Source organism: Prorops nasuta, unplaced genomic scaffold (assembly GCF_024137725.1).
Source record: "Prorops nasuta isolate Cenicafe-Biocafe unplaced genomic scaffold, Cenicafe_Pnas_1.2 PNAS00171, whole genome shotgun sequence".
Classification (NCBI taxonomy): domain Eukaryota; kingdom Metazoa; phylum Arthropoda; class Insecta; order Hymenoptera; family Bethylidae; genus Prorops; species Prorops nasuta.
In genome coordinates this window covers 6,429-70,296 of record NW_027116967.1, presented here as the reverse complement: position 1 = coordinate 70,296, position 63,868 = coordinate 6,429, and the positions used below count along the sequence as shown (strand labels likewise).

Here is a 63,868-nt window from a genome sequence, read left to right as displayed (position 1 = left end):
ACACCCTAACACCCTAACACCCTAACACCCTAACACCCTAACACCGAACACCCTAACACCCTAACACCCTAACACCCCTAACACCACCCTAACACCCTAACACCCACACCCTAACACCCCTCACCACCCCTAACCCCCAACACCCCCTAACACCCCTAACACCCCACACCCAACACCCTAACACCCTAACACCCTACACCCACCACCCTACCACCCTACACCCTACCACCCCCTAACACCCAACCACCCAACACCCACACCCTACACCCCCACCCAACACCCACCACCCAACACCCCACCCCCACCCCCACACCCACACCCAACACCCACCACCCCCACACCCCACACCCCACACCCCACACCCAACCCACCCCACCACCCCCACACCCACACCCCACCCCCCACCCCCCCACCCACCCACCCCCACCCACCCCACCCCCACCACCCACACCCCACCACCCACCCACCCCACCCCACCCCCACCCACCCCCACCCCCAACACCCACACCCACCCCCACACCCACACCCACCACCCCACCCACCACCCACCCCACCCACCCCCACACCCTAACCCACCCCAACACCCTAACACCCAACACCCACACCCCACCCACCCCAACACCCTAACACCCCAACACCCTACACCCAACACCCACACCCTACACCCCACCCACCCACCCCACCCCCAACCCCACCCCCCACACCCAACACCCCACACCCACCCAACACCCTAACCCCACCCCTACACCCTAACACCCCACACCCCACACCCCCACACCCACACCCTAACACCCAACACCCTAACACCCTAACACCCTAACACCCACACCCACCCAACACCCTAACACCCCACCCTACCCCACCCCCCTAACACCCAACACCCCAACACCCTAACACCCTACCCCACACCCTAACACCCTAACACCCAACACCCACCCCACACCCCACACCCACCCCTAACACCCCCAACACCCTAACACCCTACACCCCTACACCCAACACCCACACCCACACCCTAACACCCAACACCCTAACACCCACACCCACCCACCCCACACCCAACACCCCACACACCCCAACACCCTACACCCACCCCTAACACCCTAACACCCTAACACCCCACACCCTAACACCCTACACCCACACCCTAACACCCAACACCCACACACCCTAACACCCTAACACCCTAACACCCTAACACCCTAACACCCTAACACCCTAACACCCTAACACCCTAACACCCTAACACCCTAACACCCTAACACCCTAACACCCTAACACCCTAACACCCTAACACCCTAACACCCTAACACCCTAACACCCTAACACCCTAACACCCTAACACCCTAACACCCTAACACCCTAACACCCTAACACCCTAACACCCTAACACCCTAACACCCTAACACCCTAACACCCTAACACCCTAACACCCTAACACCCTAACACCCTAACACCCTAACACCCTAACACCCTAACACCCTAACACCCTAACACCCTAACACCCTAACACCCTAACACCCTAACACCCTAACACCCTAACACCCTAACACCCTAACACCCTAACACCCTAACACCCTAACACCCTAACACCCTAACACCCTAACACCCTAACACCCTAACACCCTAACACCCTAACACCCTAACACCCTAACACCCTAACACCCTAACACCCTAACACCCTAACACCCTAACACCCTAACACCCTAACACCCTAACACCCTAACACCCTAACACCCTAACACCCTAACACCCTAACACCCTAACACCCTAACACCCTAACACCCTAACACCCTAACACCCTAACACCCTAACACCCTAACACCCTAACACCCTAACACCCTAACACCCTAACACCCTAACACCCTAACACCCTAACACCCTAACACCCTAACACCCTAACACCCTAACACCCTAACACCCTAACACCCTAACACCCTAACACCCTAACACCCTAACACCCTAACACCCTAACACCCTAACACCCTAACACCCTAACACCCTAACACCCTAACACCCTAACACCCTAACACCCTAACACCCTAACACCCTAACACCCTAACACCCTAACACCCTAACACCCTAACACCCTAACACCCTAACACCCTAACACCCTAACACCCTAACACCCTAACACCCTAACACCCTAACACCCTAACACCCTAACACCCTAACACCCTAACACCCTAACACCCTAACACCCTAACACCCTAACACCCTAACACCCTAACACCCTAACACCCTAACACCCTAACACCCTAACACCCTAACACCCTAACACCCTAACACCCTAACACCCTAACACCCTAACACCCTAACACCCTAACACCCTAACACCCTAACACCCTAACACCCTAACACCCTAACACCCTAACACCCTAACACCCTAACACCCTAACACCCTAACACCCTAACACCCTAACACCCTAACACCCTAACACCCTAACACCCTAACACCCTAACACCCTAACACCCTAACACCCTAACACCCTAACACCCTAACACCCTAACACCCTAACACCCTAACACCCTAACACCCTAACACCCTAACACCCTAACACCCTAACACCCTAACACCCTAACACCCTAACACCCTAACACCCTAACACCCTAACACCCTAACACCCTAACACCCTAACACCCTAACACCCTAACACCCTAACACCCTAACACCCTAACACCCTAACACCCGTTAGGTGGTTAGGGTGTTAGGTCTCAGTCGCTTAAAATAAGCCTATATAAACCTAACCGGTTAGGTAAATAGGTAAAATAGCTTATAACAGTGTTTAACCTAACCGGTTAGGTAGATAGGTTAAAATAGCTTATAACAGTATTAAACCTAACCGGTTAGACCTATTAAAGTGTTTTAAGCCGCCGAAAGCGGCCTATTCCATAGGAATCTTCGGTTAGGTCGATCTAACCGGTTAGGCCTAGGGAAGTGTTTTAAGCCGCCGAAGGCGGCCTATTCCATTAAAAATTGATAGATTAAGCCTAGGGAAGTGTTTTAAGCCGCCGAAGGCGGCCTATTCCATTAAAATCCTTTAATTAAGCCCAGTCAAGTGTTTTATGCCGCCGAAGGCGGCCCATTGCATGCCAAACCCCCCCTCCAAGAAATTGAATTTAATCAAAATTTCCCTAGATCTAACCAGTTAGGTCACCTAACCATAGATTTCCATGGAATAGGCCGCCTACGGCGGCTTAAGACACTTGCCTAAGCTTAACCATCAATTCCCATAGAATAGGCCGCCTACGGCGGCTTAAAACACTTGCCAAAGCCTAACCATCGATTCCCATGGAATAGGCCGCCTTCGGCGGCTTAAAACACTTACCTTGGCCTAACCGGTTAGGTCGACCTAACAATGGAATTCCAAGGAATAGGCCGCCTTCGGCGGCTTAAAATCCTTGACTTGGCCTAACCGGTTAGGTCCCCTAACCATAGATTTCCAAGGAATAGGCCGCCTTCGGCGGCTTAAAATCCTTGCCTTGGCCTAACCGGTTAGGTCGACCTAACCATGGATTTCCAAGGAATAGGCCGCCTTCGGCGGCTTAAATTCCTTGGCTTAGTCTAACCGGTTAGGTCTGGTTAGGGGCGTTAGGTGACCTAGCCGGTTAGGGTGTATCGCGCACCCGAAACATGATCAGAACCGTCGGTTAGGTCAGTTAGGTCATCGCGCACCTTATATAGACGAAAAACGGGTCCACCTAACCTTCGCCTAACCAGCAACCTAACCTCAGCCTAACCAGCATCCTAACCTCAGCCTAACCAGTTGCCTAACCGGTTAGGTTACATTTTAGAATAAAAACTCTTTTTTTTATTTATTTTTTTTTTATAAAAAAAAATGCTGAAACTCCTAAATAAAATTTTTTTTAAGTCCTACAAAGCCAAGCAGGATGATATCTTTAAAAATTAACATCGCTTCTTATGCAAAAAAAAAATCCTCTCAAAACGACATTTCTTGTAAAACAAATTTCTCCAAAATATAGCAACAATTTAAATGTTATTAATAAAGATCTAAGAAACATTTATCTTTTTTTTACAACATAAGCAAGCAAACCCTTTTAGTTCAACATTTTACCAAGCGTTTGCACTCTTTACGACTATTACACACTATTCTAAATACCAGAACATAATTATTCTTCTAAAATAATCTATTTCAACAATATGAACCACAATGTTTAAAAAAAAAAGCTGCAGTAGCGTTATTTCTTTATATCACTAGAACGCCCTTACAGTTTTTGCTCCTTTGCCAAGAAAAGAGCTCTCCGAGAAAAACAAGCCCCCCTCCAAGCAAAAAAACTAGTCCCTCCCAAACAAAAAGGAAAAAAAAAGTCCGCCGGACCAAACCTTGTCTCAGGCCAATCACGCTCCCCAAAAGTCTCGCTGTATGTAAACAGGCAGTCGAAACGCTACCATGGGACTAATGTGTCCGAGCACGCGACGCAGCATTCAGCAGCCATAGGTCCGTAGCATGTGCTATACACCAGCTTGCACCGGATACCGGCTAATTCATAGTGAATTGTACAAAGACGTTAGTGTGATTCCCTCCAATAGGCTTGCGCGAACGGCAAACTCTATGCTTGCCAATGATACCATATGTTCCCACCTAAATGTGGATAATAGATGTATGCCCCTCGAGCACGTCCAAATGCATTGCCGGGGAGTCAAAAGACTCACGTGTTGGCCACCCAACTGGCGCCCTGATATCGATGAATAAAGACGGGCAAAGAAGACCTGACGTTACAGTACAATGGCCTACGTATATGACGTCCATTGATGCATTTAGGGTGAGTCCGACCAAAACCTGTAAGGTAAAATTTTACCATGTAGGATTCCCAATTTTTCGAAAATACATATGCTGATTCGCTAATTCACAGCAAATTGGCAATCCTACATTGTAAAATTTTACTTTACAAGATTTGGTCAAACTCACCCTTAAGGTCCCATCATTAACTCGAGTTAGCATATATTTTAAATCTTTGAACTTCTGAAATGTATCGAGCGAGGAACCACCATAAAAACCCCAATTCCAAAATGCATCAAGGGACGCAGTACATAAACGAACGCAGCCAGTGAATCCCGGAGTGGTACAGCATAGTGGGCCGTTGTAAAGTGGAAAACAGCATTCCCAAAAAGAAAAAAAAAATGGTCGAGTTGGCAGCCTTGCGAAGTAACCTCTACCGACTGATAGAGTTGGTGAAACGTTCGCAAATTCAAGACTGGAAACCTAAGAAGCCAAAAAAAACAGTAATCATTCTAAATAGACAATACGTAAACATAACTTATGTAGTTCAGAGTATCTACGAGTTTCCAAACATGAAATCTGCTAATTAGGCTTCAAATTCTTAGGTTTCCAGCAATGCATTTGTTTCACCGAGCCTAACAGCGGAACATAGATTTCATGTTATTTGACTATAGCAAATTTTACTATATTCAAATTACTGTTTTCCATTTAATTAAACGTAGTAACCAAGATTAATTGAGTAAAATGACAAAAGCAATTAAACTAAAATAACCATTAAATTGTAACTATCTACGCTTTTATTAAAATGTGTAGTAAGTGCTTCATAGTTACAATCCTATGTTCCGCTATGAGAGAAAAAACCCTGTAGAATACATATTTCATTACATCTATTATATTGTTAAGATTGATAGAAATATATCAATTCTTTGAAAATGATATTATATATCTAGTAACTAGATTAATTAAGGTTTTAGAACAGATAAATTTCAAACAAATAGGACTAACAAAATATGTATTATATATTGAGGAAGGATATTCAAATGTGAATTATTTGAAGCTAAAAGCAAGATAAATTCAGCAGTATACTTAAATGTATTGGAGAACAACATCCTCTCAAATTTAAAGAGAAGATATTCTATGGAAGAGATGCAAAACATTATAAGTAAAATATAATTCAAGTGTCCATTCTTCAAATTTAATAGAACAATTGTTTACCAATCATCTTGACATTTATAAGATTAATTATAGTCAATAGAATAGCCATATCTGAATGTATATAAAAATAGCAAAAAAAAAAATATTGGTATATTTTGAAAACTAAAAGAAAGAACTAACAAGGCAAATAAATGTTACATAAGATATGAAAGGATGTGGCGGATCAATAAGACATTTGCCTAAACCCAATGCAATTTGTCTCACATTGAATAATAAAAATCATTGCAACAAACAGCTATGCTTTACAAATATAAAACAGTTGCAAGTAATTTAACCAATATATGACTAATACAAGAATAGGTAATTACCATGTGTGCTTTGAATTTTGAGAAAGGGATGCAATAAAAAAAATATGTTAATTAAACTAGCTTTAATTTAAAATAATAGCAATTAAAACATTGTCAAACAAGATTATTAAATTTACAATAAGAGTTTGTTGTATATGCACTAATCGCTTACACATTCACTATTATAACATTAAGTCACAATTATTGAAATGACTGGGTCATACAGAGAAGTGCTTCTTGTTTTAATACTTTTTCATTTATTAGTCTATAATTACTTTTTTCCTTAATTGAAAGTCATCATAACCGGATTTCCACTGTAACAAAAATAACCACAAAGTACATTTTCTTAAAAAATTCACAATTAATTTTCATTTTTTTTATTAATTTATACTCATCTGATATATTTTGTCTTCTCTGTTATTTATTAAAATCCTTCCTTCTTTTCCACAATCGTTTTGCGAAAATATTATTTTTGTTGATGATACAAAATTGAGGGTTAATCGCGCCATTTGACAGCTAACTCCCTAGAAATCCCCTCGCCCCTCTGATTCTAAATTCCCCTCGCCCCGACACAGGCTGTATCCAAGATGGCGGACTTGGCAACCTCGCACGAAAGTCCGATATGTGTTCTCGAAGCGTCCGATGGCGGTGCCAACTTTGGAAAAATTATATTTCTTTTCAATGTTGCCAACTTGTTTCCTTATCGTGCCGCCATTATGAGCCCGTCAGTCCCTCTGAACATGTCTATAGCTTAACTTTAGCATAATTAGAAGGCCCGTGTTGTGTCTACAATTTATTCATATAATATTTACTGCTTTAAACAATTCCACCATGGAGAGGTCTCAAAAAATGCCCAAAGTTGCAAAGGTAAAATATTATTTTTGAAAATTGCATTATAATTATAAAATTTCTTATTAATTTTAAATTTGGGGAATAATATATATGCACATATTATTCCCTTAAAAAAATTAAACTAACAAATGTATTTTTCATAGGTTAAAAATAAAGCACCAGCAGAGATTCAAATAACGGCTGAGCAACTTTTACGTGAGGCTAAAGAAAGAGATTTAGAGATCCTTCCACCGGTAAGTGTTTATCTACTGTTTTCGATAGTTTGCTTTTTACTAAATTTAACATTTCCTTTTAAAGCCTCCGAAGCAGAAGATCTCAGATCCCCATGAATTAGCAGATTATCAACATCGTAAACGTAAAGTATTTGAGGATAATATACGTAAGAACCGAATGGTTATTGCAAATTGGATAAAGTATGCTAAGTGGGAAGAAAGTCAGAAACAAATACAAAGAGCTAGGTAAATATATATTACCAGAGTCAAATTAATAAATGTTACTTATATAATATTATTAATGTTAGGTCAATATACGAGAGAGCATTAGATGTTGATCATAGAAATATTACAATATGGCTAAAATATACAGAAATGGAAATGCGCAATCGCCAAGTAAATCATGCAAGAAATTTGTGGGATCGTGCAGTAACCATATTACCAAGGGTAAATCAATTTTGGTACAAATTTACTTATATGGAAGAAATGTTAGAAAATATTGCTGGTAAGTGTTATATTATTAAAGTTTCTTGTGACAAAGCACAGATTTCTTTTGGTTAGCTTTGATTTCGTTGTAATTTTAATATGTTATAGATGGAAAAATTCTAAGTATACTGGTTTAGTAAAAGTTCAGAAATATTCGCATAAACTCGAAAATTTGCATTGCACATAAAAGTTTGAAGATATCATTACTCTGAGATAAAAATTTTGAGGAAACAACGTAAGGGCTGCAGATAGTTACTTGCAGTCCTTAAAAAGCTAAACCAATTTTAATAATGACAAAATTGAGGACTATTCGGAATTTCCTCTTTCTATATTATTAGTAAAACTGATGGACCTGGCTGTTATACAGAAAATTAATTTAAGAATGTTGAAATACATACAAATAAAGGAACTTTAGAACAGTTGACCTTTCAAAAGCAGGTATTTGCTATTGATTAGCACTAGGTATAAACAAATGTCCTCCTTTTCTACACATTACAACATTTCCTAATTCAATTTTTAGCTAGTTATCGTGAAAGGGAATTTGAAGGAGGGCTTTCAATTTCTTTATTACAATTGATTTAGCATTTTGGAAGCTGCAAGCAATTATTTAAGGCAGTTGTGGCGCAAGTGTCAAGTCTTTATCCTACGAATTATGTGTACGATTAAAACAGTCTGATACTTTGTTAGTTCAAAATTATTCGCAACTTTGCAGTTTTTATAATTTTGATGTTACGTGCTTTTGACATAGACAATATTTTTTATAAACTCAATTCAGTGCAAATTTCAATTGACTTTGCCTCCTAAACTATGCTAATTATTTATGGATTTTAAATACACTCATATGCTTAAAATTTTCCTTTGTGTGTCATGTTGAAAACTATAACAACAAATTTAGCTTGGAAAAGTACTTTGAAATGTGTGGATTTTAAGCAAGAGTAGACTAACAGTTTCTATTACAAACTTCTTTATTAGGAGCACGTCAAGTATTTGAACGCTGGATGGAATGGGAACCTGATGAGCAAGCATGGCAAACATATATTAAATTTGAGCTACGATACAAAGAATTAGAGAGAGCTAGAAATATTTACCAGCGTTTTGTAATGGTTCATCCCGATGTAAAACATTGGATTAAATATGCCCGTTTTGAAGAAACAAATGGATTTATCAATGGTGCTAGAGAAGTTTATGAAAGAGCTGTAAATTTCTATGGTGACGAAAGTTTAGATGAAAAATTGTATATCGCATTCGCAAAGTTTGAAGAAGGCCAACGTGAGGTAGGTTTAACATGTTCATTATATATATATTGTATAGGGTAGGGGCACTTAAGCCGCCCCAAAGGATAGATACAAAAAGACGCGTATCTCTTTAAGAGATATTCGATTTTCGCATATGACCTTTCTATAAGCAAATAACAAGAGGCTTCGAAAAGATCCCATGCAAAAATCGAGTGTCCTTTCTATTTAAATAGGTACGCGCGCATTGTTGCCTCCATGTTCTGGGTCGTCTTAAGTTCCTCGCCCTGTATATGTATACATCAATATTTGAGCAATTGAAAAATTTAATTCTTTTTTTCTACAGCATGACCGAGCAAGAGTAATATATAAGTATGCTTTAGATCATATTCCTAAAGATAGAACACAAGAAATTTATAAAGCTTACACAATACATGAAAAAAAGTATGGAGATCGTTCAGGTAAATGGATAAAATTACTAACTTGGATATATGTGTGTTTCATTCTAGAAAACTAATAACAAATTGTGACAATACTTTCTTTTATTTGTATAGGTATTGAGGATGTCATAGTTAGTAAAAGAAAATTACAGTATGAGCAAGAAATACATGAAAATCCTTCAAATTATGATGCGTGGTTTGATTACCTTAAATTAATTGAATCTGAAGGAAACACTGATATTGTTAGAGAAACCTATGAGCGAGCTATAGCAAACGTACCTCCTACGAAGGTAATTAAATTTGATGCTATTTAATAGATTGAATTTAACATTAAAATATTTACTTTATAGGAAAAACAATTTTGGAGAAGATACATTTACCTATGGATTAATTATTCTCTATACGAAGAGCTTGATAGGGAAGACACGGACAGAACACGTCAAGTTTACAAGTAGGCACTAACAGTTCATACAAAGAATTTATTAAAGAATATAATTAGTTTAATTTAGTTGTTTATCGTTGTCATTACAGAGTGTGCCTCGATCTTATACCTCATAAAACATTTACATTTTCCAAAATATGGTTATATTATGCAAAATTTGAAATAAGGCAAAAAAACTTAACTACGGCGAGAAAAATATTAGTGAGTCAAAAATTAAATAAACATACCTTTCTGATTCAAATTTATATGTCATGAATGAAATTTTTATAGGGTATGGCATTAGGTATTTGCCCTAGAGATAAATTGTTTCGTGGCTACATTGATTTAGAAATACAACTTCGTGAGTTTGATAGATGTAGAATTTTATATGAAAAATTCTTGGAATTTGGACCAGAAAATTGTACTACATGGATGAAGGTAATCTAGCTTGTTTATTGTAGATTTTAATTCACTTTCTTATCATCAAAAAATCCTATATCTGTCCTTTATTTCATTTAGTTTGCTGAATTGGAAACTCTATTGGGTGATATAGATCGTGCCAGAGCAATTTACGAATTAGCTATATCGCAACCAAGGTAAAAATGTGTATTTCGTAAGATGCGTTAAATTTGTACAAATTTTATAATACATATTAATATTTTTTATATTTTTCAGGTTGGATATGCCTGAGCTTTTGTGGAAATCATATATTGATTTTGAAATATCTCAGGAAGAAACAGAAAATGCAAGGCAACTGTTTGAAAGACTATTAGAACGTACACTTCACGTTAAAGTAAGCACTTTCTCTCTCTCTCTGATTAACAATTATAAACATTATGTGTATTATAGGGTTTTCTAATTATATGAAGTAATTTCAAAATGCTTAAAATTAATTTTAGGTTTGGATTGCGTATGCTAAGTTTGAACTAGCTAATGCTTTAGCAGAAGGTGCTCCTGACAATATTTCGTTAGCAAGAAGAATTTTTGAACGAGGTAATGAGTCGTTAAGAGCAAATGGAGATAAAGAAAGCAGAGTCTTGTTATTGGAAGCGTGGAGAGATTTTGAGAACGAAAAAGGAGACGAAGAAAGCCAAAAGAAAATTATGGATAAAATGCCACGGCGTATTAAACGCAGGAGGCGCGTTGTTGGAGAGGATGGCGTAAGTTTCCTGTTTGTAAAATTTCGAATATATTCTACATACTACAAAATATAGACGAAACTTTAGAATGCCTCTTACATAATAAATAAATTCTTAAGATTATTTGTGTGTGTGTGTGTGTGTGTGTGATTATTTTCTAGTTTCGAGACAAAATAAGCGTATAACGTATTACTAAATGTATGGTTATTTTGAAAAAAATGTGAATTTATATTTTCAGACCGACGAAGGCTGGGAAGAAATATTTGATTTTGTTTTCCCCGAAGATGAATCCCAAAGGCCATATCTTAAATTTTTGGCTTCTGCAAAAGCTTGGATCAAACAAAAGGAGTCTGACGAAAGTAATCCTCATACAGCAGAGTTATAACATTTTTAATTAATAGATGTTAATGTATTTATACCTATGATTAGGCTTCGATTACATTAAAGGTGTAATCACAATTGGTAAAAAAAATCTATAATACACAGTTTCAAGGCATTCTGGGCCAAATGTTAGGGAGTTAAAATTTGCGATCTTTTTCAATTATAGAAAGTACATTGTACTTTAAAATTTACACAGTTTGGACTTACAAATTACAGACGTAGAAAAGAACAGTCGCGTATTATTATACATATGTCCAGTAATTGATCTTCATAATTTGTTAAGTAGAGTATACAGTACTGTTAAAAATATTTTTTATAACATCTTCATGAGTAAAATTGAGACACATTAAAATACTTTTTATATTCCAAATAAATATATCTACTTGAGAAGCAAATGCTGAATTGATATTTGAATTCTCGAATAAAATTGTCTGGTATTTTACAGAAACACTTGTATACAAAATCTCTTCATCAGGTACATGACTGTATGCCTTCAGCATTTTTATTTATTATCTCTCTTATATAAAGTAAAAAAGATGCATGTCAGTATCAGCATTGGTAACATTGTATCGCATCTCAGTAGCACCATTCGTCAACAACGGTAACTTCATTATTACACAGGATTGTACATATATAATATTTATTAATAAATAAAACAATTTTTTTATATACACAATTAAATTAATGCCAAATTTATATATAGTATCTTTAGTACTGCATTTAGTTTCATATTGACTTACGATCATCTCTACCAAGAGTTGCTACTTACAATTCACTTCATCGCCAGTTAAAAACTGTATATTATGCAGATAAAATGTGTATAAAATTTTCCCTTGGCAGTTTTACGTTAATACCAACCAATTCAAATATCTTACTCTCAACCTCTAGTAGGATAAATTACATCATAAAAATTATATTACATGACTTTTCTTATACGAAAGCCCTTGTGAGAAATAAAGCTGTATATACAGAAACGAATAGCTAACACCCATAAAATTGACATTTTGTTAGACATATGTCCCTTTGTTGTATATTTGATTCTGTTAAACCTTATGCAGAAAAGTGAATGTGTACAGCAATCATTTATTTTACTTTATACCTAATGCTCGTCGTATCAAAATTGGTCTATATATTCTTTATCCCCTTAGTCGCCGGCTAAAATCCATTTATGACCTTAGAAGGCCTTGCTTTAGTACCCGATCGGGGCCTACGATTGAAAGAGAGAGAGAGAGAGCCAAACACTTTTCATAAATAAAAGCCTATATTTTTAAATGAAAGTGCGGCACCCGACAGATTAATATTTTCCAGTTATTTAAAAAAGTTGTAATCATGACTTCAACTTTCTCTTCTCGTCACTTTCAAAACCAGAATCCACATCAGTACTATGACATTTCTTTAAACCATTTTCATTTGCATTTTCTTTACAGTTTCCGTACGATTCTGTCAAGAGTTTCTTAATAGTATATACCAAGTGTTGAGAAAAATTTGGATAGCCATCGTAACCAGGAAATACATTGACGTCTATAATTGCATACTTTCCAGTATGGTTTTCAATGACAACATCTACTCCCATTAATGTTAATCCACATATACGTGTTATCTTTTGAACAATTTCCTCCAGTGTGTTATAGTTAGGTTTAACAGTTGTGGGTATGTCCTTCTCCAATAAAATGGACCATTTTGACTTGGCACCACTTTTTGATATATCATGAGAGCTGAAAAATATGGTATCCATTGAAGCACAATCATCCGCATAAAAATTTCGAAAGCTAGGACGTTCTACCACATGGAAATATTCTCCGACGATAAATACTTTATATAAAATAGCATTGTGATTGATAAAGTCTTGTGCCACGCACGGTGTCTGACAGTTTTTCACGCCCTTTTCACTAAAAATAATCATCATCTGAAAGTAGAAGATAAATATTTTTAAACAATTGTAAATTCATTAGAAAATTAAAAACAAATACCTTATGAGCATCGCTCGATCCGTGAGCTATTAGAGGTTTACAGAGAAATGGAAAGCTAATTCTATTTTTTTTAAGTAAGGATACATTTTCGTCCACATCGGTACTTCTTAATTCTACAAAGTTAGGCATAAACACATCTGAAATACATGGTTGATTGATTACATTAATCTTAAAATAAAGTATTTGTTGGCGTAAAATATTGTAAGTACCATTTAATTTAACACCTTCTCGAATAGTGTCATAGGATTTGTATCGATTACATAATTTTCTAACATTCTTTAAAGGATCTATGACAATTAATTCTGGGTTCGTAGAAATGTAATCTTGCACTCTTGCAATAATACAGCTAGCCTTTAATTATAAAATATGTAACTAGCTACAATTACTTTACATACTCAAAATTTATAATTAAATACATACATTTGAATCACCATTCTCTGCATGGGCCAACGTATCTGTAAGTTTATGCAAAAACACATGAAAAGGCTCCTGTGACTCAAGATTCGAATCAATATCAATCTGCAAAATAAAACAAAATACAATTTTCTAAAAATTTTAAGACAATTAATATCAATTATTTTAGCCAATCACATATGAAGCATGAAAAAGTCGATAAATCTAAAATCACGTATATTTCAATTTATACCGTTTTCATCAATAACCCTTGGGAATAGAACACATCTTCTACCTCGTCCCAATTCAATTTTTGTCTCTTTCTCTCAGAGATCCAGAAACCAATGATATATTTATCACACATTTTAATCGCTGGTTAATAGAGATTTAGAAACAAGTATAAAGCTTTCATCTATCCAAGTAAATAAATTAAACAGGATATTTTTGCTTGTAAAAAAATATATAAACTATTTAATCATATTTAAAGAACGCTTTAATAGGTTATGTTTATATTTCTCAAATGTTTCGCTCCACATGTGTCTGAAGTATAGAGAGAGATGTACTACGTGTATAGTGTTTAAATTCATATAAATCGTATAAATCCAGCTTTCACACAGATTCTGACCACCGATCTAAATAAATATGAATAGTTTATCGTATTTTCCACGCGTTTGACTAGTAGGTAGGTATAGAGGAGAAACAAGTTGTGCACCATGTCTGCAGTCTCTGGCAAATTTTTTCTCAGACCACACTTATTTAAAAAAGCTGCAACAAAATATCTACATAGTTTTTATTGATGAAGCCGCGATGACACGTGCCGTACACCGATCGAGCGAATCGAGTAATTTAGTTTTCCTGTTCTCACTCTTTTCCTTTAAAACCTATATATATATATATATATACTTTTGAATTCACTTGTGCACATTATTTAATTATGTGCTTTTTATATAATATGTACACGCGCGAAAACGTCAAAATCCGAAATACTATAAATTATATATATATAGAGAGGGGAGTTAGAGTAAAAACCAAAGTGAAATAAAGTTTGTAACTTGGAATTCAAATTAACTGAAGAATTTAAGCGGGACACAATTTACCGAGATACTACACTACAAAAATCTTTCTTGAAGATTAACGAGTAAACTTTCCCTTTTTACGCTTGTTATCTCGCGCCAAAAGCCAATAATATCTTTTTATTACGCGTGCTGTCTGAGATATTACACTGATATAAACTACGCCGCTATATGTTTGCGTTTACACTGTCCGATAACACGCGTTAGTCATTATCTGTAATAATATATATATATATATATATATATATAATTATGTAGGCGAGACTGTGTGTACTACGATATCTTATTCAAGCAATTTTTTTTTCTTTTTTTTTCCAGAAAAATCTTGCTGTCATTATTCAAACGACATTTAGACGCATGAAATATACGATAACACTCGTAAGATATTTATATATAGGATTTCCATTGCTGGTGGGCGTTAAATAATAGACATATACATCTTTTAATTAGAGCTATTTATATAAAAACTTACACGGAAATATTTAGAGTATTTTTCAATATATATGTGTGTGTAGTTTTAAAAATAAAATTACTTAAAAAAGATCTAATTCTCGCTACTTTTTTGTTACTATTTGAAATTTTACAAAATACATTCATTTATTGCTCGCGTCTCGTTTGATTCAAAAATCGGATGAAATTGATGAGAGTAATTTGAACGTTTTAAAAGGGATCATGGTAATATCTGCCAAATTAGAGAGAAACGCGTTAAAAAATATTTCTTTCGCGTGATGTCATCAATTACTGCCGAAAATTCTTACTTCTCCTAGAGACAAAGAACTGGACCTATTGATATGAAAAATTTCTCCCTGGGATAATGCTGCGGATGCCGCGTCGAGCTGGAATTAAAGTAAAGGCACGATTATTTTTTTCTTACCCTTTATAAGATTCATTTGGGGAATAAGGATCGAGTGAAAGAAGCATCTTCTCGTCTTACCTCCGAATCGCTTTCGTGATGCCTGTAAAATAATATAACAATAGCGAGGGATAAAAAAATGTAACGTATATATTAGGGTGGTCGTGAAAAAAATTTTTTTTCACGGATCCCCAAAAACCACTTGTATTTGATGAGAAACTACAGTGGTTGAAACCTGTGGCCTGATATAAATGATAGAAACACGTGCCCCATTGCGATCAAATATAATTTTCGAAGAATTTTACAGTTTTTCGCAGATAACTCATTAAATATTCGATTCTATGAAAAGATGCATATAACCTTTTCTCTGCAGAATTAAATTCTACATAATAAAGGTTCTACACATTTTTCTTCTAGAATGCATACTAATCGAGATATTGCTGAAAAATCGATCCTCTTTTTCGTTTATACACATGCATTATATTGACATATGCTCATATGAGTAGTTATTCTTATTTCGCTGTAGTTACACATTTTATTTCTCTTAATTTAATAAAATATGTTAATTGTACGGTAAACTAAAAATAATTATTCATATAAACATATCAATATAATGTGTATAAACGAACAAGAGGATCGATTTTTCAGCAATATCTCGATTAGTATGCATTCTAGAAGAAAACTGTATAGGACCTTTATTATGTAGAATTTAATTCTGCAGAGAAAATGTTATATGCATCTTTTCGTAGAATCGAATATTTAATGAGTTATCTGCGAAAAACTGTAAAATTCTTCGAAAATTGTATTTGATCGTATTGAGGCACGTGTTTCCATCATTTATATCAGGCCACAGGTTTCAACCATTGTAGTTTCTCATCAAATACTAGTGGTTTTTGGGGATCCGTCAAAAAGATTTTTTTTAACGACCACCCTAGTATATATATATATATATATATAAGAGAGAAGCATATAGCTATTATAATTGAACGAATTTACCTGGTTTCCTGACCAATCACAAGATTGCTCCTTCCATAATTACTGCAGGTGCTCGATTTTTCGGAAGTTCTAGAGAAGTTTTCCACATCGTTCACCGAGGCCACATTATTACCATAATTATTCACGTTAAGCAATTTAGCCGGAGGACTTGCATCGTTAAGCTTGCATTTTTCCAAATAGCCTATCATTTGTTTGCGTAGCTGAACACGATTGATCGTGTCTGGTCCGTTATTACATTTATCGCTTTTCCAAGAGGTTGCTTCGGACATTGGGAGAGAGGCGCAATCTTGCAAAGAATTGTCCGATTCGTTCAATTGTGCGAGACTCAAGGTGACCGGAGGGTCGGATTTGTCGGTAGCACTTCTCTCCGCGTCTTGCGTTATCGTCGATACGTTATCGCGCGCAGAATTTCCGGATGCGCTCGATCGAGCGGAACTCATTGCTTGGACATTTTTAGCGACGTCCGCCGCTTCTTCGCATACCTCGTCAATTTCTTTCTTCTCCGATTGACGGATTTTCGTTTGCGACTGTTCGCCATGAGAGTATTCCGAAGACACTTCTTCGTTTATCACGGAGAGCTCCGATCGAAAGTCCTCGATCAACACTGTCTTCTCGCAATTGGCGTCCCTGTTGACTAACAAGGAGCCACTTGCCATTATATCCATACATCTCTGCAATGCCGGAGCAATGCTGTTGAATAATATTTGTTCCTCGAAAGCCCTTTGATCGTATCGCTCGATTGTCAAGCGATCCTTGTTCGGGCCACATTGAAAAATACCCATTGGACCGCGATCCTCCTCGCTATGCTGCAGCTTCCCATTGATCAACGCTGCTGCAGCATCGGTCGATGAAGATTTCGAAAGATTCTCTTCTCTCCTATCTCTGTATTTAGCCACGGCACTTTCCTCTCGACGAGGAGCGTCTTGGAGAGGCTTCGCCCTTCTCCCAACATCCCCGCCGTCACTCCCCCTGGCGCTCTTTGCCTCCTCGACCGCTCCTTCGGATTCGTCGGGCAATTGAACGGCAGCAATAATACCATCGGCAACAGCCTCGAGAGGCTTCTCCGTCGGCTTCGCCTCATCCCCATTCTTTCCTTCGGACAACGCCACGGAAGTACCTCGCTGCGATTTCATTCCCCGAAAATCCTCCTGCTGCACAATGTTTGGTTCGTTACTCTCATTTACCATTATTCGACTCTTGTCCAAAGCGATATTGTCCGCTTTGTCGGATCTCTCCTGCACGATCTCCACATGCTCATTCGCTACCGCTTTATGCAAATTATTATCGTCGTCGACATCAGTTATGGTTTCGCTATCGTTTGATTCCTCCATCATCGTCAGCGATTCTTGCCGGTTGCTCGCATTCGCTGCTTTATCTCGGGCGTCGGACATTGCACCTTCCACGTGCATCACTCGTAATTCCTCGGGCCCTAAAAACGTTCGATGGATCACTGGCGGTACCAGGGCTACTTTCAAAGGATCCTGCAGCAGTTTATTTTGCTCCGCGTTTAGCACGAGCCCGCTACCCTCGTCGCTCGCACGATCCTCCAGATTCGCGTGCTTCAAAGCTTGCATCAACTTTCGAAAGACGCTTATCTCCTCCGTACTGAGCTCCGAGTTCGCCTCCTTATTGCTCTCGCACGCTTCGGTCCCAATTCTATCGCGTTTCTCCGCTGCTCTCGAGTCGGCTACGTTGCAATCTCCTCGAAATTTGTAGCCAGTGCCCTCCGAAGGGATCTCCAACTCGAAACATCCCGTTTTTACATTGGAATTAAGCCTGACGGCCGTTTCGTTAATTTTCTTGGAAAACTTGTGCGCGGAATCAGACGCGGCTCGATTGGAAGGATTCGCCTCGATGGGTTTATCGAGGCTCTCCGAACGAGGCCCTTTTCTCCCTAAAAATGGTGCATCCTTCATCGGCCCTTCCCGTCCATTCGATCCCGCTTCACCGCGATTCGCTCCTTCGGCTTCGTCTCCCCGATCCTTTCGAGGTGCGCTCGCGCACATGGTGAATATTTCTGCAGCATTATCGTTGAACAATTCTGAAAATTCGTACTGTGATAACGATCTCGTTATTTCATCGGTGTCGCGTCTGACACGACTGATGATTTGATCAAAAGCGCGAATAATTTCGTCCAAGTCCGACACTTTCGGAGCCCGCAAACTCATTCCCCCGTCCAAAGCATCGACTGGCGGATGTCTGTTTGCTTTTGAAGAGGGTTTCGATAGCGAGGAATGCTTCTTCAACATTTCTTCAAACTCAGCCTCGACTTTTCTCAATCTCTCGCGAGACTCGAATCGATGGCTACGATGTTCCCCGATCGAAGCAATCGCGTCAGCTGCAGGATATCGCGAGTCCGGAGTACGACGCGTTTCGTTCTCGTTGGATTCCAAGGAAGAAGAAGCAGAACTTTGAGATTCGTCGATGCTCGTGACTGATCGGTTCTCGAGCAGCTGCTCATTCATTCCACGAATCTCCTCGCTCGCGGATTCAAGCAACATTTTCTTGATGAAGTGATCAACCGCACCATCAACAATATCGATCTCCTCGTCGTTCAGCTCTCTGCATGCTAGAGATTCTCTCGTCAATGGCTCATCTTGCGGGACGAAGCGTTTAGCTGGATCGGACGAAAGTTGGTGGAAAAGATGGTGTTTCTTTATCAGTGGCACAGTGGTTAGCGGCGTTGATTTGAATGTCGCGGCGGCTCCTTCCCCGTCCGTTCCCTCCCTACCTTCTTCCTCGAGGTCTGCCGCCGCCGCCGCCGCCGCCGCTGCTGCTGCTTCATCATCGTCCTCGGAGATCCTATTGCCCGCACCATCGAGCCCTAAATTCTTATTCGAGCTCTCCTCGTCCGCATGGTCAGTCCCCTCGTCCCTCCTCCTCCGACGATTCACCCCCGAATTTAAAGCTTCTTCGGCATCGTTGGCAAGACTGCAGGAATTCTTGCATATGCTGCTGCTATCCGACTGCAGGTCCTCTTGCTCGGCATTGAAATGAAATTTCGCATTTCTATAAAAACTGCCCCTCGGGTTTCTGCTATTCCCTGCATCATTCTCCATAGGCAGCATCGATATCTTCTTCTTCGTAATACCCTTCTTCGTTTTCTTCCTCGAATTCTGATGTCCATTCTTATTCATGCACCTCTTTAAAGCGGTGAAAAAAGTTTTCACGGAATTGACAGGAATCTCGCATTTGTTATTCGAATAACCCGGACAATCCTTCTCCCCGGAGCTCTCGATAGAAACAGCTGCTGCAGTCGCAGCACCAATCACTGTCCTTTTCTCCTGCACCGTTGGTGCGTTACGCGCCTCGGACGTCTCCTCGACCTCGAAATTTGCATCGAGCGCTAAACCCGTTACGTTATCCGACGCCTCGCGAGATTCCGCATTATCCGATTTGTCCAAGCTACCGAGACTGCGGCATCTTCCTATCGACATCTTTTGTTCGCGAGCCTGCGTCGTTCTTTGCTGCGTGTCGCGCTTTTCCACAATCACCTTTTCGCCCGATTCCTTTGACGAACCATATTGAAACTCAAATATTCCAACGTTGCTGGATTTCGATTGGACAAAAGAGTTGTCCGGTGAAATGTGCACGTTCGCCAAAGTCTGCATCTTGAGCTCCGGTGTTATTTCGAAGGATAGTTCATTTTTAATTTTCAGATTGCTGGATATTTTGTTCGACTCGCCGGATGTAACCACCTGTGAGTTTAATAGAGAAAATGATTGATAAATTGTCTTTGTAAATAAGATGCGAAAAGTATCCACACTGCACAATCGATTAAATGTTCGCGCAAGAGGGCCGAGAGTCGACCGTATAATACGCGTTGGAGAGATGGATTCTCCACGCAAAAGACGTAAATATATATATATATATATATATATATATTTGTGCAGCGTGTGTACATGTATACACGAGTTTTACCTTAAATCTAGTGTTATCGGGCTTTGCAGGAATTTTTGTGGGAGAATAGTCGTAGGACGAGAATCGAGTGGAGTGCTGTTGCTGGTATTTCGAGTCGTCGAGACGCGAAACTTTGGCGATTGGATCGTCCAAGTTGCGAGACTTGGGGGTTGGAATGGGGCGATTCACGGGGTTCCTCGGCGAAGAAGAGGAAGAGGAAGAATCTTCCTTCAATCCATGGAGCTTGGAAATTACTAGTTCTTGGATGTGCAGCAATTGGTCGTCCATTTTCGGCACTGCAGGCTTCTCTCTGTGAAAAGGACATTTTATTCTTTTCTATACCTCTTGCTCCTCCATGCAGAATGACCAATTTACGTTACGCGAATATACACACACACACACACATGTATTTATATATATAAGAGACCGCAGTGCATGTGCACGAGCGAACCTTTGATCATTTTTCACGGATCAACATCGACGAACGAAACATATATATATATATATATTTTGTCGATAAATTTGTATGCCAGCGATTCATTCATATGTGTGGGTGTGTGAGCAAGTTGTGCGCGTGGAAAGGTTTTCTCGCGTAAGGAATTGTCAACGCGTGTACGATCATGACGGTGGCATGCATTAATTATATATACGGTATAGGAAATGATTCCATCGACTCACTTGTCTTCGGTTCTAGTTGGGGAGTTAAGGCCGGTGGTTAAATTTAAATCGCTCATTTGTCTCTCAGCCTCGTTAAGCACTTTGGTAGCATTTTCAAGGACGACCGTCGTGTCCGGGCTGAAAATTGGGCTGGCAGGCTTGGCGCTGATGGTCGTCGGTATATTGGTCGCAAGGTCAAATTCGTGATCGTTCGCGAAGCTGATCGTTGGTTTCTTCAAATAATTCGTAGGAAGATCCATTTCCGGCTCTGCGAAGTATCTCGTTCCTGATTGATTTGGCTGGTATCTTATCGAGGGTTCGACAAAACCGTACAAAGAGCTCGAATCGATGGTTGGATCGTTCAATGATTTTACTCCTGCATGCTCCATTTCGTGCTGCTTCAAGGACCTCGTCGTCTCCTTCGTAGCGAACTTCCTCATGAAGTCTTCCTCCGAGTCTGTAACGATTTTCTTCACCGTCTTCTTCCGCGACTCTCCCATTGGACTCGTCCTAGGTAACTTGAGGTAGTTGGCCAAGTACTGCGAAGGAAGAAAACTCTGTCATTGTCCATTCTACGAGGACGTATCAGCAGGATCTAAGCAGTATTACTCGCTGCTAAAAATGGTAAAGTAATTCTTCCAAGATAAATTTTACCAAACCTCTTTAAATTTATACTATACTTGAAGAAATTTTCCAACCGCAAAAAATGAGTGAAATCAATCTTTTAGGAAAGCACACTCTTAATGCTGACATTATAACTACATATGCTAATAAAAATTAATATTGATAAGAGATATAAGTGGCTGAAATTTCTAATGGAAAGCAAGACTCTATAGGATTGCTCGCTAAAACGTTCTTTGAAAAATTCTTATTGCACAATTGGTGAAACCGCAAATTCTCGGTCAACAATTTTTAATCCTATAATAAAATTAATACTGTATTGATAAAAGAAAACCGCAGTTGAGATAAAACATGTAAATTACCCAAAATAGAATTATTGAAAGGAAGTAATTTACAGAAATAGATTTGCTAAAGTACTATGAGAAAATAACCTGCTATCATTATCTGTATGGAAATTGGGAGAAAAATGACGAAAGACTGGCGTTTTTAACGTTTCATCGACATTGACGCGAGAGGAATATTGGGAAAGGAGGGATATTCCAGGAGAAACGGTTGGAACATGATAGATTTCGTTGGGAGCTTCATTACAGGTTTGGTGTTTCTGTAAATGGGGTGGGTTTGCAGTATATTGACTGCCTTGGAAGTATACATATATGATTAACGATCGCCAAGCACGAAAACTCTTAACGAACGAGAGCTATATCCCGCCCGAGCACTGATGGTATGCAGTCTCCATTACGACTGATAAATACGTATATTACATCTATATACAGAAGCAAATGCTCAAAACTTATACCAATCGATTACTATATAGTATACATGGTACGCGCGACTAACAGCTCCTAAATTACATGTTTTTCGCGTGCAACCGATCGTAAAACTCTCGCAATTAGCTTAGAAAAATTTAATTCCCCCTAATGACTGCATTTAATGCAATGTGCAACGACATTCCACGTGCTTCAACAACCCCTATTCCATAAACCAATCGACATATCCTACATTTTCCAGTAATACCATGCATTTTCTCCAGACTCCTCCGTATATATAATTGATTCTTCTTATGATGTAACTATAGTTCAATTCCAACTATACTCCAAATGACGTCACTATAGTAAAGTCTGCAAAGGAGCAACCCCCTTAAAAATTTGGTATATAGCGCATGGAGCTTTGAAAGCAAAATTCGAAAATTTGCTTCCTCTTTGGCGCAAAGGATCCAAAACAATAGTTGCATATCCATAGCGCAGATTCAGACACTATACGCTGAGGAAAAAGTTCCTTTCATTCGAATAAATCCTTGCTCGAATAATCGCAAAGCAATATTTACTTATAGTTTTAATCAATGGCTCGTTAAAATAAATAGAAATGATTATGAACACACACACACACACACACACTCAAATCACAATTGTAGTCCTTTTAATCAAATTTCTCATTAAAATCAAGCAAACATTTATTTTCAATTATTCAAACAAAATTAATTAAATAATCTAACAAGTATTATCCAAGTCTCTCATAGAAATACTTGTATAATTAATGGATCGGTTGAAAGTAGCTAATCGCGTATATGTATATGTAAATCAAGACCCTCGAGTTGCAGTTAAATGCATCCACACGCAGGGTATATCCAAAGTTGTAATTATATATATATATATATTTAAAAATGACAAACTCTGCATCTGAGCATAATTATGAATTAATTCTGATAAACGATTACCGCGTCGCTGTTGGCTAAATCCTCTTGTCGAGTGTTCTTCTGGCGTGCACTATCCTCACCGGAAGTGCTCCTGTGTCTCGATGTACTCCTCGTCCTAGACGCGCTTCTGCCTCTCGAGGCAACCGTGGGATGTTGATGCCTCGGTAATTCGTTCAGTTCACATTCGTTCAGTAAGCGTGCCGAATTCTTGCGACGGCTCGAACATCTCGACAAACGTTCCGTTAACGCGTCCATGGAACAATCGTTGCAACATTTATTCCTGCTCCGACCGTCGCTTCTGCTGCTTGCCAAATGTAAAATGCTGCAAGGTAAAAGGAAATCTATAGAAAATGCAGAAAGTATATATACGAGAGGAGAAAACAATTTCAAAGAATGTAAAAGATCATCGTACAATTTATATATATATAGGTACAATAAGGTATATAAATTTGATAAACGCGCGAATTTAACCGCATGCAGGAATTTCTATTGAAAATTTGAAATTGCCGGTAGAATAACTTTCTTCGATTTTTTTCCTTCAAATATTTCGTGTATTGCGAACGAGGGGTATTTTTTGTTTCTGCAGTATATATATATATATAGAGAGAGAGAGAGAGTATGGGGCGAGGTTTTGGATGGCTCTTTCTCCAACGGATGTGAGTATAGTGGTAAGGAGGGGAGCAGGTACAGTTGAGGGTGGTTGGCCCCGCTGTGTGCTTGCTGTTTTTCAGGGACGAAGGGTAGGAGGGGGGAGGGGGTGGATCGAGAGTATAGCAGGCGTATAGCACAGCCCTGCGTTTTCCTCGTTGCACTGCGATGCGCGTGGTACCATCGCGTAGAATATATCCAGATATCGATCCCTTAAAGCGACCTACCCATTCACCACAAACACACGCACATAGAAACGTGAAAACGCGATCGTTAAGAATCATCGGAAAATCTGCAAATTCGCCTATGAAGATTTTTGAAAATTCCACTTTAATCTCAGTTTTATTTTGCGAGAAAAATAACGCATGATGATGGTAGTAATTTCTTAAACAAAAGACTTGCAGGAAAGAATATCTTTTTTGCAGTGAAAATTTCTTATATACGATTGTTCTTGACATTTAATTATATTTTTAGATAAGAGAGAGGGAGAGAGATGGTAATTGGTAAAATGGACGATTCTCGTCGCAATATTGAGAAGAATTGTGCGAGTTAAGGAAAATTCTCGTTGGAGCATGATGGGAGAAAGGGAGTTTTCCCTTTAATACCGCGGCGGGCCGGGTACTCCGTGATCAATAACTGCACGTCAAAGCTACGTAGCGAATCACGCCCACACGTGGGGATACACCGCTCTTCATCCGCGCGCGCGTTAAAGACGATGTTACGGTTTATTCGTATTTCCCGTAATAATAATGATGATGATAAATGCACAGCAATCGGCGCTTTAAAGCGACACCGCGGGAAAACCTCTAAACTCGTAAATTATATGCGATTGGATGCACAAATCCACATCGTATAATTTTACAGCATTCGTCGCGCAGCATCTCGATCCGAGCATATCTGCATGTGCTTTAGCTCTTTGGACAAATATTTGACGAAGAATTATCATAAATAACATCGATGAAAAGAACGAACATGTTCGCAGTGAAGAAAAGTTTTTTGTGCCATATATAAGAAAAAATAATTGTAGGCTCATAGCTGTTGGTTAAAGCTGCTGTGATGAAAATATTATAAAGTTATACGGAGAGCGGTGGGGGGGAGGGAGGTTTACTGACAAAACTATACTTATGTGTATAGCCTTGCCAGAGACTTTGGATGTAAATTATTTGGCCAGTGTGCATATTTTCGTAATACGCGTGCACGTGCCTGATAAGTTTGGTAGAGCGTGAAATATATATAATTATCGAATTATATAACATAATTTTTGTGTTAACTTTGAAGAATGGTATATATAGACCCTTAAAGCCGAAGGAATCGTTTTCCAAGAAGGAAAAATCATCCAACGCGGATGCAGAATAGCGTGAAATTGAAATGGACCGTTGAAGATTGGAGATTTTGTTCAGACCCCCCCCCCCCCCCGCCCCCCACCGTGTGTCGTCCGATTACACATACATATATACATATATGTACGTATGCAAAGAAAAAGCGAAAAGAACGCGTCTGGATGGAACATGGGAGATTGGGTTTCTCTGTAGCAAGCACGATAAGCAGCGCGTAAAGCGTATACAGGGTGAGGCACTTAAGCCGCCCCAGAATACGAATGCCGAAAGAGGTGTATCTCTTTAACTATAACAGATATTAAATTTTTCCATAGGACATTTTCGAAGCCTCTTGTTATTTGCTTTCAGAAAGGTTCTATGCAAAAATTGAATATCTTTTATAGATGAAGAGATACGCTCCTTTCTGCATCCATATTCTGGGGCGGCTTAAGTGCCTCACCCTGTATATAAAAACAAACCGAAAAAATATTGAAATGCAAATTAAACGTTCGCTGGTTCTAAACAAACGAGAAACCAGCTTCGCGTGCACTTATTTGCCAATCGTTATTCTCAGCTGCTTGACAAAACTTTGATTGAAGAAAAACTTTACTATACTATAGCACTACTATACTTTTTTTCTTCCGAGAGCAAATCTCGCGCGCGGGTTAACGAGACTAAATTATATAGAGTATATACGATAAAGGAATAAAGAGCGAGGCGTGCAAGGACTTGGGAAAAAAAGCAGCTGTCATTGTGTATACTAATAAAATGAATAACGTTACGAGTGAATTTCTTATATATACGCGCGTAATTAAAATAAAATTGCACATTTGGCAAACTGCATGCAGAGGTGTTTGACGAGCAGAGTTCTAATTTGCGATTTAATTCGTTTCGAGTTTCTCGCGAGCGCAAATATCAATGGACGAAATAAAAGTAGAGTATACGAGTGATGGTGGTGGTGGGGGGGATGATGATGATAAAAGTGCAGGGGAGGAAAACGAGACTGCTGGTTCGTTGTTGGAGAAAAGCAGTTAATGAAAGAATGACTAAATTGCGAGAGATTGGTTTCAAGGTCAAGCTGAGGTGGAGGCTCGCGCTCGATGATGGCGTCATGTCGAAATAGCGTCCATCCACTTTAAAATGGAATTGGCGAGGGGCAGAGACACCATGCACACAGCGTAGTACATATACAGGCCATACGGCTCGGCTATAGTGTGCTGGTCGAGTCTCTAGAATCGTCCGGATCAATAAGGCCCCCCACCGGCCCCTCCACTTCTCTCTGCTGCTGCTCCTTCTCCTATGCTCTTCCTCCCTCCTCCTGTATACACCCCCTGCCCCATCGGTCTTCTCCATCCACCTATTTCTCGCACTGGCTCTTTCGAAATCCCTAGAAATCTTGGAAAAACTCACACCCTGCCTCTCACCCCCGATACTCTCTGCCAATCTAGCTGAATTTCGCCAAAAAAAATGTCTGCTCCCGTCGCACTCGTCTTTTATTTATCAATCGATCAACATGCGAGTCTCTCGCTCTCGTATACAGTTGGCTAGATATAAATTTCAATCATCTTGCACGAATTATGATTCACTCATTAAAACCAACTGTTTCCGTTTTTTTACTCCACTTTGTAGTTTATCGTTTGTCAGTGCAGTATAGTTTTCTGCGATTATATATAAGTTTGTGTAATAATTTCAGTCTATATAGGGTAGCTTGGAAAGTTTTTAAAGTGTTCGCTGTGCTTCGCACGCGCGTGTCGGTGTTTCTTTGCTCATCAGCCCAGTGATATTAACGTTCCACTGGCTCGCGCGCGCGTTGGTGCTTCTTCCTGTTCCTTCTCTCCTTCCTTATCTCCCAGCGAGAAAACCGTGTGACCAATCCGCCTACCCCAACCGAGTTCTGGCATTGATTTTCAAAGCCCGGAAGAGCCGAAATACGTATAGCCTTCGTGTGAGCCACGCTTCGACCGTAGTCTCTTTTGGTTTTCGTCAGATTTGCGGAAAATCACGAGAAACGTGGATAACATAAACATCAGATTTTTTTCTACAAGTCGCGGTTTCATTTGTCTGTAATTAAATTATAGACAATTATTCCTTGGATGATTTTAAGTTACGTTAAAGGCAAACTCGAGACATATATTGTATATGCTGTATAGTGAGTTGGAAGGAATACAAGAAAATTGAAATATATATATATCTTAGGTCTTTGGTTTCTCTCTCTTTTTGCAATGTTAAATAACAATTTCTTGGAATTATAATTATTTTATATACAGAGAGCAACCATTTACCTTGACGAACTAGATGTTAAATGTCCAGGGTCCAATGGTTTTATTTTTCAAAAATTTCTTGCAAGAACATTGCTTCTAAAATATAAATAGAGCTATATGAAATTGTTGTTGAAGTTGGGATTAAAATGTTAAAATAACCAAAAAAAGTTTAAAGTATTTGAATTTTTTTCTATGTAAATAATAGAATTCTAGAGCTTGGCACAATCCTCGGGGCTCATTCTGTATAGAGCTGAGCACCTAGAGAACAGCTGTTTGCGCAAATCCATAGAATTCTTAAATCAATTTATTTGCCACGGATGAAACAAATTTCTACTGTTTCTTAGAAACACTAATTAAAAAGGAAAGACTCTTAAATCCTTCGTGTGCGTACGTGTACCTGCCTGCGGTATAAAGAAGAAAAGGAAGATTTTAGATTAACCGTAATTTAACCAAAAAATTGGCCTGTGCAAGTGGCAATGAAATTTTCTTCAATGATCAAAAAACAAAAAAAAAATATTAAGCAGTTGACACTCTTTGGGTTAGACCATAGTCTCTTCGCTGTGCATGGGAGAAAATGCCATTTGTCTCGTTTATTATGCAACATTCAATGTTTCAATACCATTTAGATAATTGACTCGTGAGAGCTAAAATGTACGAGTACAATTCTCATAATTATTTCAATAGCTCTTTAGTCTGGTGAGGGGTACATACAAGTATAATAATAAGTATAAGCTTTCCGTGTTATTCTCCTCGTGCAATGAGTCACGTTTGATTTCATTAAGAATATTCAGTGATTTCGCATCGAGAAAAATATATGCATAACCTTGGATTTACGTGTTTCAGGTGGGATTCAAGAGGGAGATAGGTAAACAGCAATGAGTAACGCTTGTTTATTACACATCAACACATATATTTTGTTTTTGCATTTTGCATACATACGATACAATAGAGTGTTACGCGTTCTTCGAGGTATGGTACACTAGAAAATGTCATTATTTACTACTACAATTGCTATTTGACATATCGCTTCATATTTTCCGCTTTTGTGTATCCGTATGTGCGGTTATAGGGGAATTATAGAGAGTGGGGGGGGGGGGGGGGGAGAGAGAGAGAGAGAGAGAGAGAGAGAGAGAGAGAAAAAGAACAACCAAAACGTAACGAACAAGAGTAAATTGACGGCTCGTAAACTTGCTGCTTTGGAGAATGGTTGACAGGGATCGTATAATGTCCCCCATCAACTCTTACATGAGAAATGCCAATAATCAATGTGGACAAGTCACACATTTTGATACATTCTCGTTTCAGCAAATACAAATTATACACATTTTGCTGCGCAAGGAGCCTCGAAATCCATCAGAGCTACAAAAACTCTCTCGTCATTGTAACGCTGCTCAAAACTCATTCCTCGTTATTTCCCGAAGCTACAGAAGCGCAAAAACATTGTCATTTCTGGTTTCTTTCGAGGAACTCAAAATATCGTCTCGATTAATTTGATTACAGAAAATAAGAAAGTCACTACGCGCGAGAAAAGTGAAAATTATAGTTTAAAGAGCGGGTCAAATGCAGAATGAAATTGGCGCGTTGAAAGATGAGTTGTTGATGAGGAACAAAGGAAATATCGCACGCGTATATATATATATATAGACGTTTTCGCGTGTTACCGTCTTATTTTTCGTTCGAGTTGAAATTTTGTGGGGTACGTGCGAATTTAACGACGTGTCCTGTGTAAAAATTGGTCGTAGATAAATATGAGAAAATTAACGAGCCTTGGGTTTAGTATCCTTTGTGCGGGTTCGATGTTAGATCGTACAACGAAATAAATGCCACTTGGTGGCATTCGAAGATATAGGAACTACCCGACTGGGACGAAAAAATATCACGTACAGCCGCTATATGTATTGCTACGGTCCAATCGTGCTACTTCCGATTCGTATTATCGCCGAACCATTGGTATACAATTTTTTCATTGCTTAAGCCTATGCGAATCGCGCGAGCGTCGCCACAATAAATCCTCCCACAAGTTTTTCTACAACCCTGCGCAACGTTGTGTCTTACAATAAGAGAACGAGTAGCAGAGAGACGGGACAGAGACGCTTTTGGGAAAGCGTTTCCTGTAAAAGAAAGAAAGAAATATAAAACTTGTGATAGATTTTTTTTAAAATTGAACAGTAAATATAAAAGATTAACCGATACAGTGAGATACGTGTGGTAAAAAAGTATTAAAATAAAATACAATAATTTTAAAAGCACGAACAAACGTATTTCTATAATGTCTCTCTCACTCGCAAACTTTCACAAAGTGTAAAACGCTTTGCGCGGAGCTTGGTAAAGCGTTGTTGAACCATACTGAAAGTTCGGCAAAGTCTCAGCGATGTTCAGCAGGCTTTTGATTACAATAAGATAAGTGACAAGCTTGTAGGAGGAGAGTCGGTTAAAAGTGGTAAAACTGAAGAGAGAGAGAGAGAGAGAGAGAAGGAAGTATTTACAATCAAATTCTTCCTAAGGACGATTGCTGAATGCGAAGAGAAGAATTTGGTCGTATATACTGCTAAAGCGGCGGCGCTTGAGCGAACGCAGCCTTCCTGTACCGCGCGATATACCAGTTTTTACAAATATATACAAAAAAAAGGAGCTGCTCGCATTCAAAGATCTCTTTAATTAACATGGGGAGACGCTTGAACACGGCGAACGCGTCAGCCTGTTAATTCTTTTCTTTCATTTTTCTCATTAAACGTTCTAGACATAGCGAGTGTGTGGTTCCTATTTCGACGGGCATACCGTTTTCATCGGATAAATGAAAAACCAAAAAGCCCTCGCTTAAAATCTAGCGATAAACTAAAATGGACGAAGTTACACGAACGAAACGAAGCCGCGTGGCAGGAAAGTCGACTGAAATGAAATCGCGCGATCTTTAAGCTATCGCGCAGAGCGTGATTCGTTCTGGTGAGCGAATGTTAATCGGTAGAAGAAAAGAGATGAGATAAAAGAAGACGGAGAGATAGCAAAGCGAGAAGAGGGAAAGAGAGCATCTCGCGAAAGGAGGACGAAGCACGAATTTCATACAAAACAAATAATTTAATATACATAGAGAACGCAAACATTTAAGAACGTTTTTTACTCCGTTAGTCGTACGTTTTTATCGATAACGCCTTATGTACACATATACACAATGTACAGAAAACCCGTGCGCTGGGTTGAAATGTATTTGTCATACTTACAATGCAATAACAATGAAATTGTAGAAATCTTATATATATATATATATATATATATATATATATATATATAAATGAAGAGGGTGGGGGAGGTAAAAATAAGGCGAGGAAATGGGGAGGGGGAGGGGGGTTGAAGGAGGAGGAAGGTAGGAGACGAAGGGTGTAAAATGGAAAGAGAGAGAGAGAGAGAGAGATGCCGTTTCAGGAAAGACAACACGCCAAAAAAATTTTTACCTTTCGTCAGATTGAATGGCGAGTAGAGCCGCGAACGCGTTAAAAAATAATCGTACAAAATTATATAACGCACAAGCTCCACAATGTGTGGCAAGTTTGCGATTGGTATCATTAAGTAATGTGTGTTTGTCGTAGGTGTGTGTATGTGTGTGTAAAATAGTGTTTAGAGAGTGTAACGCTAGATGGGAAAGAGGCTTGGCGGCTCTTTCGCATCGATACAAGAGACAATGAATAAAGGCCGTCGAGCCTAAGTACAAACCCAAAAACGGGCACAAACCGCTTCGCCGCGCGGACAGAAGTCTGGTAAAATATACTTCTCGCTTCGCATTTTAATTGGAGGCGTCGTTGCGCGCAGCTGAATTTCGCCCCGGAGTAAATGAAGCTGCGCTGCTATATCCATATGTACACGTGTGCAGAACCGATGCCAGCCAAAGTGCAATTGCCAAAGACTTCTTCTCAGAACCGTACATTTGAGAAAAACATGTCGGCGCGCTCGTGGGAAATAAAATGCTTGATCGTCCGGCCCTTCCAAGAGACGCATTCGGCCGATTGGAAAAACTCAAAACCAAATCGGCCAGTTGTACAATAATACTGGTCGATCGTAAGAAACTTCCTGAGGATCCAATTCGCAGCGGAGCAACGTCTTTGGCTCGAGTCGTTCGTTGACCTGTGCGTTGCTGTCAACATTAATCACCGCTACCAAAATGCGTTTGTTTGACGAGCCTTCACGGCTCCATCATAACAGCTCCTCCTCCAGCGGGAGGAGTATGACAAATTAGAGGCCCAATTCGATCTTCCACGGGTTCTCCTTAAGTCTCTCGCTCCTTCTTCACTTTCATTCCGGAGCCGGGTGTATCCTCGCCTAGAATCGTCGCTATTTCGTTTTGCATGAAGGCCCATGGCACCTGACTGTTGGCCAATGGGCACTTTTCACCGCTCGGGCAGTAAACCTGTAAATGAAGGATCGTATATATAGTCCGAGCATTATGTATGTATAAACCAATGATCAAGGTAGAAAATATTGCTAGATGTCTTTTGAAAATTATTAACGATGCGTGGGGGTGGGACACGCCTCCTCTCGCGTACAAACAAGGAGATAAGGTTACCTCCGAGCCTGAGCCCTGTCGTTTGATGCTCTCTCGGCTGCAGGGGAAGCAAAATTTGTGGTGCTGCACACTGGGGCATTGCACGAAATGCGTGTCTTCCAGACGTTCCTGGCAGAGGGTGCATTTTAAGGTCGGTGTCGATACCGGCTCAGCACCCGCTGCTTGGGCGACTGCACCCTCGGACGATGTGGTTACCGTCGTGGAGGACACATGCCTCGAACCGCTGCTTCTTCTGCTCGAGGTTCCTGCAACCAAAGTGACATTTTTCCTTATACCAGAGTAAAAACGCCTAATAAACTTGTGATCCTCCGTGCAACTGCTCTCTCTCTCTCTCTCTCTCTCTCTCTCTCTATATATATATATATATATATAGGATATGCGTTATTAAAATTTACGTATCTTAAGGAGAAAAACCCATTTTAATCAGACGTTTATATAGTTTTTCGATACACTTTGTGGGTCGATCAGCCTTTGTTACCACTGAAATCGTCATCTCTCTTACGACTATTATAAGAGAGACTTTGATAATATTTTTTTCGCAGTGCGAGTATATATATATAAGTTGTTATGAATTATAAAAAAAAAAGAAAAGTCTCACTATTCCTGCAGAGTCCCACTCGAGATACACGATTATTAAACACTCTATCAACTATTGAAAATCTGATTTTAATGAAACATTAATAATTGGTCAATAGAGACTCTGTCGTTGACGATGAAGAGATAATGTTTTATATCAGTATAGAAGACTTGTTGAGCGCGAGAATTGGGATAAAGTTTGAGGCTATTTTGCAGCGAGTAAGTTGTAAATAAATAATGTAAAGGTATACGTGCCATTGTTACCTGAGCTGTTAGGGCTGTGCTGCGAGCCTCTGGAAGCGCTACGCTGAGCATTGGCTGCTGTGGTCGGTGGGCTTCTACTGGTTGGACTCGGGTTCTTTGGTGGTTGCGGTACCGACTCTGGAGAGGTGATATTGTCAGCGACAGACATAAGCGCGGCCATCGGCGATGGTCCGTTCGCCGATCCCTGCGGATAACGACACTTGCAAGTTAGACACTTGCCACCTCTTTTTCTTTCTGCCTTCTCACTCAAATTTACTTAACGCATGCAATGTAGGCACACTGCCTCCAAGTGTCTCTCTTTTAGAGATTTTCAAAGTTTGACAGAGAGGGAAAAATATATATATATATGTATGTATGTATGTATGTATGTATGTATGTATGTACAGAGAGAGAGAGAGAGAGAGAGAGATGAAAATATTGCATGTCAAATGTGTTAGACAAAGATGTAATTGATATAAGTAGAATTGTACGCGGAAAGAAGAGCAAGTGTGTAATTGCATAGCCAAGGACAAATACTAACCTGATGGTGATTGGCCTGTGGCGTGTCATTGGTGGGTTCTTGCGGTGGAGGTGGTGGGGGTGGAGGGCTGGTTCTTGGCCGAAGGGGCGATCCACCGCCTCCGTTATCAGCTACTATCGTCAATGGAATAGACGGTCCTACGTATCCACCTAGAAATCATTCAAACGTCAACATTTTTTCCTCATCCGCAAATCCTCTAGTAATTTCAATCTATCGTCACAATTTCCCCAATTTCTCTCTTCCAACGAAACCTCGGTCAGTTTAATAAGATTTTATCTCGAGTACGAAACGTAATCCTGGAATTTTTCTGGGCAACACGAACGAATCTTCGTCGAATTGCCTCACGTATTTCGTGTCTAATATAAATCGTGACGATATAGGGTATTTTTAAATAAAACGGGCGCGCGCTCGATCATTGCGCGTTTTACATACATTTTCTTCAGCCTCCTTCCCAATAGGGGAAGGATTACGCTCTTGCTTTGTAATAAAATATTTTACAAAGGAAAAAATCAGTTACTTATGCATGAAACGAATTAAGAAGCACAATTGATACTTTATTTATTGAAAAATTAACTTTCTTCTTCTCTTCGTAACCCCCACCCTTCTCCTCCCTATATATTGACTTTATTAAACATTCCAAAAGGTTGGGAAGCCTCGAAGCAAGCTTCTTAAAAAGTGAATTAACGTAAGGTCATTTTCTTCATCGATCCACGCGAGAGGAGAGTTGGCGAGGATCTCTATAGTCAAGTTATTTGAAAGTGTGCTTCATCCTTGGAGTTTTCCAGCCACATCCCCTAGAGAATTTGCTCTTTCCCCGTTAGGATATATATAAGATCGCTCGCGCGAGCTCGTCGTGTACTATATAGAAACGAACGCGTTGCGTAACGAGGAGCTTTTCCGTTCTTACATGAGCGATTTTTCCGAAGCATTTCTGTCATGTTTTTAAAGGCTCTACCAGCGGGGCTATGAGTGGGAAATTCAGATAGGAGGGAGGAGGGGATGATTCGCGCAGTTTACGTCATTCTCGTGCGACGCGAGATCTCCCGCTAATGACGAAAGGCTTCCGCGATGGAGGAGCACATTTAGCGGAGGTTAAAAACCTGCCAAATCGGTGCAAGCTTGAAACACGGTCGATATCAATAGAGCAATGTAACAATAATAATCCTACTGCTTCAGCCTCCACTGATTCCTCTATATGTATAGACATATATTCGTTACTACGGCGAGTCATTAAAATTATATGTTGTACATTTTAATTTCTCTGCAGGATATTTCTTTCGTCTTGTTTATCAGCTATCCTGAACATCGGCACGCAAATCGCGTATATTGCAAACGTCGCGCAAACTATATAAGTTTTCCCTTTACTACATGTCTGATCGATCCTGTCGATTTTCAGATTAACTGGAAAAGAATCCTCGATCGACTGTTGTGTTATCTATCTCTCTCGGTGAGCGTTGTCGCATCAACGGTTTTTGCTTAAGGTTTCCGTACGTTGTTTTTAAATACCGTGATGGTACTACGAGGCAGGAAATGACAATTGGAGGGGGGGGGGGGGGGATACGATTTACGGAGATTGCGTCATTCTCGTGCGACGATCTCCTAGAGAGACTAATGACGCGAAAGGATGTGGGAGCCATTGTATCGGGTCGCCGGAGATCCCGCTGTGTAGAGGAGAGAGAGAGAGAGAGAGAGAGAGAGAGAGCGCGTTTGCAAGCTAGAGGTTAAAAACCTGCCGCGAGCGACTCTTCGCAAGGTTCGAGTCGGGAGGGAGGAGGCGATAGTGGCGATGCGCGTATAGTAATATACGATAATCCCCCCCAATGGGCCTCTCTTTACCCTTGACTCGACCATAAATTTCGGAAGAGGCGTTTTTCCATTGTTTTCGAATACCCCGAGGCTCTATGAACGGTTAACTTGGATGGGGGGGGATACGATTTGCGGAGATCGCGTAATTCTCGTGCGACGACTGCGGGGACCATCTCGTAGCTATAGGGACTGTAATGGTGAGGCGCGACAGGACGGGAGGAGGCATTTCAGCCATTGCGTTGGGTCGGCGGCGAAGATTCGGCGGCGAGCGAGCGAGCGAAGGAGCGCGTGCTGCCCCCCGACTCTCTCGCTGCATGCTTCAAGGAGGCAATATCGATAATAATAATTGATACGACGGACGCCCTAACAACACCCTTGATTGACCAATTCCTATCGCCGCGCGCATATATATATATATTTATTACTCCGGCGAGTCATTAAAATTATGCTGCTTTAATTTCTATGCAGGATGTTTCTCCTCGACTGTTATCTTGGCGAGAAAATACTTTCAAGGACATTGTTAATTCAATTACATAATTGCGAGGAAAACGTACTCGAGGCTTTTTCGCATGCAGCGCGCGCAACGCAAGAGTAATGATTGATGGACGCGACGTTACATGGTCGCGGTACAACGTTACAATCGTGCAAAAAGTTCAATGACGCTTTCCCCCCGTCGACGCGGGTGTGATAATTTTTTTCAAGATAACACAACTATCTACTCTCTTCCAAAATTAGATTGGCGTCTGGTATATATAAGCGAGATCAAGCGTGTAAACGAGATACTTGCGGCATGGAATAACACAGAGTCGCGCTGTTATTCTTTCTGCCTTGTCGTCTCTCTCTCTCTCTCTCTCTCTCTCTCTCTCTCTCTCTCTCTCTCTCCTCCTTGTTTTCCTCATTTTCTTAGAAACATTGACCTCTGTCGATTATTGAGGATACGCAATGAGAAGAATGTAGGCTGACCGCGAAGGATGCAGGTAACTATAACGAACAGTGAATACATGCAATCGTCACTGACCTTTCGCGGTAAACAAACAAATACAGCCAATGATTTTTCCCCGGTAGAAAAGCTTCGGGTCTGCATTCCACGGAAACTTGGCAAATTCTCGGGGGTTGTTGAAATTATTCAGAGAGAATGAGATTTCCAGGTATCTCGCAAGTTCCATAAAAAGCTGGCGCCACGTATAAGCAAACCGGCCACTCTCTTCCTTCTCTTCGTAAGCGACGAAAAATCATGCAAAACATTTTGCTACCGGCGCTTGTTAAAATATTTCTTTATGAAAATTCCACGAAGCGTTTAAAAACAGACTCGACTCGCGAGCGCACCATCAGTTTTCGTGATAGAATTTTCGATAAGAGGGAGGACGTACCGATGCATGGGATGAAGAGAAAAGTGTCGCGGCTGCGAAATTCGAAGAATGGAAGACACAGGGGCAAACTTGAGGATATTTTTGTGATAAAGGTTTACTTGGTAGAAACATCTTCTTCTTCAGCTATTGTACTTTATTATAGGACTCCGAGTAGCAGGCGCGATGGCATAAACCGAGGCATAAACTAATTGGAAAATACTTATCTATATAATGAAGATTTCACGAAGCATCTTAAAGTGAACTCTCTCGCGCAATTTGCGATAGAGTTATATATATATATATATATAGTGAGAAGACGCAGAGCGAGACGAGAGAAAAAGAAAAGTGTCGTGAAATTCAAAGGATATGGAACAGCTGAGCAAAGGCGGTTTTTTGCGATAGTTTACATTGCGCAAGCATTCTTTTTTTCCATAATTTGCATTATATTATTGTCCTGTAGAAAATTCAGACTGGCGAGTAGCTGGTAGTGCCGATACAAGGTAGTTGGAAAATATTGGCGCGCGTGCGTTAAACTCTGTAGTATACCATGCGATAATAACAAGTTCAACTACGTTTAATGCCCCGTGAATACATATAACATTACACGCGGTATATACATATGCACATGTACACATAGAAACGTAGATAGAGTTATACGCGAGTCACATGCGCGCGCGTCTAATGCTATATGTGTGCCAATCGATTGCATATTAAGTAAGGTCACGACGAGTAACAGCGAATAAACATTTGACGAATTTGTTCTCGTGATGCTGATACAACTTATCCCTCCCCTTGATGAAGGAGAGAAACATACTATTAGCTTAACAAGCACACTGGTTAAGCCGAAAGTATTGCTGTTGCCACGATAAGCGAAATTTTCATGCTGAAACCCCACAAGCGAGAAACAATTATAAACTCATATTTTAAATTGTTTCAATCAAGCTGCTAGTGAAATTTCTAGTTGAGATACCACGAGGCATTTTCATGCACAGAAGCTTATTTCCATCCATTAATGAGACATAAATACATTATAAAGGCATCTCTAATAAAGATGCAATGTCCGGTTTGAAAGTAACGATGGAAATTCAAGCACACGAGCCAAGAAGACTTTGGCAGCGCGCAGAGGTAAATGATTCACGTTGAAGAGATTCGCGCGTATACGAAAACACCTAAAGGACGATTGTAAATTGGTTGGGGGATAGTTCGTCTTTCGTTCGCGTTAAATATTGCACAAAGTAAGGCGGAGGAGAGAATCATCCGTTGGCGCGATTTGGCCTCATCAGAGATTTGTTTTGTTGCGATTGTTCCAAAATAATGCATAGAGAGTTAAGGGAGCTCCCGAGAGAGAGAGAGAGAGAGAGAGAGAGAGAGAGAGCTTTCTTTCAACGGCCAGATGAATTTCATCGTGAGTTTCGCTGGGAGATACTCTCAACTGCATAAAAATAATACATCTGATAAATGCTCGCGCGCATCCGCAAGTATATAGGCTTTACAGGGGGCAGTCCTCGTTTCGCTTGCTTGGCAAATATATAGATAGTAAAGTATAAGGTAAAAGAAAGAATCATCGATTGGGGTAATTTAGCCTTTCTAAGATACTTTTCAAATAACTCTCTGCAGTTGTCTCGATATAGTATATATAAAAAAATTAACTGAGCTTTTATATATTCAACGACCAAAGAAATGTTATCGCGAGTCTCATCCAACGACACTCCGAAGATCATAAAAATAATAGAGATCTAACAGATGCTCTACCGCAACATTTGCTTCTCTCTACATTCATCGAGAGAAAATTAATAACGTTATCGCGTCTATCGGTGAACGAATCTAAATTGAGTTCTTCGCCACACACAACACATTTATCACGAGACTGCCAGAAAGAAAAAAAGATAGCTGATTATCGACGAGAACAATAATCAAGCTTCAATTAGACTGGATATTCAAGGATAAACGAACGACGAAGGGGAATAAACGTATATGTATAGTGGATTTTGTGCGATCGGGAGACTCGATAATTTCACCCGTGAGTAATTTAAAGCGCCGATACACTATCCTAGCTTTTACGCAGACTTTCACCACACTATGCACAATTCTTGATGAACCTTACCGCTGAGACTTGTGTAACAAATTTTCATGCTATTACTTCTCCCAGTTCTGTCTAAAAATCTTAATATAATAACGTGTAATGACTCTTCGGTGTTAAAAAAAAAGAAAAAAAAAAGCAACTGTAAAATAATATCTTGTCAAGAAACCACGCATAGAAACACTTGAAAGCAGTATAAACTTATTTCTTTGATACTTTGATCTCAGCTGGAACGTGATTTGTAGCGAATGACGTGGGAGAAGACGGCAAATAAACGGGAATCGAATGGGTGATTATCGTATTCGGGGCGAGAACAGTGGCAAAAAATGATATATCCGGTTGGAGGAAAACCGGTCTCTCGATCGATTAACACACATTGCTAACGAGTATTTATGAAAGACGGTCGTATACTGAAACTGTTAGGACATCCGCGGAAGAGTATACATACAGCGTGTCTCGACTCTTCATCACTCGTATAAGAACAACAAAATCTCGCGATTAATCGAACAAACCTGCGTCGTTTCCCACAAAGAAAATACCTTAAAAAATTGAATAGAAAGAAAAGTTGCATCCTTCCGTTAGAATTTTACAAGGGGAAAAATGCAGCGTCGGGTCTGCTGCAGGCTTTTCATGAGTATTTGGGCCAGAGTGAGAAAAACGAGACTCGTTCCTATGAAACGAGTGGAAGAAAGGAAAGCAGTAAAGTGGAGCGTTGTCCAGGTCTTCTGGAGCTTCTCGATAATTTATTGATTAAAATCGGGGGGATTCCATGTCGTCGCCGTTTTTCTTCGCTGTGTGTTAAAAGTGGATGAAAAACAGTGGAAGAGACGGCGACATCAGCGATGACAGAAAATTGCGTGCGTGTGTGCGCGACAAAGTGCGAAAGAAACCGGTATATGGGATGATAATGTATAGATACGCGCGTATGTGTACGTATCTCGTGTACATACGTCGGCCGCGTGTGACCGGTACTTTTCCGTCGCTCGTCACGGATAACGTCGTCCGTCGAGGAGCGAGGCGAAAGATGGTCGTCGTGCTAGCCTACAATGTATTACACTAATACTCGCAACGCAACGGGAGACGAGCTGGAGTTTTATTGGCGGTGGAGTGTGGGTAAGGGGGGAGGGGTTTTCGCGCAGCGAGTACATTTCCCTTGGTCCCTCGGATTAACGCGCATGCGCAATTCAGTCTTCCTTCTGTATCCCGCGCGTGTACACATGCAAGTGCACCAGTGAAATGTCGCATCTTCGCGCACGCACGTATACCTATAGGCCAGGCGACGCAACACGCAACTCTGGCTTAGTCAGACTAGGCGGCCGCGCGCATGATGCGTCGCCGCTAACTTCTTCCACACAGTGCTCCACACAAAAGCGCGGCGCGCGCCCCGACCACTCTTTTCCTTCATCCCCAAACTCCTTTCTTCCACGCTACGATCACCCTCCTCCCGCGACCCCGCACACGCCACTCTTTCTTCTCCCCACTCGTGGTGCTCGCTCTATTCTCATTTTCTGTCTACCAATGCATTTTCCCGCCTTTTCTCTTAACCCTCGAGCCAATGGCTTCCTAACCTCAAACGTCAATCACTCGAGAGGAAAATTGATGCAGGTCAGTTTGAGCGCTGCTTGCAAACGCTCGACACGATTATTCTATCATTTTCCCCTGTCGCGTTCACTCGATAATCGAGGTGGTTTGAATCAACAAGTAGCCCGATGAATTTATCAATGGAATGTCACTTTAAATCGCGTACTTGATTTTACTCGACGGGACATAGGACCGACCCGAGGTTCCGTTATTTAGATGTTGCTCAATTTTGTTGTCTCTCTCTCTCTCTCTCTCTCGCTATATATATATATATAGTTTTGTTTTATTGAAACATTCGAGTTGCGTGAAGAGTGGAATGTAGTTTTGTTAAAGGGGCGGAGAATATTGAAAGTGGGTCATTTTGGTTGGATGAGAAGAATTGTGGGAAATGGATATGGTAGGTGAGGTTAGGTGGTGTTGCTTTTTGCGAGAGACTGTACGTGCGCGTCACGACAAAGTGGTGCGTTCGTTGGGCTGACCAATGAGAATAATAGTGAAACCATGCAGCGTATAGACTCCTCTAGTATAGAGAGAGGCTGAAGAGAAAGAGCAGCGCGGTTCATGTGACGTAGCTGCAAAGCTTCCATACGAGAATGTGTAGGTTTACGTAGTGACTATGTAACGCTCACATAGCTATATCGTAGTAGCGTAGTCGCCAGCAGCGGCATATCCCGCCACGATCGATCGAGCGTGTGTATAGCACTTGTATGTATAGAGCAAATATATATGTCATACAGTGTTGTCTAGCGAGCTGACAAATAACAAATTATACCCTCATGCTTGGAAGATTTTCTTATTATCCACTGAGATTTGCACAATTTTCTAGGTTACTTGCCATCGTCAACCAAAATATTTAACACAATTTTGCGAAGAGTGACTGTTTTTCCTACTACTGTTCTTTGTCTAACGAACAACTACTCTTTTATTTATATCTTCAAGGAACGTGAATTATGTTGTTTATTTTTGTACAAAAATCTATTAGTCCTTTCATATATATATGAAACGGTTCTTCTCGAACCAACTCTTGCCACAACAACGTAAACAGTCAACGGAACAAATACCTTCCAGAGAATATTTTCTCGGGATAGAATACAAGAAGTATGTTTTGTGTTCTGGACTCTACAAATCAAACGGATCTTCTACAGTAACACGAGCCATTTTTTGTATTCGTGTTCTCTAAAAATCCACAAGTCACAACTTTTTTTTTCAAGACAACATTGCTCTCAAGTTTTCGAAGCTTTGGTCACACAGATATTTGCCTTAACCGTGTACAAAGCTGCAAGGAATAAAGCATGTTTGATCTCTCTTTTTATACGAGGAGAGTCTGCTCGTCTCCCCAATAACCGAGAAGATTGATAAAAAAAACTATATACTAGAAATGCATGACGCTTGACGACACAAATTTATTTCCAGATCCCAATCATTGCCAGCCGGTATAATCTATTTTTATCGGGAGACGCGCTCTTAAACGATGGATTCTATCTTTCGGACATAAACGATATACTGAAAGATGAAAAAAATAGAGAGGAAAGTGGCGGAATAAGGCTCATTCATGGACTCTGCCAACCGAACACGACGGAAATATTACTGATCCTAAAAAGAGCTCCGGAATAATGCTTTAAAGAGGGAAACATATTTCAGATTTAAAAAAACAGACGAGAAATGTTATCATTGGGTTTAACGCATTCCGCTCAAGCAAAAAAGAGCTTGAGGCTATTGTTGAGCTCGTGACTAAATGTAGAAAAAAAAAATCCAGAGATTAGATCCAATTGACTCGTTATACTCCTACACAATTGTGGAAAGATACGGTTATTATCGATTTATAAAAAGAATCATTGCGTGGAATTCAATTTTTTGCAGATCGCGAAGGTTTTACTTCAAAGTCCAAGACCAATACATCTCTGACCGCTGTAAAAAGTCCAATATTTTTAACGACAGATTCCAACCAACGGCGTTCAATTCAAACGCACCGGCTGGCGCGATAGAAATATAAGAACGGTCGGGTGAGAAACTGTTATTCAGGCAGTTAAAGGCACTAAATATCAATGACTACCCTAAAACTTAACCCCAGCCATTAATTAATCTCGAGGCGGTTCTTGCCTAGAAAAAAAAAAAGGGTCGAAAAGCTATTGCCAAGCACACAGGTATAATAGAGCCGGCTGTACAACTGTAAACACCTTTCAAACCAACGGATTCAAAAACATGCTTTTTGTAACACTCCCTAAATCATAGAGAAATTACCGCCGATTTATTTCAATGCCATCCGGTGATACAGCTGAAAACTTGGTTTCAGTAATATGTATGTAATAAAAGCCTAATGTTCACATAATATAGTTGATCGGTAAGAAAGTAATCTCGCGAGGAATAATAAAACTAAAATATGTGTTGGTAGCGCGAGAGATGGTTTGACGAACAGTGTAAGGTTCGTCGAAGGAAAAAAGTTGAGAATATCAAAGCTAGACTGAAGGCGGGAAGAAGCGACGAGTAGAATTTCGTGGAATATGGCGAATATAAATAAGAAATCGGGGGAAGAAGAAGAAAGAAGGGAGGACAGAAGGAGGGAGGGCGATTGCGTGAAGTAGTTCGGTAACCGTAAACACGCGCGCTAAGGTCGATTTAGAAAGTGGCCAGTGTCGAAATAACGGTCGATGACCAAGGTCGGTCTGGCTGATACGTACAGGAATACGTAAGCAAGAGCAGCGAGGCGAAACGCGCGCGGAGTCTGTCAATGAGCCTCAGCCAGCCACCGCGAGTAAGGAGGCAGAGACAGACCCGGTAAACGTCGTTGTAGCATTCAGGGGAGGGGGAAGGGACATGGATGGGAGGAGGGAAGGAGGTGACGAGAGAGACTCGAGACGACCGACGAGAAACAGAAGAGCCCGCAAGAAAAAGGAGAGTGCACTACAGTTATCCTACCGACCCAGCAAATATCAGCCACCAGCTCGACTGCCAGCTCTCTGCTGCAGACACTTGGACCGGTTCTCCAACATGCCGTAACTACCGCAATTGCTACCTTGCAAGCTCTACTACCCCAACAAATCTCGCCTCTCTCGTCACACTGCGCACCATTATATATTATACACATATATGCACTACATAGGTACACGTTACTTTCTATGCAAACTCCAATAAATAGCAATCTATGAATTTTTCTCTTTTCATTCTACCATCTCGGTCGTAGACCCTCGAATCCTCGATAATTGTAAGATGAAAGTGTAAACGTGCAAACGACACGCTTCACTGCCATAATAATTTCCTTCGCATACGAATCGACTGTGTGACTGATTTTGACGAGAAACGCGTTGGTTCATTGTTCATTACTGGGGATAATTTTTGGCGGAATTTTGCGTTCCACGTTTTATTCGACTGCTAACGCGAGAATTGGCGGTTGGAGAAAATATGGCGAAAGACGCCTAAGAATCGCGCGAGTTTCTCGCCAATAACGCGTATAATGGGGAAGCGCGTCTAGAGAAGGCTTTGTGTGGTTGCTGAGTTAGCAGCGGAGAGAGATTGGTATCGAACGACAACGGGCTCATTCATTGGTCTAAATATACAGCGTGACGTCAGACGTTGAACGTCACGACGACAACACGCTCGGTCGTCCCATCACGTGCTCAACGTACGGTTTTCTACGCGTTTGGACGACCTCTGCTGGGAAACGGGGCCAGAGAGGTCGCTAGGGAACTGTGGAAAAGAGAAAGACGAGGAAGAAATTGTGTGTGTGTGTGTGTGTGGAAGAGGCCTAAACTGAAACTTCAGCAGAGGAAACGGCAGCGTAAAAAATAACTTTTCCTTCCCGCAAACGCACGCTGCTTGCAACTGCCACGAGGAGAGAGAGAGAGAGAGAGAGGGAGCTTCCTTTTCTGATGCCAGATGGCCATGCGTATGCTCTCCTCCTCCTATATTTAGCACCGACCGATAACAGCCAGAGAGGCGCGCAGTGCAAACTACGAACTGAGACACAAAGGGGAAAAAAATGTTCCGGCGTAAACACGTTTGTTCCGATGATGAAACTCGACTCGTTCTTTCAACCTCTCTTATCTATCGAACGAGTCCGTCCAAGAGAGAAAATAACATAAAAATTGAGGGAGGCTATTAGCGCGCGCGTGATATAGATGAAGCACCGTGGCGACGAAACTCACCATTGACCTTAAAGGAGGTGGCTGTTTCGAAACTGGGTGCCCTGACGGGATGTTGTTTCTCCTTATTTCTGTCCTGCACATAGCTCACGGCGAGACTAACGGCTGGTAAGGAATCTCCGCGATTCAACGGCGGTCTGACCGGATGCTGTTCCTCGAGGGTGAGCCTTTTCTCAGTGTGCTCATCCTCCTCGATCGTAGAAATTCCACGCTTCAGCTGGGAGATGTTTCTATTGTGAGGGAGATTCACGTGATGCGTGACCAAGTGGGCGTTTGGTATTCTAACGTTGTTGCTTCTCATCCCGTTGCCGATCTCGTGGGTCTCTTCGTGTTGTCGAGAGATCTGTTGCCTCGAGGAGGTGCCGCTGTTGAAATCAGTGATGGAGTTTCTGTGATGAAGCTGGGAGTATCCGGGGATGTTGTGATGCCTCGAGTGGCTTTGGCCGGTATTTTGAATCGGCAGAACGTCGAGATTCGTGCCGCCGTTGTGCTCGGTGTGGCCGGAAGTCCTGTAGGCCTTGGAAGCCGACGGCCTGGCATCTTGAAAGCCGTGCGCCTTTTTCATTTGCTTGGCGGACTCGAGCACCAGGTCGATCCTATCGGCGCCCTCGTAATTCACGCATCCCCGGCACACCGGTTCCGAGAAGTCCATGATCATCGCCCAGGGCATCCTTGGCAGGTCGCACAAGTAGCACTGCGTTCTCTTTCCCATCATTTTAGAAAGAAGCCTTCGTCCGTTCCTTACGTCGAAAAACAGTCGCACTGGAGCTCTTTCACACACGACACATCAACTTGCACTTTTTGCTCAAAATTCCTTCGAATCTATCTCGTTTATTCTCTCTCTCTCTCTCTCTCTCTCTCTCTCTCTCGCTGTCTGATATTATCTCTCACTCGCGTACACTCGGGGCATGGTCCACGGTCTCGGCCAACAATACCAAAGCGAAGCTATCTCTTCACGCGGTACAACGGGTATAACTCTTCGCTCACATTGGACGGTGAGAAAACTTGGAGGAAGAATCGCACACGCACTGACGTGGAGTAGACTATAGTTCGTCGTGTTGGCCGTCAGTAGCACTTGGTGGCGGCGGCGGCGGCGGCGGCGGCGGCGTCGGCGGCGGCGCTTCTCTCGTTGCCCGAGAAGAGAGCTTCGGACGTCGAGCAGGAATTAACTCTGGGGGAAAATGTATAGGCCGAGAAAGAGAGGAAGGTCTGGAAGGGTCGCGAGCTACCACGGACAGCACAAATACCGCGATCGTTCGAATCTAAGCGAGAGTGTCGCGATGCACGAATAAAATGCGCGCGCGCGCGCGCGCCGTCCCGCAGTACGACGAGGAGAATGTGAACGTGGAGACGAACGCTCGAGAATGCGGCGACGAAGGAGCTCTACGGGTGTCGCTCTCGCGCGCACCCCCCCCCCCCTCCCCATCCCCTCTTTCCCCCTCCACCAGAATCCGAGCCGTTTCACCGTCCCTCTCCACTCCTCTCCCCCCTCCTATCGTAACAACGACGAATACGACGCGCTCCGCCAATCGGCGCCTGTGGCGTCAGACCCTGCTACGTCATAATCGCAAACTGGCGCATGCGCGCTCCGACCTCCCATTCTCCGTCCCCCCTTTTCTCCTCCTCTCTCTCGGCTCTCGCCACCTTCCGGAGACACGTAGCCAACCAGCCAGCCAGCGACCGGGACGGGACTTCGTTCGTAGTTCGTTCGTTTTCCGTAGGAAGAACGAGCGAAAACCAGTCTCCGGCGGATTGAAAGAGGACGGAAGAAGCCAGACGACCAACGCGCAAACTCACCCCGACGATCCCCCCGATATCCTCTTTACACCCGAGAAAACTGCGCCAAATGTGATCCCCGACACCACTTCCGCTTCTTGCGCGATTTTCGACACATCCACCCCCTCCTCCTCCTCCTCCTCCACCTTTTTTTTTCCAACTTTAACCTTTTCAACGCCTCTCTTCTCTTCTCCTCGCGTTTTCCACGAGCCGAGTCCATTTTTTTTGCACGCTACGCTCTTTATTTTTCAATATCGAATATTCGACGCGAGAGCATTTCACCGTTTTTCATTCGCTCTATTACGCGTTTGCGTTTTACGAACGACTCACCGGAATGGACTTTCCCGTCAATACGGTTTTCAGCCATTGGCGGATTTCTCCCTCCCTCTTAGTTCCCGAATAATCACATTTATCTCGTTAAATTCGTTAAAAGCTCGTGTTAAGTTTGAATCAGTCCGGCTGTCCGTATCTCTCGGGGGTTCTCGCATTTGTTATAGCATATGTCTATTATATCTGTTTTCGCGAACATAGCCAATGTCCACTAATGGCAGCAGACAAGGATAATAACGCATTATTTTATCGGGTTTTCAACGGTGATAAGAGCACGCGGTGATAAGAATGGGTCGATTGGAAGCAAAGCTTACAGCGACACTATACACTTTATCAAATTTGTGTTATTATTCTTACAATATGAATACACACTATAGGCTATAAGTACGGCGTACGATAAAATCGCTTTCATGCGTTGACAGTTTGGCGAAATTACCGCGGCGTAATCGTATGCTGCGGCGTGCAATTGCTGCAGATATAAATGGTGGAAAAATAGAAATCTCTACTGCTCTCGCCGCATTTCTTTCATCTTTCCCTAAACTTGTAATATCTCACGATTATTCCACAGGCCCATTAATATGCAACAATAATGATTACTAAATAGTAATTAAAAGGAGACGATAAGAGCTGATCGATTGGAGCGACCAGTGAACATTGCTCGCCCGCCACTGCGAAATTTCAACGAGCACCAAACGGATTTATATTTATTTATATATATATACGAATGAGCCACAGCGAGAAGCACGAAGCATTTGTCATTTTCGATACTTCGGCTTGATACAAGTACGCATTCCATGCAAACATATCGTCTCACGTCTTTCGCTTACATCCATAGGTATAGAGCCGCCGACGTTGCAGGACATTTGATAATTCACCTTCGTTAGCTTTACTAATCGTGAAATGAATTTCTCACGACTCTCCTCGGCACTAATCTCCTCTTGAAAATAAGCCGAGCTAATCGAGCGTTTGTTCTCTTCGCCTCCCGACCCGACCGCATATCGACATATATATACATCCGCAGCGAGTTTTCGTCCCGCGCGATTAACATGGCGACTCTCTCCTTTTTACGAATATTCCTCGCGAACCGTAAACCTTCTCGTTAGCGTCCACCTCTCTTCGGACGACGCATTAACGAGCTCCATTTCCTTCATAAATAATTGATATTACTCACTCCTGTGTAAGAACCTATAGATTCGTCGTCTCTGCCGTACCGACTCTGTTCACTATATCCTCGACAGCGGAAGAATAGGTGCTTGTGGTGCGCGTGAAAGCCCAGCTTAACGATCTCGTGAGTATTGTAGCGATCTTGGTTTATTATTGAACGGACAAAAAACACGATCAGCAGTTGCAAAACGAGCCAGTCAGTCGAGACTCCCGTCAATTACGAGTTCGAATCATGCATCTCGCGCGTCAACGATTATCATTAATTTATCCGATCTCAAGCAGCGACGCGCTTTTGCGCGAAAAGTACGCTCCATTTTAAACCTTTAGAACCTCTATTTCTTTGATATTTCAATTTACCGACAAAATTGAACACCAATTTAGACCTACAAGATCTCGAGTAGTCCTAGGAGGAAAAAAATAATATTTAAATGAAACTTTTAACCCTAAATAAGATCTTCAAATCCTCCCTATGAACTCTTTTGAACCTCTGAGTACTCCTAGTCTTTGATTTAGTCCTGTAAAACCTAAAAGTAGTAGCAAGAGGTTTAATTTAGTGTAGAAAATTCGTCAGCACTTGTTAGAATCTCAAAGTTCTACCAATACTCTTTTTACGGATTTGTTGCGATATGATTTAGATACAAGACATATTAAAATTATTTCTTGATCTAATAAATTACAGTGTAACGAAATTAATAGAAAACAAATTTTTAACGGTTAACTCTGTTTTATGCCCGTTTATGTTTTTATATATATTAGAAGAAAAATAATAAATAAACAATTGTAATTATTATTCTGACTCATTTTTATTAATTGGCGAAGCTATATTATCAATTTTCATTGCTACGCAAACAGTAAGAATTTGTATTATTGGAATCGCTTCATAGTCTTTGGATCTCTTGAAACGAAATATAACATATTCTGTAAAATTTTATATTACTTAATATTTTCCATTTATGATAAATGGATGTTAGGTATTCCGTATTATGATTAGCCTGATCAGTTCCAGATGATAATACGGCATGTTGTTATAAATTTCTTCGAGAAAGCTTGACTATAAATTAAAACTAATCTCAATTAATTTTAATTTGTAACATAATAATTCTTAAGGAAAAATAATTGAGGGAAATAATATTAATGTTAAATACAAGATCAAAAGATGACTCTTGCATATTCTAGAATAGCTGAATGTGGACTAGGTCGCAGGCTGCAGATGTGCATGAGGTTCAACAATCCAGGTTCGAGTCCCGGTCGGGAGAAAATTTTTCTAAAAATATTATTTGTGATTATTAATTAATGAACAGGTAGAAACTAATTAGAACAAGAAATAAATAAGTATAAATTGATATGTAATAGTGGTAATTTGAGAAAAGTATTTTTTGTTTAATTTTCTAATCCGTTTTGCCGGATCCGGTCGGATATCATCCCTGATCAGGCCCAAATTTGTTTGCCTGATCAGTCTATCATCAGCATAAGCATTACATTTTTCTTCCGTGTTGGATGGGGCTTCCTTATACGGGCCGTATCAGAGTTACGGCATGCCGGACGCGGACCTTATCCGAAACGCAATGAAATTTCTGATCGTGAGTGCTTATAAACTCCGTTTTAAGCCTACACCTTTCTTTTTTGGACATAAGTAACAAGTTGAGGACCAAAACGGAGTTAAAATTTTATATAGGAATTAACGATAATTTATACCCAATTTAAACCTTCGTATCCTACATTGCTAGAACTAAAAGGTTAAAACTGGAGCTTATTTTTTGACTCGGGACGTCAATAAGAGTCCAGGCAGATACAACCGCGCGCGCGGACCCACACCCCCACCTCGGCTCTCAAAGAGAATCAAAGTGAGATTTCATAACATTCGACTGCCGCATTTCTCTGCTCTCGAGCAAAGCATGGAAAGGAAAGAAGAAGAAAAAAACGGGGAGATTTGTGTGTGTGTGCTGTGTCGGGATGGAGGAGAAAAAATTTGAAAGCCATGTGTAAACAAAGTTTAGCGAACACGCGAGAGAGACGGGCCGTGCGGGCGCTTGTGATTTTCTCAAGTATAACCGCACGGTGTATCTGTAATTGAGTGTGCGCGAGACGCTTAATAACGGCGGGGAGAGCCATATCTTATTTAGGAGCTGTGCTGCGCGAGATAAAAATTTATATAACGCTCGGTGGGCTCCACTGCAGGCCATTTCGTAACGATGAGAAACGTCGAGTTTGCTGATTAAACGATCGTAAAACGATCATTGCGCTTCCGTAAAATACTTTCCAACTCAAGCGTCGACTTTCTCGTTCTGTTTTCCTCCACGAGCTGCCTGTTTGTCTCCCTCCCGAGGAATCTCTCCGTGTGTTTCGTGTATTTGACCTTTGCTTTTCAGCTGCGGTCAGCAGTTGGTGTATATATACTGTACACGGTGGTTGCTTTATCATTCACTGCGAGCGCTCGGTTACGTTTTAAGGCCAATTCTTCTCGCCTGCACTTTTTCCCATGCAGCATTCTTTAATATTATTATATACATGTATAGCGACTTACCAAGATACCGTCCCCAGTATTTAAGATTTATTCTTTAGTCAAGAATACATACACTGGTACTGCATAGGTATCCTTGAGTTTCAGCTTTATAGGTATTTTAGTGTCTATTTTTCAATGTACATGCATATTAGAGTATTAATGTTTATATCCTTTTAAGTAGAACTGACTCAGCTTCTTTCACAGTTCCGATCACTGTATTCATGATAAATGTTTATTTTTAGTGCGTGTGTACAGAGAAACGTACATATCTACGTATACAGGTTGTTGCATTGTTGCCAGTTGAAATCCTTAAATATCGGTTGTACGTATATGTATGTATACATGTGTGTATATAATGATGTATATATATATATATATAGAGAGAGAGAGAGAGAGAGAGAGCAAAGTTAAGGGATTGATCGAATCGACGTAGATGGAACGTTGCTAGTCGATTTGAGGGCATGAATGAAATGCAAATACGTCACGTGCTTCCGCAAAGCATCGAACGCTGTCGTCGCTCGCTGTCCTGCACGAGTGACATCACGCTCTGACATCATCGTGCGTACGCGCCAATCGCCCCAAACATCGGACGCGACACTCTCTTATCGGTCCAACGAAAATTTTTCACAAATCCTACTCGTGCATTTTTCTTTACAAATTTTTTCCTGCCAGACAAGGGATTAAATCAATCTTTCAGCGAGAATGATTAACCTGGTTTTAAAAAATATCTAAATAAATTATTATTTCTTGAAAGAAACCTTTGCAAGAATACTTGCATAAATGCAAATCACTATGAATAATACAAATTTCGGCTTGAAATTAAATCTTGTGGAATTAAAGAAAAAACTGCCCTAATTTGTATAATGGGATGTCTACAATATTTTGCAACGGAACAGCTGTTGCAACAATACTTGTGTCAGCGTAATGACTGAGAATAATGAAATTTTGTTTGAAATCAAATTTTGTAAAATCCAACAGTATAACCGACTCACAGGCACTGTATAGAGTGCTTTCCAATTAGCCTAAAAATCGACAGAATTGGACAAAAAACGTACAGTTTGCGTGACATGCAATGTACCATTTTTGTTCGATTGTGTCCATTTTTAGGCTCTCTAATTGGAAAGCTCCAATTAATATATATGTGCAGCGCATATCTTTTGTTACGAGTCTTTACAAGAATACTTACACGAGCGCAAATGGCTAAAAATAATACAAATTCAATTTGAAATTGAGTTTTGTAAAATGGAGCAAAAAATTTCCCCAATGTCTTTATATTACAAACGTGATTAAACATGACAATGAGCAATGTTTAATCATAATCTATTTAAAAACCGCGCACAACGTTAAATATAAAATTTGTAATAAGTTGAGTTTTTATGGGTGGGTGCTAAGCTCGTGATCTTATTTATTATTCATCTTATTGACTTTTATCATATGCCTTAAGGAGCAAGGGAGATAAGAGAAATGACGCCGCGCGATCAGAAAAATAATAATGTGCTCGACGAGCAGTGGAACACAGCTACGGTTTTCACACAGCCGATTGATAATTATTTTAGTCTGACCTCTGGATAACTTATCCACGTGCAATAGCTGCTTGTATATATATATATATATATATATACACACACACACATAGGTGTGTATCTCTCTCTCTCTCTATATATATATATATATATAAGATCTCACTGAAACTATCACTTGTTACCGCTCTGTCAGAGCATTTTTCGTATTCTGTATGTATATATATATATATATATATATATATATTTATCATTTATTTTTCAGACTTACTGTTTTAATAATAACAAAATATCGATCTGTGAGATCAGCGAGTAACGTATATAATAACACGTTTGAACATCCGCTGGAGCAATCATCCATTTTTACCGTGACTTTTGTACCATCGTGTCACTGAGAGGCAGAAAGAGCATTTGTTATTATAATTGTTCTGCGCCACACATGTATTCCTTTAAGTTGGAGTGTCAATTGTAGAAAAAACTATATTATATATGTGCATGTGTATAAAAAGTGTGAACTGTAGTTGTTAAATTTTTAAATGAATATAAGAAGATTGCGGCCAAATGGCACGGAGCAACTAAACTTACCAGTGGTAGGTTAGTGCCACTGGAGGAGTTAGTGTATATATACTGTATTGAATGAAGTATATAGCGAGCGACAGGGCGTTTTTTCAAATGGAATAAGAGTTTAAAAAATGGTGGTTTCTCCTTGGTCGAGGTAGCAGCGAGGCAGTGCTCGGTACCGATGAGAGACACTGCTGGCGAGGCGCAACGACGACTCTGGAATTGACATTCGAACGCTGGCGAATCGAAAGAGAGCAGTCTGGGGCTTCTAACGTGATTACGAGCGTCCTAAGAGAGTAAGAAAAGTAGGAGCTGAACGCGCGATTGGAGAGAGAGAGAGAGAGACAGTCGCGATCGCGACGAAAATATTTGTCTCGCGTAGCGAATTCCTTCGATTCAGCGAATTACTTCCAATGCCAGCCACACACGAATCTTCTTTTCGTGACTCAGTGTCCAAACACACGCGAGCTTTTCAAACAAACCTTCGTTCTTTCTGCATTTTTTTCTTTTTCCCGCTCTCTTCCTACTCGCGATAAGGCGAAACTTGGCTCGCGCGCTGCGCAATTCCCCGAAGCTCGCGGCAGGAACGACGAGCGTTCGCTTGAAAAAAAAAAAATTCGATTCTCGCGTTGGTACGTCGAGAAGAAAATTTCCACGAGTATATCGATTCGCGCAATCCGCCTTGTCGACGAACGGGACGAGCTTGCAAAATTCGAGAGACTATATCTATATATTTATTATGTAACGCGTTGCGTGCTCTGTACCCATGCACCGTCTCTCTCCGCGATATACTACTTGGCAGAGAGGCTTTACCAAAAACAGGGACTGCGGCGGGGGGAGCGGTTTGGAGGCCCGCTCGCGCGCGCGAAAGCATTATATCCCATGCAGTTATCGATATCGTGACGTAAGAAATATCACCCGTGTCTCTTATTTGCCATAAAGATCCGTTCCGGTAGAGCAGCGCGTTTCCATGGACCGCCATGTGTACTCGAGCGAAACTATAGCGATAACACGCTTTATTAATAATAAGTGTCAACGCGACATTCTTATATATGTATAGCACCAATGGTGGAGGAGCGATTATTCTGCAGCGCGAATCGCATGCTGCGGAGATAGAGCCGAATGAGAAAAGGTGAGAAGAATTTCGAAAATTTTTTTTTTAGCGCGGAGAGAAATTGTGGGTTTTGGAATATCTTTCGATCGAAGCATCGCGCGAATATTTCAATGAGTGCAGGAGAGCGATAGTCGAATGAAGGAGTTTTTTCCCTGCGTGAAACTGACTCTGCTGGCAAGCCTCTACGTGCTCGTCGGTCGGGGAGTCGTGTGTCTCGTGACGTCATCGGTGGATGTGGCAACGGCGCGCGGGTTAGCAGGCGGCGTTGCCGTTGGCGCACACACAGCGCGCGAGGCGGCGGGCTGCATGCGCCGCACCGCGGCCGGAAGCAGCGCGCGCCAGTTTCTCTCTCTCTCTCTCTTACGAGCTCGCGTGATTCTCCATGTAACCGATTACGCGGCATTTTCAGTGAAATTTCGCATTCCCATCTTACACTCTCGTTCCAACTGGCCAAGTAGGATGGATCCCAGCTCAAGTTTGAGGCATCTTTGCACGTATTCCGTATATAAGAGTGGAAGGGATGGGGGGAAAGCCAATGATTTTTTTTGGCTTGGAGAAAATAGTATACCGGGGCGCCCGCTGCAGGGCAGCAGCAGCAGAAAATCCGCGAGCATGCTCGCTGGGGGCAAACAATAATACCATTCTATCACGTCACAGTGTGTTGGCTAGCTGTAGAAAATCAATCCGCTCCGCCCGACTATACTACTAACCTTCTGGTAGAAACGCGACGCTGCGCGGGCCGGGTACTATCGGCACCAAAAACGTAGCGCGCTTCAAGGGTCCATTGCGATATTGACCCGAGGTTGCGTTAGGTTATTTCTGTCCGAGTTCATGTACCCTTTCAGGTATACGAGCCCAAGCGTCCGCTCTGCATTTCCGCGAGTAGCATATCCTCCGTGGCGAGTTTTACGCGAACGCACGCGTCACAGATGTCTGGCATGAATAAGCAATATGATTTGAAAAGTTGGCCTTCGACCGTGTCCTTGGCCCCGTATCGGCACGGTTATTCGTACGATTAACCGGCCACGCTTCGAAGGATGTCGCGCATATGCCGTATGCCCCGGCGCGCGCGCGCGCGCGCTTTAATTTAACATTTCACCGACCTTACGCGAGTGTCGAGTTATCGGCTATTTTCGCGAGAGCATCGCCTATCGTAATCCTATGCGTATTTGGGCTATCGAATTGTCTCACGTAGCCATTGGACGCTGCCTCGTAGTAGCAGCGCGTCGTTTAATCGAATTCGCCCGCGGCTCTGCTCGCTTTACCAAACACAACTCTTGACCGAAAATAATACTGGCCGAGTCTACCCTATCCGGGCTCAGCCTATCTAGGCTTCGCTTTATGCAGTCATGCACACATGCGTTTACCACCGAAATAACTTCTCTTCTGTGCGATACTTACCCTCTCTCTCTCTCTCTCTCTCTCGAAGCCAGTCGATTCAATTTTACGAGATACTGCGAACGATATGGCCGCTAGTACCCCGTTACGCATTCGACTCGCATTCTACCATTTAAGAGTCATTCAGGGCCATCGGCATGTGCGTCGTTTAAGAATAGGCGACGATACAATTTAAATTTTAGATTAGTTCTATATATATATATATATACCTGCATGTGTATAGCAGGGATGCAACGAGGGAGTAAGAGAGAAAGAAAGCGCAACGTTTACGGTTGACCCGACAAAAAGGGCGTACACGCACAATGGAAGTATGTTACAGTAGCCTACTGATAACAATGACGTCATGGTAGCTCGTCTACTCGTTACCAGTCACGGACGCTACGTGACACGGTAGCGAGTCGCGGAGATGAGCACCGCACGATAATACCATAGCTGTATATCTGCTAGTGTAGTATCCATGTTGTGCATGCGCCTTTACGCACACTCTTAATTCTCTCCTCGCTTTGTGCATTCATGTTACAGCCACTGGATCCGTTCGTAGAACACGTGACGGTGTTCAAGCGGAGCCTCTTGATCCGACAGAAGACGCGGATTGGCGCTTCGTTATAGATCGAAGCTCCAGACCAGAATTCGCCCGGGGTCGTCGAGGGCTGGTCGGGAAGAGCTGCTCTTGCGGGGGAGGGATGTAAAAATAAAAGCGCGTCCGTCCGGTCGCTTAACGGAGTCAGATCGATACTCGCCGGGAGAAAAGGCCGGCTGGTTGGCTCTGCTACGCGCGATACCTCTCTCTCTCTCTCTCTCTTCTCGTCGCTCTTTGGTAGCCTCGTCAGTCTGCACGATGATGTCACACATTCGTTGGAGCTTACGCGTGTTTGTAAACAGCCGCGCTGACTCCGCGAGACAAGGAACGAGCGGGCGGGTAGTGGCGGGGGGGGGGGGGGGGGGGGAGAGAGAGAGAGAGAGAGAGAGAGAGAGAGAGAGAGAGAGAATTTTACGAAAGAAACGATAGGACTATACGAGTTTCGAGCAACTAGCCGACATCTCAGCACCGTTTCTCGATTAAACTCGTCGAGCCTTGGCATCTTCGTGTTTCCCCCTGTACGCCGCCAGCGTGACGTCACGTCATTACAACGAGCAAACGAGAGAGCGAGAGGAACGAGTGTGGTTAGGGAGGTCGCTCGGGTACGGTTAGGTCTCCGGAGCTGATGTAGGTAGGTGGGGTGGGGTGCAGGACGGGCAGAATGGGAGAAACGGCGGCTGCAGCCTGCGCAGCGTCATCAGCAGCAGCGCCAAGAGCGGAGCGTGCGCGCGGCGCAGGCGCGGCGGCCTACATGCGAAATGCAGAATGCAAGCCAAGTGACATCGCTCGACGCTTGCCCGTGTGTGCCGTGGCTTCTTTCGGTTGGCAAACTTCTTCCTCTCCCTCGTCTCAACCCGCATATCTTCTTTATCCTCAGTCTTCCCGTAACCGGTTCGGAGCCTCCTGTACAAACTCCTTCCCACTCACAGGGGCCTTCGCACTCTTTTTCTTCTCACCGCTGCTGGACGCCAACTTCCATTTATTAGTCGTTCTACGCTCACGCTCTACGGCCGGCCATCTTGCAACGCCATCTTGCGCGCCCTATCTTGCAACTCCCGCTCGCTCTCTCTCTCTCCCTCTTCGCGTTTATCGCTTTCTTCTCCTTCTTCTTTCTCTCTGTATTCCTAACACGTAAGCTATCACTGATTTTCTCTCATCTGCTCAATTATAACGATTCTGACATGGGTGAGGTTATCGGCTTTCTACTTGGTTTGGGTTAGACCAGTCCCTTTCACCTTAACCCCTTTTCAGACTCCAACTTGCGTGTACAGGTATTTCTGGTTTCTCGTAGCGATTTATGGTCTTACCACGTGCTTGCTTTAAAAAATCTTTCAACTTGAAGAGGTAACTGGATTACGAGTATCAAATCAGGTAGTTTTTGTGATTTACCGAATTTTTCGACAGTGCTTCGGTATTCGCGCCCATTGCTCGATTCTCTCTCCCCCCCCCCCCCTCATTTCGGTCAGCGATCTTGCATACGAGCTCTCTTTTCCCCCAATCCATCCTTCCTTCGCGCATTCAGCCTTATCCCACGTACCCCGCCATGCTACAGTTATCACCTCGGTCAATATCACGCCGGGTCCTAGATATGCGCACTGCGCGTTACTATACGCACGCACGTACACAAGCGCGTATATAACCGCAACAATTATTCCCCTAATTTACAATGGCCGATGAGTCATTTGCTCGCAAGTGCCAGGGTTGTCTAATTGAACATAAAAACAATCGGCTCTCTGTCCTTTACTAACTGAAAATCATTTGAAGAAAAATGTTTAAGCATGATTATATTATACATTTTTTCTCGTAAAACCTCTTGGTGCAAATTCAATTATAGTATGTTATTTCTGACAGACACCGTTTACCTCCACTTTCTTTTGTGGTTAGCAAGAATCTGCCGTATTTCCATCAAGTTTTGTTTAGAAGCCATTTGAACTACCACATGGCAATTGGCCAAACCGCGAGGCACAATGTACGCGGCAATATTACGACAGGTGGAGCTAATGTTTGCCACACATGCTTCCCCCCCACCCACTCCTCCCGAGCGAATACATTGAACCATTCAGCACTTGGAAACACATATATACATTGATAGTTGAAATAACACTCTATCTATTAACACGTACGCGTAAATAGGCGCATCTATCGTTGTACCTGATGCCCGTGTTTATCAAGGAATTCGAGGAAATAGGTTACCGAGAGCAGGTGGACCCTCGACTGAACGGGCTTTTCCGCTAGTTGATATATAGGATTGGGTCAAGCAACTCGTGCTGCTTTTCTCGTATAGGAAAAATGTTTCGAATCTTCGAACGGGAGAATGTGCGAAGAGTGGATAAGAATGTATAATTGATTCACGGTATACACATATTTTTTTACGTATATTGTACTATGAAATTAGATGATCCATTATCGGAGGAGTAGCAGCAGGCAGGCATATTTCAAGGCGTTGTCTGAGAAAACGGTATCTGGCATCCGTAAGAGGATCCTAAGGAAGGAATCTCAATCGGCTTTCTCATGTCCGCGGTGTTGGCAAGACGGGGACTGCTGGGAAACGCAATTTTAGAGGGTTTTCACGATGGCGCGCGCGGCCAATGGCTCGAGACACGTAGTAGCGTGCGTTAATATTGTACCGGGTTCGCATTAATGTCACAATGGCGTGACAGCGGCGTGCGCATTGAGGTGGGGCAGGCAGGCAGGCAGGCAGGCAGGCAGCAGGCCCAAGTCCGGACGAAACGAAAGAAAACAAGAAAACGCCAGGGAACGCAATGTCGCGTGTCTCGCGCGTTCACTGTCGCGTGCTCAAGCAGCGTAACACGCGATTTCGAGCCCTCGGCTAAATACTCAACCGCCAGGCAGGATACCTTCCACATGCCCATCTCTTTTTCCTCCCCCTCTTCTCCCTTTTCTCCCTATCCTCCCACTACGTATTAGCTCGATACCACAAGCTTCTCTCCTTGACTCTCGTACAACTCGTAGCCGACTGGCGTGTCGAACGAACACATCTCCCCCACTCTCCTTCTCTCCATCTCCCTCTCGCGGAGCGATCGAAGCGCTGCCTGCATTGTGGTCGTTCCCCGAGCTTCTCTCCTTCTCCCTCCCGCGCGTATGCTAAACACACGAACTCGCGCTAAACGGAATGCTCCGCGAGTAGAGGCTTCCAACGGTTTTACGATACCCCAGCGTCGTCGCGTTCTCCGGACACAAACCAGTTTCTAATCGAGTCACGATATCGCTCGAGAAAATTTTCTAATGCGCTCGTGAACAAACTTGTATCACTTGGCGCGATAGTTTTTCTGGAATTTTTTGTCCCTCGTGAAACCGCTACTTCGCCATAGAAGTATGTCTGTGCGTTGCATGTACGTATGTGTACATACATACGTACGTGGGTTATTATCGTGAAAAGTATCCGAAGGAGCTAAACGAGAGTTCGCACGTAACGACGAGTTAAAAAAACGGGACACGAGTTTACGATAGGTTCTCGCTTGAGTTACGCGTAACGCTTGGCGTGGCATAAAGACTGAAAGTTATGTGTCACATTGCGTTCATTCTCTCCTAAGAAGTGCATGGCCCCCACAGTCTCCTTTACAATTATAAGATTTTTCCTGAACGCACAAAGCACGTGGTTCAACTCTTTCTTCCGCTCTTACTTAGGAGTCAAGCTCCCTCTCGTGGAAATTCAGCGTACCTTTGACTTTTACGAAAGCCCACCCCGTTTACTTTCGCAGGCCAGAGAGAACAGCTCGCATAATTCACACTCTGTGCGGTCTCCCGTATCTCCTCGCAGAGAAGGGGCTTCGCGTTGGGGCTAAAAGACTGGAAAGATGGCGAATGCACGTTAGTACACGCAAAGTGTTCTCCCGCTGCGTGGGAAAGTGCCGCACAATGACACGCTCATTCTTTACGGAGAGAGAAAGAATTTAACCGTCTACAGAGAGGCTAAGACCACCAGCCGCAATGTCAGGGAAGCCATGTTTCGTACCAATAATCGTCACCCATCTCGCAGGAAATTAAATTTTATTATGACCAATCGGATTGGACGACCTTAATCCTGGTACGATACCATTGGCGTACAATCGCGGTTGCGTTCTATTTTCAGAGGCTCCTCTCAATGTCACGGACACACACGTAACACACAAATGTGTCCGGTTCTACGAATAGAATCAAAACAACGACACTTAACCACGAAGACCTTAGTAAACAAGTATACAAGGCTCATCTGGGACAGTCCCTTTGTAAGAATTGGATCATTCGAAGAAAAAACAACGTGCAAACTATCGTTATTAGTTATTAAGACTGTCAATAACGATCAGTCGATGAACACGATGCCTGCTTACCGATGGGCACGTGCGTTTCTCGCCGCATAAACGTGTGTAACGCACGTGATACGAAACCGTTAATGCACACATCGCGCGAATTCAAAGATAAATAAATACGCATAATGGAGTTAACATTCCATCAAAGACGATTTTTTAAACGTTTCCATGTGTTGGTCGTTGCGCGAGTATCAAAACTTTGTTTGTTTTTTTTTTCCTTTTTTTTCTTCACTCCAAGCACATACGGCGAAGGATAACGAACGCGCAGCTGGAGACAATACACGACAAATGGTGCATTTCTGCTCACGTTAATACGTCATAATAATATAATTGTAGCATTGGAACCATTTTATTTTATTTATATATAGTCGAACGAAAATGAGTCGATTTTCAAGCAGGTTCTTTGTTTCTCTATTCACGATTCCGTTTAGGATAAGGAGTGTATAAGCAGGTACACACACACACACATGTACACGCTAAGAATCGGGAATATCCGGTAGGTAATTTTCAGGGCCGATGGATGAGACACGATAAGTGAGTTGAATTTTGGCGGAACAGGTGAGAGTGAGGAGCAGTTAGAAAGAAAAGAAACGTTATTCTCTGACGCGTCGTCGGGGCTTCTTCTTTGTTTCGAGGCAGAGCAGCGTGCACGCCGTTAGGCGGTTCGAGGAAACACCTGACGACGGCAGAAGAAGAGACCAGTGGTGGAGAAGAGGCGAGCAAGCGGGCTCGGGCTACAAGCAGTCAGGCCGCACACGTAAGTGCATACCTGTGGCAGGTGAATCGAGTCAGGTGGCCCAACAGATAGGGCACCTTTACGCGAGAAAGCGTTATAAAGGTGTCTATCATAAATGTGGGTTAGTATATATATAGCGATGACTAATATATACCTACCAATACTAGTCTTTTACTCGCTTTCCTTTCCATCTCGACTCCCCCGTACGATCCACACAAACGCCAAGCTCAAAAATCCCTACCGCGTTCGATCATTATTCTATAGATTGTTCGTGTAGAAGAAAATGCGACCGTCCTTCGAAATACGTCCTCGGAAACTTTCTATACGGGAATCTCTTAGTCACGTACCTATGTGGATTACGGTGTTGTAATGAAAGAAACCTATCTAAAATAAAAATTCCGTAACTCGTTAATTATTTTATCAGAATATTTGTCGTCGTTCGCGTGTCTATTTTGATTGCACATTGTGGGTTTTTGCTCGCAACTAAAATAACATTGAATCGAGCATGTAAATTCGATAAGAATTATGGAAATGAACGTATAGTCTTCTCTTAGGCGTAGTTGCTGGTAGAATTCAGAGTAATTGATGGAGTTTTAAATGGAGCGTCACACGCGTGCGATAAGCAGGTAAACGATAAAGGGAGGGGGAGCGTGTTCCTGCGAGTGACGCCAAGTTAAATCATACATGAATGGTGGAAGGGGTTGACTCAATGACGAAGTATAAGAAGCGCGCGTTTCTTTTTTTTCCTTCGCCTACCTTTCGGGCGCACGTGGCGGCGTGTTCGAATATGCACGCAGCTGCGAGTGCATCAAAGTGTACGTACGCGCGGTCGTCACGTGTAAGAATGGGATAGGAAAAACGTGACGCGCCATTATGTATTCGCTCAACGACAAGCAATGTTCGGTCAAAAAAAAAAAAAAAAAAAGATGCAGAGCGAAAATTATTACATCACCTCGACGGTATCTTGTGGATCATTTGGAACCATGCGGCATAAAACATTCTTCGATAAAATATTACAGCATACATGACTACACAACGACGTTGTAGATGTTTCAAAAATGAATAAAATCCAATTCCATTGCTTGATTGAATTTTTCGAATGTTTCTTCAAATCGCATTTTCATCCCCATAATTATCTCGCGTTTAAAAGCTGTGAGAAATATCTGAAGCACGTGGCACAGGCCATTCGTGCATAAAAAAATAAGTAGATGCATAACTGTAACGATGCTGTAGATTCGTGAGAAAGAAATACCATCGAATGCAGCCGTTATCTGTATATATATATATATTTTTCGGATGTTTTGCTACAACTGCCGGGGCTCCAGTCCCACGATTGTCTCACGTGTAAAAGCTGGGTCGTAAAAGGCAGATAAGAAGTTTTGTTTGGCGTGTCGTCGCTGGGACGGTTAATCTGCATGAGCGCGCGCACGGGTGGTTGGTATATGTATATGTATACATATAAGCCAAGTGTGGGGAGGAGGCCTGCGCGTCGCGCGCGTCCACGTCGGCTGCTTGGCAAAGGACGTCTTTTACACACTTTGCCACGAGTGGACTCGGATGCTTAATAGGCATAACTGCGCATGGGAGACTCGAAAGGAACCGAGAGCGGGGCACGCGAGGGAGTTGTTGGACCCTTTGGAAACGGGAAACAGCTGTGATTCCGATAGATAAAATCTCATCTGGCACGTGTGTTTTTTCCCCCTTTTCTCTTTCCTTTCCTCAATCGAGCCCATGCCGACCGACCACGTGCCGGCAGCTGCTCGCTTTGCTCCTCTGCGCCTGCGCAGCTCTCCGATATTCTTCTTTGTCAAGGACTGCCAGCCCTGCAGACTCTTTATCTAATCCGATAACGAGCAAATAGCCGGTCGACGACGCGTGGAAAAATTAGCATGTGTAAAAACACAAGCAATATTTTCCATTCCGAAACGAAATTGTGTTTCACAATTGATTTTACACCATATATATATATATATATATATATGGTGCAAACGCCTCTTTCCCAGTCACACGTGCCTCCGCACAAATCACCAATCGAGCGTTCCACACGATTCGTCCTGTGTATCGCCTTTGCAATTATCTTTAATCTCTCAATAGCGAATTATTTGTTTTTCAACAACCAGCCTCAGAATTTCCGCCGAGCATTTTTTGCCAATTCAGCAGGTGAAATCGGACGATAATATAGGAATTTGATACGTATTATCAATTAGCGTTGTTCGCGGGGGGAGGGGGTGGGGTAGGGCGAGTTAATTGGACGGGAGCTGACAATGTAGCTGAGCGAACGTTCCGATTGGCTGGCGAAAAATGTTGACTGGGGGGCAAAAAGTCTCGGCAGTCGCGACTGCGAAGGACGAATATAAGTCAAAGACTTGTGTGTGGCCGGCCGTTGAGTAGCGCATAGCACATCGAAAGAGGAGAGGCTGCTGTCGCCGGCGATGCAGAAGAACAAGCTGACCTTGAATTCCTCCTCTTTGCGCGCAGCCAACACACGGAGAGAAGACGGATCGGCCGAGGGCAGCAACAACGACTTTCTGCGATATATCCGCTAGCTTTTCCTACTTCGCGCCTTATGCTGCCCTCTATATGTACCTTTATATTTAATTATTTATATATGTATACAGAGAGGGAGAGAGAGACAACTACCGCCCCCCCCCCCCCCTTGACAATTTCCTTTTTTCTTCGAGCAGCAATCACAACCCCCAAAGTAACACGTTTCTACAATCGTCAGCAGATTTTGTAGATTTTTTTGCAGTTACACATTTTTTACACAATGTCGTAGAGTGGAAGAGAATTGTGGTTTTTTTAATGGCGATACTCCTATGAAATAAAAATCAGATTTAATTATATATACACATCGTGACTTGTGTGTGTGTGTGATTCAATAGATAATTTTGTACAAATCGTCGCAATGAGTATTTCAAACGATCAGCAGCGTGGAAAGTTAAACTTTTTCCAGCGTACAGAGTCGTGCATCCAGAGGACTAAACTAGATTGACGATAATTCTCAATCATTCCAAGCATATTAACCCGATGTGAGATAATCCGATGCAGGATATTTTTATAGCTCGCCGGCATGAATATTTTCAAGACGAAATTGCCACTTGAGCTGCAGCGATAAATATTTACGCCACTTGGAAACTATCGTTTACGCTGACACGTGTTATTATTGATTCACGTTAAATGCATGACACATCCGTCTATTATCAGCCGTGTCACAAGTT

At 41.9% G+C, this 63,868-nt stretch overlaps 3 protein-coding genes across 6 annotated transcripts; 1 reads left to right on the top strand and 2 right to left on the bottom strand.

Moving 5' to 3' along the window:
* Positions 1-6,974: 6,974 nt before the first annotated feature.
* Positions 6,975-12,713, top strand: crn (pre-mRNA splicing factor crn). Its single transcript, XM_066746172.1, has 14 exons — positions 6,975-7,111; positions 7,240-7,329; positions 7,394-7,554; positions 7,617-7,813; positions 8,767-9,068; positions 9,373-9,487; positions 9,581-9,756; positions 9,817-9,917; positions 9,998-10,109; positions 10,179-10,325; positions 10,407-10,483; positions 10,563-10,680; positions 10,787-11,047; positions 11,265-12,713. Exons 1-14 carry the CDS (start codon positions 7,076-7,078, stop codon positions 11,409-11,411), a joined length of 2,040 nt encoding a protein of 679 aa, XP_066602269.1. The 5' UTR covers positions 6,975-7,075; the 3' UTR covers positions 11,412-12,713.
* Positions 12,714-12,721: 8 nt separating this feature from the next.
* LOC136785140 (uncharacterized) lies at positions 12,722-27,152 on the bottom strand. 3 transcript variants are annotated; one of them, XM_066746171.1, is made up of 12 exons: positions 26,938-27,152; positions 23,585-23,885; positions 21,271-21,788; positions 20,614-20,902; positions 16,693-20,390; positions 15,778-15,799; positions 15,602-15,679; positions 13,798-13,896; positions 13,587-13,728; positions 13,378-13,514; positions 13,221-13,313; positions 12,990-13,122 (listed from the first exon to the last, which is right to left on the bottom strand). In XM_066746171.1, the coding sequence occupies exons 2-12, from the start codon at positions 23,816-23,818 to the stop codon at positions 13,114-13,116; spliced, it is 5,319 nt and encodes a 1,772-aa protein (XP_066602268.1). In that variant the 5' UTR covers positions 23,819-23,885; positions 26,938-27,152; the 3' UTR covers positions 12,990-13,113. The 3 variants fall into 3 exon arrangements, with proteins under 3 accessions (XP_066602266.1, XP_066602267.1, XP_066602268.1); XM_066746169.1 differs by having other exon boundaries at positions 12,722-13,313; XM_066746170.1 differs by lacking the exon at positions 26,938-27,152 and adding an exon at positions 26,728-26,792 and having other exon boundaries at positions 12,722-13,313.
* A 1,719-nt stretch (positions 27,153-28,871) lies between these two features.
* Positions 28,872-46,030, bottom strand: Pits (Protein interacting with Ttk69 and Sin3A). Of its 2 annotated transcripts, none has more exons than XM_066746173.1 (5): positions 44,662-46,030; positions 33,704-33,852; positions 33,175-33,367; positions 32,344-32,588; positions 28,872-32,187 (listed from the first exon to the last, which is right to left on the bottom strand). In XM_066746173.1, the coding sequence occupies exons 1-5, from the start codon at positions 45,371-45,373 to the stop codon at positions 32,047-32,049; spliced, it is 1,440 nt and encodes a 479-aa protein (XP_066602270.1). In that variant the 5' UTR covers positions 45,374-46,030; the 3' UTR covers positions 28,872-32,046. The 2 variants fall into 2 exon arrangements, with proteins under 2 accessions (XP_066602270.1, XP_066602271.1); XM_066746174.1 differs by having other exon boundaries at positions 33,184-33,367.
* Between the last annotated feature and the right edge of the window lie 17,838 nt (positions 46,031-63,868).

What these genes read in the sequence shown, in the direction of transcription:
- crn (XM_066746172.1), top strand. Translation starts at nt 7,076, where the DNA reads ATGGAGAGGTCTCAAAAAATGCCCAAAGTTGCAAAG. An exon ending in TTAGCTATATCGCAACCAAG is followed by an intron (nt 10,484 to 10,562) that starts GTAAAAATGTGT and finishes TATATTTTTCAG; the next exon opens with GTTGGATATGCCTGAGCTTT. An exon ending in GCGTTGTTGGAGAGGATGGC is followed by an intron (nt 11,048 to 11,264) that starts GTAAGTTTCCTG and finishes TTATATTTTCAG; the next exon opens with ACCGACGAAGGCTGGGAAGA.
- LOC136785140 (XM_066746169.1), bottom strand. Translation starts at nt 23,818, where the DNA reads ATGGACGCGTTAACGGAACGTTTGTCGAGATGTTCGAGCCGTCGCAAG. An exon ending in CCAACTAGAACCGAAGACAA is followed by an intron (nt 20,903 to 21,270) that starts GTGAGTCGATGG and finishes TCCTTTTCACAG; the next exon opens with AGAGAAGCCTGCAGTGCCGA. An exon ending in AGAAGGTGTTAAATTAAATG is followed by an intron (nt 13,515 to 13,586) that starts GTACTTACAATA and finishes CATGTATTTCAG; the next exon opens with ATGTGTTTATGCCTAACTTT.
- Pits (XM_066746173.1), bottom strand. Translation starts at nt 45,373, where the DNA reads ATGATGGGAAAGAGAACGCAGTGCTACTTGTGCGACCTGCCAAGGATG. An exon ending in CACCTCCTTTAAGGTCAATG is followed by an intron (nt 33,853 to 44,661) that starts GTGAGTTTCGTC and finishes AATGATTTCTAG; the next exon opens with GTGGATACGTAGGACCGTCT. An exon ending in GACAGGGCTCAGGCTCGGAG is followed by an intron (nt 32,188 to 32,343) that starts GTAACCTTATCT and finishes CTTCATTTACAG; the next exon opens with GTTTACTGCCCGAGCGGTGA.